Source organism: Triticum aestivum, chromosome 1D, assembly GCF_018294505.1.
Source record: "Triticum aestivum cultivar Chinese Spring chromosome 1D, IWGSC CS RefSeq v2.1, whole genome shotgun sequence".
In the NCBI taxonomy this organism is placed as follows: domain Eukaryota; kingdom Viridiplantae; phylum Streptophyta; class Magnoliopsida; order Poales; family Poaceae; genus Triticum; species Triticum aestivum.
Window position 1 is genome coordinate 169,677,493 of NC_057796.1, and position 71,468 is coordinate 169,748,960.

General features: G+C 51.2%; 1 protein-coding gene across 1 annotated transcript; it reads right to left on the reverse strand.

Annotated features, from left to right (window-relative positions):
• Window positions 1–11,778: 11,778 nt before the first annotated feature.
• On the reverse strand, window positions 11,779–36,521 carry LOC542912 (histone acetyltransferase GCN5). The gene is made up of 13 exons (XM_044593033.1): window positions 35,969–36,521; window positions 35,808–35,872; window positions 35,647–35,727; window positions 35,440–35,511; window positions 34,963–35,131; window positions 34,645–34,688; window positions 34,421–34,520; window positions 26,370–26,438; window positions 25,831–25,885; window positions 21,564–21,679; window positions 12,612–12,705; window positions 12,360–12,501; window positions 11,779–12,083 (listed from the first exon to the last, which is right to left on the reverse strand). Exons 1-13 carry the CDS (start codon window positions 36,416–36,418, stop codon window positions 12,017–12,019), a joined length of 1,524 nt encoding a protein of 507 aa, XP_044448968.1. The 5' UTR covers window positions 36,419–36,521; the 3' UTR covers window positions 11,779–12,016.
• Between the last annotated feature and the right edge of the window lie 34,947 nt (window positions 36,522–71,468).

Genomic DNA, 71,468 nt, shown 5'->3' on the forward strand with positions numbered 1-71,468 from the left:
ATCATATCTATGTCAAAGTCATACGCGTTTGTATTGAGGAAACCCATAGGGTCGACCTCCATCTCATCATCCATTCTCTGTTCTATGGGACCGATTACATCAGCCAGTACTATTGCACCCCCTTCATCACGTCGTCCGCCGCTCTCACCCGGCACTACAGGAGCTGGTAATTGCGTAGGCGGGGTGGTGGTCTCCGCACATGCTTGTTGATGTGTGGTTATTGGTGTGCTCTCGGCCGACTCCAGACGAATAAGATTCTTCTGCCATAGCAGCACCCAACCCTTGCAGCATCCAATCCGCGGCGGGGTCTCGTCGTCCTCTCCCACATGTTGTACTGGAGGAGGCAAATCCTCGTGCCCCGATTTCACACTGGACAAGCTAACCCTGAAGTGCCCAGCGGGGATCAACTAGTTGTGGAACGTGGGTTGCAAGGGGTTCATTATCATCCCCTTTCCCACATCCACCTTCTGGCCTTTGATCAAGTAGAGTATGGTGCACGGGGTTTCTTCGGCCTGCAAACACATATGTTTGTGGCGTAAAACATCTGAAAGGCAACGAAAATGGAATATTCTATATATATGTTGGTGCGCCATGTAATTACCGTGACGGCATCGAGCTCAGCCAAAGACGAAGGCCCACCTAGCGCGCCAGAGACTGAGGACGGGCTGCTATGAGCGGGAGCGACTGCGAGAGGAGGCTCGGTTGCGTGAGCAAGTGATGGTGCGGTGGTGTTGTTGTTCATGGAGTTGCTCCCGACGAAACTGGGAAATGGGAAATCCTGTACCGTCTTGTCTGGATTTTCCTTCGTCCAGTTGATGATAGCTGGAACCAAGTTAGTAGCGAAATCATTTCTGCAGGCAGTTACAGCTGCATTGACTGCCTGCTGTAGCAACTCATTTTTCTCCTCGGCTGATTTTTCGCGTCCTCGGCTGCTTTTTTCTCGACCGCAAGCTTCACCTTCGCGTCGATGTCCGCCTGACTAAACTTCTTTTTCTGCTTCTTGGCCTCCGGGCCCTCGTTGTAAAACACCTTCCACGTGGCGCTGTCTCCAGCGCCGTGCACACGACCATATTGCGGCCGCTAGCCCAAAGGGAGTCCCTTAAGTTCGTTCAAGGCCCGGTTGAGAGGGGTGTCCCACTTGGGCCTCATCGGAGAAGTAGGGCTTTCGGCTGCAAGTTGGTGTTGCTTCTCCTGCAGAAGGGGCGTGAACCGTTTAGGAATGTGTAGTCGACTAGATATGGAGCTAAATGTAAGGTGGTAAAAGAATAATTACCAGTAGTCTAATCAATTTCCTCGTGATCTGGTCCGTGTAAAAAACCTTCTTTTCCTTGTCCCACTTGTAGCGGGCCCTGATGAAGTCACGCTCTAAGTGGTTGGTGAACTTCGCGAAGGGGTCTGGGATACCCCCGGCTTCATGTTCTGCGTCCTCCTTATACCATATGGGCCTTTTACCGAGGTAGCCACGGCTTCCGAGGCGATGCTTCCCTGTGTTCCTTTGCTGAAGGCTCTTGAATTTCACAGCCTTAGCCTTGGCTGCCTCGGTAGCGCAAGTGTCCTTGAACTTTTCGAACTCCTCTTCCGTAAGTGTCGGATTTTCCTCCAGAATCTTGGACAGGGGTTCCTCAGCCCCAATAGCTCGTTTCACCATCCCTTTCCAAGAGGCCAAATCATTGCTGAACATGCCCATGGCGTGATTGTTAATCTTTTTCATCTTCGGATCATCCCACGGTTGTTCTATGTTATCATCCCAGTCGGGGAACTTGAATCTCTTGTGCAACTTCGTCAGGAGCAACTGCGTCAAATGTTCTTTACTCCTTAAGTCATCGTCGTTGATGCTCGCGCATTCCCGTAGGATGCATCCTACTTGGTTCCCATAGCACTTGCGAGGTTCTTCCGGCTCTAATGGCTCAAACTTGCCAGGTGCCATCTTTGTGATCACTAGTCGTCCAATCCCTAGTTTGTTAGGTTTTCATATCCTCTGCTTCTTCTGCTTCTTCTTTTCGGTAGCGGCATCGGCGCCGGTACCTTCCCCGCCGGTCTCGGCGCCGCCATCGGTGCCGGCGCCGTCGGTGTCGATGTCGGCGTCAGTACCATCATCGAGGACGACCTGCAAACCTTGCTTAGCAGTCAAATAGTCGAGGTACTCTTGTTCACCCTCATAATCCATCTCGTCTGCATCTTGGTCAGAAGGCCCAGTTTCTTCGTTGTTCGACATGTTTCCTATGATTAAGTCTCCTCGTTTAATTCTATAAGTATGAAAAAATGAGAAATGACATAAAAAGAAATCTATTTTTGCCGGAATGTCGTTTCCCAGCAACTCATAGCACTCGATATGCCTACTATCTAGCACAAATCATGCCAAAATTCACGGAAATTTTGGCATGACCTTTGCTAAAAAAATGGACATATCGAGCGCCTGAAATTCACCGGAACGGAAATGAATCAACATTCCGGCGTAACATAGGCCACTCGGATCATTTACCCTGCACATAATCATCATTTTCCAAATATGACATGTCCAAAACATCACATGTCCAAATGACATGTCCAAATTCCAAACATGACATGTCCACATATCACATGTCCAGTTCAAATTTGCATATAAATTCAGCCTACCTAAATTTGCTTTAACAAGGGATGTTGATTTGGACAATTGCTTAAATGCTTCCTTTTCTTTTAACTACAATTGCTTAACCCTAAATTTCTGTCCTATTTTAAAACCTAGCTAAATTCATAACTAAATAGATAACCTAATTAACCTACTGCCCTAACTAAAACCTAAGTAAATTAACCGAAGAACCCTAGCTAGCAAAGAGAGGAGGAGCGCTGGGGGGTTTACAGAGGGTGCAGGGACAAGAAGGCAGGCCCGACGACAGCTGAGGTTGGGAGGGGAGGAAGCAGAGGAGGGAGGCATGGCGCGCCGGGGTCGGGGGTGAGCGTCGGGGGTCGGGGCGAGCGTCGGGGTCGGGGGCGAGCGTCGGGGTCGGGGGCGAGCGTCGGGGTCGCGGGCGAGCGCCGGGGCGCGGCGAGGGCAGGGCGCCGGCGGTGCGACGGGGGAAGAGAGAGTGGGGATTTGGGGGGAAAAGAGGCGGGATGACGCAGAGAGAGTGAGAATTTTGGGTTAAGTGGACGTAGTCGTAGCGCGTTTAGAGCAAACGCGCTACTACTATTACAGGTAGCTATAGCGGTTTTATACGGAAACCGCTACTGCTACCTTGACAAGCTGTAGCTGTTTTTCAGTAAAGCGCTACTGCTATAACAAGTACCTATATAACAGTTTTCCTTTTTCTTTTCCTTTATTTTCTCTCACTTTTCTTTTCTTTTTTTCCGAGAGCAGTGAACGAAGGGAAGGCGATATATATTGCATCATTTGACGGTTAAATATGTATACAAAATAGGAACATATATATTACATCATTGGACCCATGCATAATAATGGCTAAGTGTGTATACAAAATAGGAACATAAATATATTGTATCATTTGACCGATAAAATACGGTTCCTCAGCGTTGACGTTTTCGTTTTTGAGTCAGCTTCTTTCCCTTCTTGTTCATTGAAGAATAATTGAGCCCCTCATTGTGACTTTGCCTTTTCCATGGAGTACGATTTTTCTTAGGTAATGTAGTATTGATTCTTCTTTTGACGTATACTTCATCGTCATCTTCCCTCATTGGGTTGTCGTACTGATCGTCGTCTTCCTCGTTGGCGACTCCATCCATTCCAATGATGTTCCTTTTGCCTCTCCTCACGACAACACAGCTGGGATTGCACGGGTCGGTTATGAAGAAGCATTGTGTCACGTGCTTAGCGTGTACCCATGGCTCGTTTTTTGTGATAGCGTTCACGGTAGCGCTCTTGGCGTCGGGTATAGTTATGGTAGTGAAATTCCGGTTTTCTCTTTCGACATTCTTAGCCCATCTGACACGGAACATCGTTGTGTTGCGCAGTCCAGTGTAGTCAAGCTCCCAGATCTCCTCGACCCTTCCGTAAAATCTTCCAGTTGCGTCGTTGCGCTGCTGGTCATGCATTCCATCGTCACCCCTGAGTTCTGATCATCATTGTCCGTATCTTTGGCCTCTGTGTAGAACGTGTATCCGTTGATATCGTATGCCTGATAGGTTACGAGGTTGGGCGAGGGGCCATGTGCTAAGGCGTATATGAGCAATCCGTGCTTAGAGCCCTCCTCCGGGGGATTAGCAATAATATGCTCTTTGAACCAATGCAGGAAAGTGGAGTTGTGCTCTCTAGTAACTTCGGCGTCCGTCCTGCATACCCCCCGGTCACGATACTTCTTTGCGATAATTTCTTTGTGCAGTGCCACGAAAGGATCTACCTCGTCTAGGTGTTGTAGCACTACCAAGTTTGCTCTGTTAAAGTCGCTGCGTCGATCTGAGTATGCCACATGCAGTTCCCTACAACTGTTGGAGTGACCTTGGCAAGCGACGAGCTATGTACCAAGCTACAATTGGTCAAGAAGAAGCACTCTCACCCATACAAGGTCCAATGGCTTAGCGACTCGAGCATACATTTAAGTGGAGCACACCATTCATGTGTCCTTCAAGATTGGCGTGTGCGTAGATACATTGGGGTGTGATGTGGTTCCCATGTTTGTATGCCACCTTCTCCTAGGAAGACCTTGGCAATTCGACCGCGGTGTCATCCACAACGGATGGACCAATCAATATAGCTTCAAGATGAAGGGCAAGGAGTACGTGCTTCGGCCCATGTCGCCAAGTCAAGTGATCGCTGATAAGCAAGCTTCAAACCATCATGGAGAGAATAGTGAGCGAGTGAACCACCCAAAAGAGAGTGAGCGCCATAAGCCAAAACTGAGTGACTCCTTGATGAGCGACAAGAAAAACTTAGTGCTTTTTAGCCACCAAAAGAGACATGAGGGATGTGAGTGAGAGCCCATCGAGTGTTCTTTAATTTGTAATTGTGTGCAAAGATGAATCGGTGAGGACTAATACTTCACGACATCTACCTTTGGTGTTGTCTTGTTTATTGTAGGTTCAAGGACATATTTCCTGATGAGCTACCTCCCGGACTTCCTTCGCTTCGCAGAATCGAACACCGCATCGACCTCATTCCCGGCGCACTTTCACCGAACAAGGCACCATACCGCGTCAACCCGATGATACAAAAGAGATCCAATGGCAAGTCCAACATCTCATGGAGAATGAGTATGTACGCAAGAGCGTAAGTCCATGTGTCGTTGCGGTTATTCTTGTGCCTAAAAGAGATGGTAGTAATTGCATGTGTTCCAATTGTCGTCCCATAAATGATATCACCATTCGTTATAGATACCCCATTCCACACCTTGATGATATGCTAGATGAACTTAGCGGCGCCACCATTTTCTCAAAAATTGACCTTAAAAGTGGCTACTATGAAATTCGCATTCAACAGGGTGATGAATCTAAAATGGCTATCAAAACCAAATTTGCCTTATATGAATGGTTAGTCATGCCTATGGGCTTATCGGAAGCACCTAGCACTTTTATGCATGTGATGCATTAGGTTCTTCGCAAATATATTGGTATATGTGTTATGATGTACTTTGATGATATACTTGTGTTTAGCGAATCTCTTGAACATCATGTCATACATCTTAGGGATGTCTTGCAAGTTCTTAGAAACGAGCGACTTTATGCTAACATGGAAAAGCGCACTTTTGGTGTTGACAAGCTTATTCTTAGGATTTGTTGTTTCCTCTAAGGGTGTTCAAGTTGATGAGTCTAAAATTGAAGATATTAAAACTTGGCCACAACCAGCCAATTTAGAATAAGTGCGTAGTTTCCTTGGCCTAGCCGGTTTCTATCGCCGATTCGTTAAGGACTTTAGCGCTATTGCATCACCATTACACGCATTGAGTAAGAATAATGCACCATTTGTTTCGGCACCTTCCCAAGACACAGCATTCCATGAGCTTAAAAACTTGCTTACGCGTGCTCCATTGCTTGCATTACTCAACTTTGATAAAACTTTTGAAGTGCATTGCGACACTACTGGTAATGGCATGGGTGGCGTGTTAATGCAAGAGAAGTGTCCAATCGCATAGTTTTAGCGAGAAACTTTCCGAAGCGCAACTTAATTACCCCATTTATGACAAGGAGTTATATGCCTCAGTGAGAGTCTTGCATGTGAGGGAACATTATCTTCGTCCTCGTGAATTTGTCATCCATACGAATCATGAGATGCTTAAATACCTTAAGGGTCAAAAAAATTGAATAAACGACATGCCAAATGGAGTGAGTTCATTGAGTCATTTCCTTATGTGATCAAGTACACCAAAGGTAAGGAAAATGTTGTGACGGATGCCCTTTCTCGCAAATGCATGCTTGTAACTCAACTTGAATTGACCTCGCAAAAAAACTCAACTTGAATTGAATGTCATAAGTTTGAGCACATTAAAGACTTGTATGCGCGTGATGTTTCATTTGCAACTCCTTATGCTAAGTGCCAAGCAAAACAATTTTGGGAGCGATATTACCTCAAAGATGGCTACCTTATGCGGACTAACAAGCTTTGCATACCCGAGTCTTCTCTTCTATGTTGCTTTTGCAAGAAGCTCATGGTGGAGGACTAATGGGACACTTCAGCCGCAACAAGACTTATGCCACGCTCTCGAACAACTACTTGTGGCCCAAGATGTTTCGCGACGTCTGACACCACACCAACCGATGCTCTACATGTCGCAAAGCTAAGTCTATCGCTCAATCCCATGGTCTCAATATGCCATTTCCTATTCCATATCACCCATGGGAAGACATTATTATGGATTTTGTGCTTACTTTGCCATGAACTCAAAACGACAAAGACTCGGTATTTGTTGTTGTGGACCGTTTCTCTAAGATAGCACACTTTATCCCGTGCAACAAGATAGACGGTGTGAAATCAAATCTCTTTTGTAGGGAAATCTTGAGATTGCATGGAGTGCCCAAAACAATTGTGTCAGACCAAGACGTCAAGTTCCTAAGCTACTTTTGGAAGACACTATGCGCCAAGCTCGGAATCAAGCTACTCTTCTCATTGGCATACCATCCACAAATCGACGGCCAAACAGAGGGCACCAACCGTTATCTACTCTCCTCCACATGTTAATCAAGAAGAACATCAAGGAGTGGGAGGAATGCTTACCCATCGCCGAGTACGCCTACAATCAAGCAAGACACTCTACTACCGGCAAGTCCCCCTTCGAGGTCGTCTACGGATTCAACCCATTGTCCCATTGGACATCCTACCGCTACAACTACAAGAGCGCATCAACATGGGCGCCAGTGCACCAGCGAACTATCTCAAAAAGATGCATGAAGATACAAGACACACCATCGAGCGCCAAGTACAACGACTCGCGACCAAGATCAACATCACCAAGCACCCCATGCTATTTAACCCCGAATATCTTGTGTGGCTACACCTCTGAAAAGACCGCTTCCCCAATGAACGAAGGTCCAAACTACTACCTCCGGACGATGGACTGTTCAAGGTGCTAGCACTACAACAACAACGCCTACAAGATCGACATACCACGCGACAAGTACAACGTGAGCGACATATTCAATGTCAAGTATCTATCTCCCTTCCATGGTGATGAGGTTTTCAATCCGAGGTCGGATCTTTCCCAAGGGGGGGTGACCCGGAGCATTCTACGGTCATCCCCATGGACCTACCTCCGTCTCTCCAAGCGCCAAGTGGACCGATGACACAAGCACGTGCAAGAGCTCTCAAGACCAAGGCGACATCTCTCATTAGTGAGATTTCGTATGACCCACGTGAGACATGGCTACTACCTCAATGTGGAATGCTATGTGTGCTTAGGTACCAACAAGACCCTCTCGGAGATGATCAGAATCACGGACAAGCCCCAAGTACAAGGATGAAGGAGCATGATGAGAGGAACCGCTACAAATCCACATCTGCTCCGCTTCTGAATCTAATCAAAAAATATGAAATAGGATACAGTATAAGGATTATCCATCTGAAGCCTGTCTGGTTTCACCCCTACATGTGAAACTCCGTTTAAACCTATATATGCACAAAGGTGGTCAAGTGGTATATCATCATGTAATATGATAAATGATAGGATTCATGTTAGCACGTGTAATCCGCGTGTCACTTGGCTGTGGAGCCAAAGTCATGGTGATGACCCGGGTGCTCCGCAACATCTTCGGTTACCCTTTCCACACCCATTGCTTGTTTTGGTTCCATACACAACAAGTTCACCTTCATCTCATGGTCTATTTTGCGAGAAACTCCAAATGTATTTTAACTTCAAACGCAGAGTTTGGGATTCCTTAATCAATGATGCCTTGTTTCAAAATAAAACTAAAACAACAACATTTTTTCTTATACCTTTGAGAAATTCATCATTTCAGTACGAGCTCCGAGAGGAAGAGGCTAGATCAAAATCGACATGTTCTCAGGACATACACGAAATCAATATGTAAGCCAGACTACCCTTTAAAAAAAGGATTTTTATAACTACCAAATGTTCGGATTTTAGCAATAGGCAAGAACAATCCCTACTTCACTGTAATTATATACATGCATGCATTAGAATGACTAATTTTTTTTTCAAGTGCGCTCCTCCCTTTAATTACATGCATATATGCATTAAAGGATGAAAAGCTGATGACATCCTAGATTCTTTCTTTTTTCAAACTTCAAACTATTTTATAGCTTAAACCATCGCCCTGATTGAGAAAAAATCGTCTCGACGAGATCTTCGAAACTAGATCCCATGTTGATATGTTCTAATGACTTTTTCTTCGGACCAAAAGTTATCACATTTGGGCTACGTAAGTTATCATGTCTGTCATACATAAGTTACTGTGTTATTTACACAAAAGTTTTTGGGGTATGTTTTCAACAAACTTTTATCCCAGTCAAAAAGTGATTATGGAGACCTGCAAAAAAGTGATTATGATGTTTGCAGTGAGTTATCAGCTTTGTTGTATATATTACCATGTTGCACAAAAATTATCAGAGTATATTTTTCAACAATTTTCATTCCATCGATCAAAAAATTACCGCGATATTTGTATATGAGTTATCAGCTCTCATGTGCGTGTATTATCATGTTGTTTACGCACGAGTTAGGTTTTTTAACAACATTTTTCCCTGGTCAAAAAGTTACCACGTCTGGATTAAGTAAGTTATCAGCTCTGATGTATGTATATTACCATGTTATTTACACACAACTTATCAGGGTATGTTTTCAACAAACTTTTATCCCGGGTCAAAAGTTACCGTGGGGTTTGTAGTGAGTTATCAACTTGACTGTGTGTGTACTATCGTGTTATTGCACATAAATACAGAGAATATGTTTTTCAACAAATCCACCACCTCCCCCCCCCCCCCCCGCGCAGTTTACCTAAGTATAAGGTATGCAGTGCTTCTATTACCATGATATTCACGCAAACGTTATCGAGTTTATATTTTCCAACATTTTTCCTCGGGGTCTAAGTTATCATGGTGTTTGTACGTAAGTTATCATGTATATGATGCGTTATTGCCATGATGTTTATACAAAAAGTTACCGGGATACATTTTTGATAACTTTTTTCCTTCAAGTCAAAGTTGTTGTGGTGTTTGTGACTAAGTTATCAGGGTTGCCATGCGGAAATTACCGTGTTGTTTACACATAAATTACCGAGGAGATGTTTCAATAACTTTTTCACCACCGGTCAAAGTTACCATGACATTTATATGTAAGTTATCGGGTCCCGGTGCACAAATTACCATGCCATTTGCATAGAAGTTACCGGGGTATGTTTCAACCCAATAAATTCCTCATGTGAAGTTGCCATGATATTTACAACGAGGCTACATGGGCAAGGTATACAACCGTTGGTATATGGGAGACTACAAGACAATCTGAGAAATCCAAAAAAACACAAGAAGAAAAGTGCTTTTTTGGCTCATATGAAAGTGAAAAAAAATATTAACTGTCATATTTTACTTATTGGACAACAATCAAGGCAGAGTGAGTTGATTAGTACACGGGGGTCGTGGGTTCAAGTCCCACTTTGGACTATTACTTCTTTTTTTAGTCAACAACTTTCCTCCAGGTCAAAAAATTATCACACTTTGACTGAGTAAGTTATCATCTCTCTGTTTCTGCGTATATTACCATGTTATTTGCATTGAACTTATCAAGGTATGTTTTTCAACAACTCTTTCCTCGGGTCAAAAAGTTACCGCGGTGTTTGTGCGTGAGTTACCATCCCTGTTGTGTGTGTATTACCGTGCTATTTAACACGGAAGTTACCGGGGTATTTTCCAACAACTTTTTTCCCGGGCTAAAGTTCCTGCGGTGTTTGTATGCAAGTTATCAGGTCGGCGATGTGTATATTACCGTGTTATTTGTACAAAATTACCAGGTATGTTTTCAACAATTTGTTCCCTCTGAATCAAAAGTTATCGCAGTGTTTGTACGTAAGTTATCAGCTCCGTGTGCGCAAATTATCATGTTGTTATACATAAGTTGTCGGTAGTATGTTTTCAACAACCCCCTCCCTTTCTGTGTCAAAAGTTACCGAGGTGTTCATACAAAGGTTATCAGCTCCGCTGCGTCTTACCAGGGTTTTGTTTTCAACAACTTCCAGAGGTGTTCGTACAAAGGTTATCAGCTCCGCTACGTCTTAATTACCAGGGTTTTGTTTTCAACAACTTGCCCCCCCCCCCCCACCCCTCGCCTGCACGCTCTACATAAGACAAACAATGGCCATTAGATACAGATCTGATGTCGTTGGTACCTATAACAAAAACGACATGGTTTGAAAATTAGATTTCTTGATACTAGTAATATTTTTTTAGTTTTTCTTGTATTAAAAAGTTTAGTGTTCACATAAAATGTATGCATAAGCTATTTAGTTGGCTAGAAATTCAGATTCGAATACTATGCACCATGCACACACGCGAGATCTATTTTTTCTTCTCTTGCCGGAGATTAAAAGGTACAAAAAAGAAACTAAAGAAAATTTAATCACAAAACCGTGATAGCCTAGGTGGTTATTGTGACGTGAACTTATCTATAGATTGCAGGTTCGAATCTATTTTTTGCTTTTCTTGCCGGAGATTAAAAGGTACAAAAAGGAAACTAAACAAAATTTAATCACAAAACCGTGATAACCTAGGTGGTTATTGTGACGTGAACTTATCTATGGGTTGCAGGTTCGAATCTCAACTTCTACACTTTTTTTGAGAAATGAATAGAAAAAGGGAAGGAAAAGGGAAACATGTGAGGAATTAGTGGTGGAAAAAAAGAAAACGGCTGGAGAAAAAGGGCCGAAAAAAAAAGGAAACTACCGCCCGCGATGTGCGTAGCCGCGTAGGAGCGGGCGCTCCATGCCCCCATCGCAGATAGTGTCGTTCGGATCTATAGGCAAATACAGAACGTTTGGTCGTTAGATTTCTCGTTAAAAAAAATGTAAGCCAGACTAAATTGATACCCACTAATCTGCTTCCCATTTTTGGATTGCTATCAACGTCTCACCTTCACCTTGGTTCAGGTTTGGTCTGATTCAAAAACTGTCTGAAACAGATCTGAGAAGAGATTTCAGGAGCTTCCTCAACATAGGCAGATGGCTTCAAACAAAAATATCAAGAATTATTTTGGTGAGGATGAAGACGTTTTTCTTTTTTTGATAACTTTATTTCCTCTTTATTAACTACGCCCTCTGTCCCATAATGCTAAGACATACACTGATGTCCAGATACGTCTTACATTATGGGACAGAGGGAGTAGTAACCAGGTTTACACCTTTGATCAATAGAGGAAGTAGCTCATTAGGAGCATCTTCAGTCCACTCCGCACAAAACGACGATCCAGCTATTTTGGCTAATTCATGCGCAACAACATTAGCTTCTCTCGGACAACTAGTATTCCATGAGCCAAAAGAGTGATAATTTTGAACTTTGACCAAGTAAAATCATGAGACGATGCTGCATTAATAGTAAAAAATTGCTGGACGGCATAACAAGTGACTACCCAATGCGCCCAAAATCAGTCTAGTTCTTCGTTGACGCAGCCTGGGCAAGGTGAGATTGGATTCTATTTGTGAAGTAGGCCTCGAGCCTGCATGATCAAAATGAATAAAAGCAATTAACACAAGAAGCTGGGTGCTGAGATCTAAAAACTGACGATGTTCTCAAACCCAGCTGGCTGAGGACATTACTGAGTATACCAACTTGAAAGATGCACAGAAAACGAATAAAGCAGAAACAACTATGTAAACCACCATTAGTGTGTGGTTTCAAACTCCGCCAGAAGGAATATTCGGAGATAACATAAATACCCCTGACAGGCAGGGTGATCACTGGATATGCAGCGACAACTATATTTGTTACTCACCGTGTGGAGCATTTGAAATAGATCGTATCAGGAGAGTTGTAGGTTCTCGCATTAATGAACATTCTCTTTAAGTCGGCTACAAACATCTCTAAGGTCACATAATACTGCTCCGACTCGACTCTTCTGGACATTGTCTTCAAATCTGCAGGCAAGCTTGTGCTCAGCAACTGATCAACTTAAACTAGCACGATACAGATCTTTCAGATGGTGGATGACATAAGAAAATAGAGCCAATAAATCATTTAAGCTCACCAATAGGATCTTTGATAATATCATAATAATCTGGAACATCACGTGAATCCACCGGCTCTTTGAATGGCCAAGCATCGGCATGATCGACCAAACTCTGCAATGCTAGCAATCCTTGTTAAAAATGACATGCTATTTGATATATCTCTTTAATTTTACACCAGTATGCACTGGCTCTTTCCAGATTTGCCATCTCTTTGCTATTAAATGGGAGTTGACGGTGGTTCGTCCACACACACCTCCCTGTTTCCTTTTATCTTGCTAAAAAAATCCCAAACGAAAATTAACAAGCTAACTTATCACTTCCTAAAAAATCACTCACGAAACCAAGCACAAACAAATGCCACATGCAGAACCCAGAAAAAAAATAAAAGCAATGGCGAGCAAACCCAGAGTAGTTGAAAATGATTTATCATGAATAGTTATGTATCTTTGTTTCGTAACAAAGTTTGAGTATGTCTGCCTCTGATCCTTGTGTCTACTTGGCACTGATCTTAACCATTCAATCCTTGTGGTGAGCTCATGGAAACAGACTCGCCCTAATCCCTTCATTAGGATGTCTGCGAGCTGGTCCTTGGTGCCAACAAAATCAGTAGAGATGCACCCATTCTCCACGCAATCGCGGATGAAACGATACCGGACGTCGATATGCTTGCTCTGCTCATGGAAAACTGGGTTCTTGCTGAGTGCCAGTGCGGACATGTCGATCTTCAGCTTGAAGGTGTCCGCTTTCTCCCCCTTCAGATCACCGAGCAACCGTGCTAGCCAAATGGCTTGGGTTGCCACCGTTGCTGCAGCGACAAACTCTGCTTCACAGCAAGATGCAGCCACAACTCGCTGCCTGGCTGATTGCCAGCTTATCAGCCTGTCGGCGCTCTTCCTTGTGTCGACGTCGCCGGTGTGGTCACTGTCTGAATATCCAACTAGTTTTGCCTCCTGTGAACCACGTGGGTAGGAGAGACCATAGTCCATTGTGTAGCGCAGCAGCCGCTTCACGGCGTCCATGTGCTCCACTGTGTGGCGCTCCATGAATCTGCTCACATAACCTACCAAGAAGGCGAGATCAGGCCTCGTGTGGACGAGGTACCACAGACTTCCAATGATCCGCGGGTATGTTGTGGCATCAATCTCATGTGCTGTGCTCTCACGACTAAATTTGAGTCGCTCCTCCATGGGTGTGGGCGTGGGATTGCAGTTCCTCAGCCCAGCAATGTCGAGGATGTGTGCGGCGTAGTTTCCCTGATCAAGTGATTCCATCTCTGCCTTGGTGTACCGCAATCCTAGGTAGAAGAGAGGAGCCCCAGATCACTCATGAGTACTTCCTTCTTCATTTCTTCCTTGAATCGGGTGATCTCATCATGGTCTGCTCCGGTGATCACCAGATCGTCGACGTTAGATGTCAATGAGCAGGTGCGCCCTGTCATGCCCGCGTCCATAGACAGTGTGGTCATGGGCGCTCTGCTCAAAGCCAAGGCTCTTCAGCATGGCTTCAAGGCGCGAATTCCATGCGCACGGGGCTTGGCGCAGTCCATATAGCGCCTTCTTCAGACAAAGCACCCTTGCTATCCTGCCCTGTGATGATGAACCCAGGCGGCTGTGACACATAGACCTCCTCCAGCACTCCATTCAGAAATGCAGATTTTACGTCCATGTGGTGGATGGGCCACCCCTCATGGGTAGCGAGTGCGAGGAGAAGGCGAACGGACTCGAGGCGTGCGACGGGGGCGAAGACTTCATCGAAGTCGACCCCAAGCTGCTGCAGGTAACGCGACGAGCCGTGCCTTGTGTTTGATGACGGCGCCGGCCTCGTTCATCTTCAACTTGAAGACCCAACGCAGGCCAATTGGGTGATGGCCGCATGGTAGATCCAAAAGCTCCCAGGTGCCATTCCGCTGCACGGCGTTCATTTCTTCCTTCATGGCTGCACGCCATGCTGCATCGCACTCAGCCTCGTCAAAGGACCTCGGCTCTCCTTCAGACACAAGCTAGAGTGTGTCGTCGACGAGCTCGACTGTACAACAAGGGTGCTGCCGATCACCTTGTCAATGCCCCGATAGCGCAGCAGTGTGTCATCATGAGTTGTGTCCAACCGCTCGTTGTCATCAGGTGGCGGTGACATGAACTCAAGCTGCGTTGCCTATGGAGATTGGCTTGATGTTGTTGGCAGCGATGCTGGAGGTGGCTGTGCAGCAGGAGATGGTGCAGGAACAGGGGAAGGTGCTCCCCCTGCAGCTGCACTTGGTGTCGAAGGAGCAGCTTGCTGGATCTTCATGATGATGAAGTCACTGCACGGCCGTCCAATCCCAGCTGGCCTCTTCATCAAAGATGACATCACAAGTGATATGGACATGCTTGTTCGTATGTGCAGTAGCCCTTGACGCGCTCGTCGTAGCCGATGAAGACCATGGCGGAGCTGCAATCATCGGGCTTGCGAAGCTGAGGGCGTACGTCCTTGACGTACACCACACGCCCAAAGGTGCGCAGGTGCTGGACAGCAGGCTTCCTCCCGTGGCCGTCATGCCAGCCATACTTTTGGTCGGGGCTCGATTCAGCAGGAAAACTGCAGTTGTGACCGCCTCCCCCCAAAATTTTGCTGGCAACTTCCTTTGTTTCAACAGGGCATGAGCAGTGGCAACGACAGTCTGATTCCGGCATTCCACATTCTGCTGTGGGGAAAAGGGCAACATGAACTGACGTTGCACACTCTGCTCCTCACAATGGTGTGCAAACTCCAACGAGGTGAATTCGCCGCCACTGTTGGTGTGGAAGACATGGAATGGCCGTCCACACTCTGCTTCAGCCACCGCTTGGACTCACTGAATTGAAGCAACGGTGCAGTCATCAACCAGCAGCAGGAAATAGCGACGACCGCCATCGGTTGCAGGGCTGATTGGTGCGGAAGACATGGAATGGCCATCCACACTCTGCTTCAGCCACCGCTTGGACTCGCTGAATTGAAACAATGGTGCAGTCATCAACCAGCAGCAGGAAATAGCAACGACCGCCATCGGTTCCATGGACGAGTTCGAGGCCTCCTTCAGCCCTGAAGTTCGCCTTCTTGGGAAAGGGAGTGCGCCGAAGCTTGCTGGTTGGTGCGGAAACTTATCCTTTTTGCGTGGCTTTGGCTCCATCGCCAAGGGACACGCGCATTGCATATACTAAGATGAAACTTATCCTTTTTGCGTGTTTACTTGTTCCCTTTGAGGATGGTATACTACTTGACCCTCCTTTGTGCATGTATAGGTTTGAGCAGAGCTTCACATGACGAGGACGACTACAAGCACAAGAGTACACCTACACCATCCGCGAGGGAAGCTTGGAAGCGGAGACGAAAGAAAGTAGAGGAAGAAGTGTTGCCGATGCTACAGTAGACGGACGTCCGGACAGCAACTCGGACTGTTCAGACGTCCGGCTTGAGGAGACCGCTACATAAGTCTCGTTTTCGGTTATGCCAGACGTCCACCTTGCTACCCGGACGTCCAACCCCTGGAGCCTGTGCCGAGGAAGTCGCCAGGCGAGACGAGCATCAGCCTCCGGACGTCCGGCCAGCTACCTGACCGGTCCAGCCGAAGCCCGAACATCTGACCATGAACCTGGACGTCCAGCCAGCCTGCATGCAGAATTTGGGAAAAGCCCATTGGACCTATATATACCTCCTCCCCTCCATTTTAGGGTTAGCAAAGCATGTTAGAACTACTTGAGAGAGCTTTGCTCATCTACCAAGGCCTCCCCTGGGAGAAGAATCCCAAGGGATTACCAAGACCTCCATCTCACCTAGAGATTTGGGGAACATCTATCTCTCAAGACCTCACTTCTTAGAGATTTGTGAAGAACTACCTAGTTATCTTTAGAAGGGGAGCCTTGGCGCAGTGGTCAAGCTGCTGCCTTGTGACCATGAGGTCGCGGGTTCAAGTCCTGGAAACAGCCTCTTGCAGAAATGTAGGGAAAGGCTGCGTACAATAGACCCGAAGTGGTCGGACCCTTCCCCGGACCCTGCGCAAGCGGGAGCTACATGCACTGGGTTGCCCTTTTTTTACCTAGTTATCTTTACTTTCCTTTCTTGTTGTTGAATGATTGAGATCCATCAGTTTGCCTTGTGATTTGAGTACTTCTGTGTGGATCTTCTCCAACAGAGTGTTTTTCTCTTGTACTTCCCAATTTCCCCTTGTGTTCTTCATGTTCTTCCTCAAATCCACCTCCAGTTCGTGAAGATCAGGCAAACCTAGGACTTGGTCCTACATCAGTGGTGATGAAGGCATTGCAGAGCTGGCCAATATGCTCAAGCTCCGGCAGCCCACACCATTTTGTTGCGAGACATGCGTCTCAGCGTGTGGAAGGAGATGTGGCCAAACCTATCGTGCCATCGCCAGGCCACAACATCGTGGCGTGCGGCAAGGCACATAGGGTGAGTGATGTTGAAGTGCACCACATATAGCCGGTTGCGTTCACGTGGCACCGAGGCAAGAAGACGCTCTTGCTTGTCCCAGATACGAAGGATTCCTCACTTGATGTGGATGGCAGCGCTGTTTTCGTCTAGCTACCGCAGGCTCACGATGTTGCGGAGCCTGGGAATGTAGTAGACGCCTGTCAGGACCTTGTGCACGCCTAGCTTACTGGTTTTAAAGCGTCGCTTAAGCGTCAGAGCGCTCCCAGGAGACGAGGTGTCGACCTCGCCTTAGACAGGTCAGTAAAGCGTCTGCTTTAGGTGTTTCGTCCAGATCATCCGCTTAGGCGTCCTTGCTCGCTTTAGGCTAGGCCCGCAGGCTTCAGGCGGGAAAACCTGCCTCGCGCAGGAACACACGGGCAGGAAAGATCCCTTGCGCACGAATCTAATCTAAACAAACAGATCGAGAGGGCTCTCTCCTCTCTGGATTTTTCGCGGCGATGGGCGAGAGCAGATCGCCATATCCCCCATCTCCAGAAGGCAGCAGCTTCTCTGGCAGCTCATCCCTCCATCTCCAGCAGGCAGCAGCTTGTTCCTCTCCAACAAGCAGCAAGGGTATGGATCCCCCCTCTTCCCCTCCCCCCCTTCCTCCTCTCATACACTTCTAGTTGTGCTGCCTGCTTTGTTATGCAACTCTGCTCAGTGCTCAGTGCTCACTGCCTCTCTTGTATGAGATGAGTAGGATGCTTGTGACTTAGTGGATGGTTAGATTGATTAGAATAATGCATGATGGGCTCTCCGATTGATTAGAATAATGATGCATGGTGGGATGGGTATATATATGGTAGGATGGTGATTAGAATAATGATGCATGGTTAGTGATTAGTTTATTGGCTAATGATGTGCTGCTTTCATGGGACACCTATCAGTGCATGCTGATTAGTGAGCAAACAATCATTGCTTGTTTGCTGATGCCATGTTGCACGGCAGCCAAAAACCCCTGCCACGGCTGTAGGCTGTTTGATTGTTTTGGTTGGTTACTTAATATTCTTTTGTGTTTGGTTGTTTGCTGCAGGCATTAGAAGTGTAGCAACATGGCTGCAAATGGAGGGGCTGATGGGGATGAGCCCAGCTACGATTCAATGAAAGATCAAGCACGGAAGCCACTACAGTCAAATGATCCGGGGTGGAAATATGGATATTGGCATGCTCCTCCCCAACGGAAAAGTGTCGTGTGCAATCTTTGTGGCAAGATAACCCCTGGATGGATCAAGAGGCACAAGGAGCATCTTGCTGGCTTAACTGGAGATGTGATTGGTTGTCCTAAGGCTACCACACTAGTCAGGAGAGAGATGGCAGAATATTTGGAGCAGAACAGGAGGATCAAGGGGGTAGATGTAGGAGGTTGTGGAGGTGAATGCAGATGGAACAATGTCCCCAATACCAGGCCAAGCTCGGGGACAACAGCCAAGAACAAGAGAGCATGTGTTGCCAACATGCAAGGAAGAGGCAAGAAGTCTACCGCTGCTTCCACCAATAGTTTAAAACCAATCGTTGCCATGATTTGAAGAACACCTGAGGATCTTGTAGATGACAGATGCTCAGGGTGTTCTCAAAGCACCATGGAGTCCTGCACAAAGACTAAAGAAGAGAGGCACTATGTGAATATGCAGTGGGCATTGTTCTTCTATGGGTGTGGCATTCCATTCAATGCTGCAAGCAGTAGACAGTTTGAGGTTGCAATTGAAACCTCTTGTCAATACGGTTCAGGTTACAAGCCTCCTAGTGGCTATGAGCTGAGAGAGCCATTGTTTAATGATTGTGTCGAGTAAACGAGTACTACTTTAAGGAAGCAGCACGAGGCAGCATGGAAACAATATGGATGCGCACTCATGTCAGATGGCTGGTCAGATAGAAGGGGCCGCCCTTTGATTAACTTCCTTGTTAACAGTCCGGAGGGCACTTTCTTCTTGGGAGTCGATTGATGCCTCAAGTGAATCACATGATGCTCAAATGATCGCTGATTTGCTAGACAACAGAATTGAGGAAGTTGGGAAAGATAATCCCGTGCAAGTTGTCACCGACAATGGTGCTAACTACAAGGCAGCTGGCCACCTTTTAGAGTCGAGGATCTCTGCACTATATTGGAGTCCTTGTGCATGCCATTGCTTGGATCTAATGCTCGAAGACATAGGGAGGTTGAAGGCATTCAAGAAACCTATTGCACAGGCTAGAGGTGTCACAACTTTCATCTATAGTCATGGGAGAATTCTTAGTCTAATGAGGAAGGCGACGAATGGGATAGATCTTGTGAGACCAGCAGGCAGCAGCCACTCGTTTCGCCACAGCCTTCCTTCACCAAAGAGTTTGGTGCTTTGACGAGTATGTTTTGCATGTGCAGCATGGGTTGGAAGCAAAGTGGCAAAAACACAAGCTGGCTTGAATGTGCAAGACATTGTGCTTTCAGCTGAGTGACAGCATTCAATTGAGGGCTGCCTTAGAGCTTCAACACCGCTTCTTCGAGTGTTTAGGGTGGCGGGTGGTGATGAGAAGCCTGCCATGCCGGAGATTATAACACTTATGATTTATGCAAAGGAGAGGATCAATCAAAGTTTCGCCGAACAAAAAAAGCAACCTTTGCTCAAGAAGATCTTGTGCATTGTTGAGAAGCGTTGGGAGACTCAAATGGTCCGACCATTGTATATGGCTGCTCTTTTTTTTAACCCGGGAAAGTTTTTCCCTATTGTAAAGAGGAATGACGATGCCTTAGTTGGAGAGCTAAGGAGCTGCTTTAATGATGTGCTTGCAGAAACAGTACTTGATGCCAATACTGGAAGCAATATTGATCAACAAGCTGTGCTCTACGAGGCCCATCGAGGAGTCTTTTCTAATGCGTTGGCAATTGAAAATATTGAGGAAAAGGGCCCTCGTAAGTATTGTTAATTGCAACATGTTAATTTCAGCATGTTTACTCTTCATAAGTTCATATGTTTTTGACTGTCCCCTTTTATCACTTTAGTTGATTGGTGGTGTGCATATGGTGGTCGGGCCACTGAGATACAAAGATTTGCAAAGCGCATTGTCAGCCTTTGTGCATCATCATCCGGGTGTGAGAGGAATTGGAGTGAATTTGAATTTGTGAGTAAAGTAAACTCTTAGTTCTTTTCAATGGTACTTCCAGCAAGCCATTTACTCATTTTCTTTTGCTGATAGATCCATATGAAGAGAAGGAACAAGCTGCAGTGGAAAAGGTTGAATGCTTGTGTTTAAGGAGGCCACAACTACGGCATCTGGCACAGTCGTCATTCTTGGCTCCTTCCTTGGCAACGGGTGTGCTGCTCATCTTCTTTCGTGCACCACGAGGGCATCGCCACCCGTTGTTCGGCTTGGGAGGCCTAGAGCTAACCTCCAACCCGCCTTTGCATCATCCGGGAGAGCCACTACTCCTCGAAGAATTAGAGCTTGCCGCCGGACAAGAGAGGTTGCTCCGACTTGGGCAGCTCATAGCGATCGTCAACGGCCTTGAGCCAGCCCGTCACCGCTTCAACTGAGAGATCCATTATGTCGAGCAGAGTCTAGATCGAGAGTGCAATCTGCCAATACTTCCGAGGAACAACGCGAAGCATCTTCTCACGGCTCTCTTTCATCGACGAGATTGTTGTGCATGGTCCAAAAAGGCGGAGCGCAAAGTCGTCGAGAGAAAGTGAGCAGCTCCCACTCCCGGCGCAGCTTCTGCACCGTGGACTTGCGGACACGATCAGTGCCGACACGAATCGCATGGATCGCCTCCCAAGCTTCCTTGGTTGTCCCCTTGACAACCAGGGTGCGGATCATCTCCGACAGCATGGGATCTTCCTAGTGATTTGCGTCGCCAAATTCGACAATATCTCACAAATTACGGGCCTCCATCTTCACCATCAAGAGGAGGCTCCAATCCGCATAGTTGCTCCGAGTCAGCTGCAGGAATGGCACATCACCGACTTCCTTCACCATGCATTGGACGATCACCTCTGGACCGTCATGGCGCCGCCCGTGCCTTGCTTGCGTGTAAGAAAGGGAACGACGGCGACAGACGCGCCGCTGTGGGCTACGACCGGTGCCTCCATCCACCGAAGCTGACATGGTCTTGGCTCAAAACCTCACTGATGTCAAATGTTAGAAATAGACTTAAAAGTAGAGGAGCAAAGGGGAGCTGGAGCTGAACACAGGATAGTTTTGATTTCTTGAAGCTGTTTCTTGTATTGCTGCCCTTAGCTCTATATATAGTACATGGGGAAGTCGATTTCTATGCTAAACCGACCATGCAGCTCTAGCAGCTGCTGGTGCATGCAAAACCAAATTGACTACTGCTGTCTAGATGCATATACTACCTCTTACTTACTAAGGAGCTCCAGGCGACCTACTACTACTCCCTAGCTAAGTAAATATAACACAAGGATTGCTGCTAACAAGGTAGTCTTTGGAATAGAAGGATGCATATCTTATGGTTGGCAATAGAAAGTGCAAGTTATCTAATGCAATCAACTTACGCAACACACGTCATATAAACAGATTAATGATAGAAGACTTGCCTTCAACAACATCCGCATAAGGCTAGTAAGCTGCTGTCTGTAAGTGTTATAATCCGAGGAAAATGTTGAACGTGATTTGGAATGCCCCCACTGGTCAGGAGTCCACCCAGCTTCCCCTGCATAACATTAACAGTTCTGTCAGATTTGCATCAATACTAGAACTACAAGAAAGAAAGAAAAGCAGACAGCCAAAGTTAGAACAACAAGAAAGAAAAAACCAAACATCATTAAATATTCTAGTCTCCTCTTAGCTCTTTACTACGAGTTATGTTTACATAAACCTGCGAATAGTTTGTAATCCAAACCAAACCCAGTCCAACTCATACATGTACAAGTATACCAACCAAACCAATCCAAACCAACCCAAACAATAAGTTGCTACAATAAAAATCAAACCGAACTGTTTGGGTTTTCAAGCCAAACCCATCCAGTACATTCTCCCAATACGGTCTGAGTCCAAAGTTATAAACTATGGACATGTGCACGTGGATAGTTGTTGGTGCATGCATACGCATTTCCATCCCTGAACTATGCTGCCCTGTTGGCACTATAGGAGTGAAGCCGCTGAATGTTCTCATCGTGCGCCACAGCCCGCTGGCCATGGCACGCACAATGCACACTAACACGGGCTGTGGTGGCAGCTCCCCTGACTGCCATACCCATAGGGCGGCTGCCAAAACCTCCAACTCGGCTGCCTCGCATACAGACTGCTGGTCATACGAGCTCGGCGGCTCATACCATATCTCATCAAGCTTCTGGAGGAGCTCGGTCGGGCCCTGCTACTTCAGCTGGGCCTAGTCCTCCGCATAGTCCACCACACCGCCCCTGTTGCCATCGCATCCAGCTCCGATGCCCTGGCCAAAGCACGAGAGGTGGATCGCCTACGTGACCAAGCACCACGCCGAGCCTTGCATGGAGATTGCTTGGCAACTCCTTCGCCCTCACCAATGAGTCACACAGCCCTAGAGCCAAAAACCAAGACGCAGCATGCACGGACCACGGGGGCCTCCATTGCGTCGCTCCTCCTCTTGTCCCATCCTCAGCCTATGAGCAAGAGACAACAGAGCACGAGCAAGAGACCACGGCGGGGGTGGGTCAGGCGGCGCGGCACATGCGGATGAGGATGAAGGCGGAAAGTGGGGAAGGCGACGGCATAAGTTCCGGCAGGCGACCCCTAATGCTAGCCGTGGTTGTCGCCTGTCTTCAGTCGCTCGATTGGGATTCCATCTATGGGTCAAAACCGTTTGAGGCCAGTCGGTCTCTGCCTAGACCAATCCAAACCACTCCATTAAAATATAAAGTTCGGACCAAACCAAATTAATTTAGGGGCTATGCCCATTTCATCCAATCCTAAAGCAGTCCGTTAGAAAAACGGACAGAAACTGTAGTTTCAGTTTTGACCCATAGATGGAAACCAAATCGAGCGACTGAAGACGGGTGACGACCGCTAGCGTTAGGGGTCGTCGAGCTGCCGCTGCCGCCGGCTGGAGCTTAGGCCATCACCTTCCCCTTCCTCCACCTCCATAACGTCTTCGCGTGTTGCGCCGCCTGACCCGCCCCGCTGTGGTCTCTTACTCGTGCATTGTGGCCTAGGGTTGAGGACAGAGGAGGAGCACCGCAATGGAAGCCCCACCATCTGCGCACGCTACATCGTGCTTTCTGGCATTTGGGATGTGTGTCTCATTGGCAAGGGCAGAGGAGCCACCAAGGAACCTCCATGCGAGGCTCGAGGTGGCAGTTGGTCACATAGGCGAGGGACGCCGACCGCTCATGCTCTAGTCAGGGCATTGGAGCCGGAGAATGCATACAATGCAGTGGCGATTGGGGCAGTGCAGTGGACTGGGCCGAGTTGAAGCAGCAGAGACCCGGCCAAGCTGCTCCAGAAGCTCGACGAGATATGGTATGAGCCACCGAGCTTGTATGACCAGCAATCTGTATGCGATGATAGGTATGCGAGAACGCAGAGTGGGAAGTTTCGGCAGCAGCCCTATGGTTACAGCAGTCAGGGGAGCTTCCACCATAGCTTGTGTCAGTGTGCGTGGTGCCTGCGACCAGCGGGCCGTGGCGCACAAGGAGAACAGTCCATGGCTTCGCTCCTTCAGTGCCAACTGGGCAGCAAAGTTCAGTGGTGAAACTGCACATGCATGCATCAACAGCTATCCACGTGCGCATGTGCACATGTCCATAGTTTGTAACTTTGGACTCAAACGGTATTGAGAGAATGGACTGGATGGGTTTGGCTTGAAAATCCAAGCAGTTTGGTTTGATTTGGATTGTAGCACTTATTGTTTGGGTTGGTTTCGTTTGGTTGGTGTACTTGACTGGGCTTGGTTTGGATTACAAACTATTCCCAGGTTACGTGTACCCAAGTTTGTTTGGTCAGTATTGGGTGGTAGTGCACTATTACTAATGTACTTATGGGAAAAAGGCAGCCGTTGTCCACGAGCGTGGCGGAAGGCATGCATGCACATTGGCGTAAAGCAGCAGCTCTTGGGTGGAAGGAAGAAAAGCAGCCACGGGCGTTGCCCATGTCCATCCAGATCAATCTTCGTCGGCTGGAGCAGCAACCTTCATATGCAGCCGAGCACTGGCCCGAGCGGAGAGCGGGGAGGCTGACAAGACAGCCGGGTGTCTCTCAATCTGGATGAGGAAACATCGATGGAGAGCAGGCCGGCAGAAGCGGCGATCTGGAATAGCGCCGCCATGCGGGCTTCGATCTTGAGAGCTGAGTCAATGCCCTTGCCGGGTCTGGCGGACGAATCCGGCAGGCGGCGGCGGAGCTGTGCGTCCAGGAGCAGCGGCCGACGGAGGTCAACCGAGTCAATGCAGGACGCGGACCTACACGTCCAAGAGCAGCCGGATTGAGGCAGCACGTTAAGGAGCAGCAGCCGATCTGACGCGCGTGAGCAAGCGGTGAGAGCCGAACAAGGCGGACCGAGAGGCAGCCGCGCGGCCCGTTCTAGAGACGTGGAGGCGTTGACCATCGGCAGAGATGATTGAAAGAAGACCGAAAAAAGAATCGATCGATCTGGAACAATGCCGCCATGCGGGCTTTGATCTTGAGAGCTGAGTCAATGCTCGGTGCCGGGTCTGGCAGACGAATCGGGCAGGCGGCGGCGGAGCTGCGCGTCCAGGAGTAGCGGCCGACGGAGGTCAACCGAGTCAATGCAGGGCGTGGACCTGCGCGTCCAAGAGCAGACGGATTGAGGCAGCACGTTAGGGAGCAGCAGCCAATCTAACACACATGAGCAGGCGGTGAGAGCCGAACGAGGCGGACGGAGAGGCAGCCGCGCGGCCCGTTCGAGATGATCGAAAGAAGAAGACCGAAAAAAATTGATCGTGAGGCAAGTTGCGGTGTCTTCTAGGCATAGCCAGTCCCAAGCCCGGGTAAAGGAGGAGGGTTGTGATAGGCTTGGCGACCCAACGTAAAAACTAGCCAGTCTTTTGGGTATGAAACCCATTTGGGCGAGAGTAGTACTAGGATGGGTGACCTCCTGGGAAGTCCTCGTGGAAGGGTTTCATATCTAGCCTACCCCAACTTGTTTGGGATAAAAGGCTAAGTAAGTAAGTAAGTAAGGCAAGTTGCGGTGCCGAAGGGGACCTAAACCTAGGCTCTAATACCATGTTATGAAAGCAACTTATATATGTGTATATATGTAGATACATACATGCATAGTGTTACTATTCATCATCCAGGGTGCAGAATAAGTTATTCTTCACCCGAGGTAATCTTACGATCATATCATAATTAAATTACGTTTGGAATTCAAATAGTTACATTCCTATTGATTCACCACGTAAAATTTGTCATAAAAAAATAAAAATATAGGTCATAAGGCAAGAAAATTTGCAGTTTATGTGTATTTTACACTATGTTTTTACGTTTGTAATTTCACATAACATGAAATATTTTTTACGACGATTATATATATTATTACGGTCTCTTTTTATGTCGGAAATAAGCCAAAACTTACGGAACTATTCACCAATACTAATACATATATATAGAGGGGGGTGAAGAATAACTATTCCTCACCCAGGGTGACGAATAGTCAATCCCCATACATGCATACATATATATACTCTTACACCAATACTAATACTTCCTAACAATTAACACCAAGTTAAGTTTTTTAGTTGGTTTAAGACGTCCAGCTGTAGCTGGCTAAGAAAAGCATGAATACATATGGTGTTCAGGATAGACAGGACTATCAGAACACATAGGTATACGGACAAGCAAAAATGATCTGGACAGAATATTACTTACTCAACCCAGGGATATCTTCTGGTTTCATCAGTCTTCTTGGAATACCAGCTTCTTTCTGAAAGAAAGAAATGGACTCGGTGAACACCATGTTGAACAACCTGATACAGAAGTGTGCAAGGACATCCGAATATGTAACTTATTTATCTTTTCTTCGTTTTTGCATGTCTAGTACAGAACCCAAAAGGACAAACGTAATGAGACAAATAACACACAGTAAACAAAAAATCCCATATTTACCACAAAAGATGTCATTGATTAATACTTAAGCTTTACTCACTACAAAAGTAGTTATTCCAAAATGAAAACAACATGCCCAGTATAAGACAGAATCATCTATGCAACAGACCAAATTATATGCATTCCTGGGCGTAGGACGGAACTATTCACTATCAGCAGTGAAAAATAGAGATGAGATATATTTTTCAAGGAAATCTAAGCTAAATAGTCCCTTTTTACCTAGCACCCTCGTAGTTTTCCATACCAATATTTTTTTATACAGCACAATTTCCACCGGAAACATTGCCTTAGGAAAAGCTAACCTTTTGAAAATCAATTCCTGAATAAACAATATGGCAGTTAGAAAGCTCTCTGATCTTCTCATCAATTGCCTGCAGAGTTGACAGTCATTTGTCATATTGGATGCTAGAAGGATGAAAACAGAAGTCATAACATGACAAAATGGCAATAATATTCATCATGAAACTGGAAGTTGGAAAATGGAAGCAGGACGGACTAAAACTTGAAATTGATGTAAACAAGTGACAACTGGTAAGTAAAAATTAACATTTGTGTTTTGCCAATTTCTAGATCAGTTGGGCTGGCAATTAAGTAATGTGTATAAGCTAACAAAAAATCTATAATTCCCTGTGTCCAAAACAAAAAGAGAAGCATTAACATATATCAGTGATATAACTATGCCATGTCACTTGTTATGGGCCTTATGGGTTATGGCCATGGGTTCCGTTTCCTGATGCTTTGTGTGGAATTCCATCCTTACGGTACAGGGATAGGAAATTCTGAGTGCATTATGGGAACCCGAACAACAGCAACGGTGGGGAACGGAAGGGCGGCTCCCTAAGCTAGTTATGGGGTGTGGCGAGCAGGGAGAAATATATCGATAGCAGTGTATCAAGGTCTTTCTTCAACACCCCCCCCCCCCCCCCAGGACATCTCTGTTGCTTCTCGCCATCCTGCCATTCCTACTTGTTACTGAAAATCTTCAGAAAAGACCTATTGTTAGTGTCGTTTGACTAAATATTAAAATGATTGAACCAAAGGCTTATACATACTAGTGTTTGACCTAGACTTATTTTAGAGCATTGTGCTGTGAGCTGGATTGACCAGTCATTACAAATGTCCTGAACATGTCACGTTAAGTTCCTGAGAGGGTAGTTATGGGAGGTGGGAGAGCGAGGGCGAGGATGTCTGGGCTTCGGCGTCGTTGTGCCAAGGAGGAAGAGATAGGGCTGCGGAGGTAAACTCCCTTTTTATGTGTTTATTATTCAATATTCCCCAACAGCATTGATCGCCAAGCTTTATTGATAGCTGGCTCCTAACATAATCATACTAGGACTCCCATCTTTCCTAACTAGCACGATTTTTCGCAAAGCTAACTGACGTGGGAATAAGGCAAAGGCAACTAAACAAATCTAAAGGAAGGCTAATCTGAGAGCTGGTTTGGTTTGCATCCACGGTGGTGTGCCTGGGCAAAGTGCTGCCTGGTGTGGTCATGAAATATTCATGAAATTTTGCCTGGTCAGGCAGCCCAGGCCTAAAGGCGTTTGGTTGCTTGCCTGGCCTGGAGAGTTTTCTAGCTTCTTAAAACAGCACATTAGCCAGTCCACCAATAACTATTGATGTAGTCAGCGTCCCATACAGCTATTTATGGTCACCAGGCATGGGATTCAGTGTGCCTGGACCAGGCTAACCACTACCTGGATTCTCCTGCCAGGCTAAGTACTTCTTTTGGTTACTCAGGCCAGGCTACCCCGGTCCCTCAAGGATGGTATCCAAACAAGTAGATAGAAACAGCCAGACGCTCCAGGCCAGGCTCGATGGCAGCAGGTCAAGAACCAAACTGGCCTTGAATCGGTGTAGGACTCTCCTACTGTGTCCCCCATTGGCTTGGCATGGCGGGTGTAATGCTGGCTCCACATCACATCACTTCCGCCTCCTCCACCTCCATCAACAGCTCGTCCTCGAGCTGAAATGCTGGGTACATCTTGAACTCTTTGAGATCCTCCCAAGAAGCTTCAGATGCTGCACTGTCCACACTGTGTACTAGGATCTAGCGAGCACCTCGACTGAGGCAAACCTTAAGTGCCTTCAGAGGTTTAGGAACAACTTTGCCATGGTGAACTTCTGGAAGGAGAGGTGGTGCTGTGGGGGGGGTCTCCATGGAAAGCCCTGAGCTGACTGACATGAAACACGTCGTGAAGCCGGGAGCTGGAGCCGATACTAGACCAACTTTCTCGGTCATTATCCATGGAAACGTGTAGAGAGCTTGCCCCGTTTGACTCCTAAGAACGCCACTAGGCGGTGGTTGGAGCGTAGCCAGACCCACTGGTCAACCGTAAAGACAACTTTGTGATGGTTGGCATCATAGAACTTCTTGTCACGCGGCTGTGCTTGGAGGAGATGGTTCCTAACTTCACGAATGAACTCATCACAATCCTTGGCTAAGACCTCCACGGCTTGCACACGAGCAGCTCCTGGCTGATAGGAGTGCATTGCTAGGGGATCTCAGCCATATACCACCTTCTTCTTGTCACGTGGCTGTGCTTGGAGGAGATGATTCCTAACTTCACGAATTAACTCATCACGATCCTTGGCTAAGAACTCCACGGCTTGCACACGAGCAGCTCCTGGCTGATAGGAGTGCATTGCTGGGGATCTCAGCCATATAACACCTTAAATGGCGTATCATGGACTGTTGTCTGGAAGGAAGTGTTATAGCAGTATTCCGCCCAAAGGCAGCCCTGCTGTAGCGTGTGGCCTGTCCCCAGTCATGCAGCGGAGATACATGGCAATAATACGGTTTACAACTGTGGGTGAAAGGCTGAACTCATGTAGAGGTGTGCACCGGCCAAGCGAAATAGTTCAGACCAAAAGTTGCTGGTGAAGACCGGTTCCCCATTGAAGATGACGGACTCATGTAGGCCATGTAGACGGACAATCTCTGTGCAGAAGGCCTGTGCTACAGCTGCAGTAGTGTATAGGTGGGCAAGTAGTATGAATTGTGCTGCCTTCAAGAAGCGATCCACCACTGACAAGAGCACAGTCTTGCCACGGAATTTGGGAAGGCCCTCGATGAAGTCCATGGAAATGTCTACCCACACTTGAGATGGCGCCTGAGGTGGTTGTACAAGGCCAGCTGGCAGCAAGTGCTCAGTTTTGTTGCGCTGACAAATGGTGCAAGAACGAACAAATTCCTCCACAACAGCACGGTCCCATGGCACATGGAAATCACGGCAGAGCCGATGTAGAGTCTTTTGTATCCCTTCGTGCCCTGTGTGTGGCTGCCAAGATAGCAGGCAACAAGTGGGAAGTGTCCAACACATAGACCCGATTGTTGAATGTAATGAAACCATCGATGTATCCCCACTTGGCAGTCAGCTCACCAACCTCGAGCTTCTGGTGCAGCGAGACCAGGGTTGGATCAGCCACTGTATCAGCCCGCAGATCCTCATAGAGGGTAAATGAGGGGGACTGAGATCATTGTTCAAGAAGGCGCTATTAGGCGTGCATAAGCGTTGGGCGTTGGCATAACGCCTCGCTTTGGCCCTAGGCGCTCAAAAAAGCGGCCGGCGAGGTTCTCCGGCGAGGAATCACGTTCCTCAGGCGAGAAAGCAATCTCCCCTGCGAGGATTCATCCTTGCCGGCGAGGATTCATCCTTGCCGGCGAGGATTCAACTACTCTGACGACAAATCGAGATTCTCCGACGAGGGATCGAGTTTCTCCGGCAAGATATCAATGGAGGGGTAGAGGAAGAAGGAGAGAGGCCGCATCATGCAGAAGGGAGAGAGGACGAGGGGAAGAGGCGGCGTGAGAAGGAAACCTAGCTTTCTGTCGACTGTGCACATACTAGAGGTTTAGTAGGAGAATAAGAAGATGGGCCTGTGGTTTAATGGCCTAGGCCAGTCCATCAAGCTTATTTCTTCAAGCTACAGTACTAAACGCCTAATTGCGCCTAATTTCGCCTAATCACGCCTAAGATAGAAAAGCGCAAGTAGGTGGCCAAACGCATAATTAACGCCTAGCGCTTTTTTGAACTTTGGTTGAGATTGCCAACGATGCACCATGGTCCTCCTCCCGGCGACAGAGAGCATCTGGCACCGTGTTAAGTCTTCCTGGCCCGAACTCGACGACAAAGTCATACCCATGTAAAATTTGCTAACTCAATTGTTCTGTGAAATTGTTGATAGGCGCTGATCAAGCATGTACTTCAAGCTGAAATGATTTGTGTGTACCCGAAATGACCACCCCCATAGATATGGCCTCCAACGCCACATAGCATGGACTAGCCAAATGAGCTCACGCTCATAAGCCGGCAACTTGGCATGGCTCGCAAGCCACCGCTCCTTCTCCCTGATGGAGCACCGCTCCAAATCTGGATCTAGAGGCATCACAATGGATGACAAATGGCTTGGTGAAGTCTGGCATGTGTAGCACCGACGAAGAAGTGAGTGCCTCCTTTAGAGCCTCAAAGGCACTCGTCGCGTTGTTGGTCCAACTATAGCCCTCTTAAGGAGGTTGGTGAAGGGGGCGGTGATGGAGCCAAAGTCGCACATGAACATGAACTTGCGATAGTATACTACAAGGCGAAGGAAACCAACGAAGAGCATGCACCGTCAGTGACGTCGGCTAGTCCTTGACCACCTGAACCTTGGTTGGGTCCATTGTGACTCCTACCTCAGAGATGATGTGGCCCAAGTATGCCACCTTCGATGCACATGGAGTGTTTGAGGACCAATTGATGCTCCTTCAAAACCTGGAAAACTGCACGAACATGGCGCACATGGTCAGCCCATGTTGGACTGTGTAAATGAGGATGTCATCAAAAAATACGAGGACAAAGTGCTGGAGAAATGGTCATAGGACGGCATTCAGGAGCGCCTGGAACATTGCCGGTGCGTTGGTGAGGCCGAATGGCATAACCACAAAGTCAAAAAGCCCCTGATGCATCCAGAATGTCGTCTTGTGGATGTCATCATCGTGCATGCGCATTTGATGATAGCCTGAACAAAGATCCAGCTTAGTGAAGAATCGGCCCCATGAAGCTCGTCCAGAAGCTCATCAAACATCGGGATAGAGAACTTGTCCTTTTCACCTCCGCTCATTGAGAGCACGATACTCATGGTAGGGTAGAGGTGAAACCCATAAGATCTCGCGACCAACTCATGGTTTTGGCACATGGATAGCAAGCTTCCACGCACCCTTGTCCATAGCTAGTTCTTTGGTGATACTCCAATTCTTCAGATCTCTCTTTACGGACTCCTCCCATGTCAAATTCGGTCTACCCTGACCTCTCTTGACATTATCCGCACGCTTTAGCCATCCGCTATCCGCTATGCACTGGAGCTTCTGGAGGCCTGCGCTGAATATGCCCAAACCATCTCAAACGATGTTGGACAAGCTTCTCTTCAATTGGTGCTACCCCAACTCTATCTCGTATATTATCATTCCGGACTCAATCCTTCCTCATGTGGACACACATCCATCTCAACATGCGCATCTCCGCCACACCTAACTGTTGAACATGTCGCCTTTTAGTCGGCCAACACTCAGCGCCATACAACATTGCGGGTCGAACCGCCGTCCTGTAGAACTTGCCTTTTTAGCTTTTGTGGCACTCTTGTCACAGAGAATGCCAGAAGCTTGGCGCCACTTCATCCATCCGGCTTTGATGTGTTGGTTCACATCTTCATCAATACGCCCATCCTTCTGCAGCATTGACCCCGGTGTCCTGAGGCACCACCTGCCCATCAAGGCTAACCTCCTCCTCTTGCCTAGTGGTAGTGAAACCGCACCTCATGTACTCGGTTTTAGTTCTACTAAGCATAAAACCTTTCGAATCCAAGGTTTGTCTCCATAACTCTAACTTCCTATTGACCCCCGTCCGGCTATCGTAACTAGCACCACATCATCCGCAAAGAACATACACCATGGGACCCCTGGTGCGGTCCTGTCTTAAAGCTGACCCCTGATGCAGTCCTGTCTTAATCGGGAAGTCATCAGTGTCGACATAACTTGTTCGAACAGTTGTCACAACATTATCGTACATGTCCTTGATGAGGGTAATGTACTTTGCTGGGACTATGTGTTTCTCCAAAGCCCACCACATGACATTCCGCGGTATCTTATCATAGGCCTTCTCCAAGTCAATGAACACAAATGCAAGTCCTTCTTTTGCTCCCTGTATCTCTCCACAAGTTGTCGTACCAAGAAAATGACTTCCATCGTCGACCTCCGAGGCATGAAACCAAACTGATTTTTGGTCACGCTTGTCATTCTTCTTAAGTTGTGTTCAACGACTCTCTCCCATAGCTTCATTGTATGGTTCATCAGCTTATTCCACAGTAATTAGTACAACTCTGAACATCCTTGTTCTTGAAGATTACTCCGTCTCCATTCTTCTAGCATCTTGTTTGCCCGAAAAATTAGGTTGAAAAGCTTGGTTAGCCATACTATAGCTATGTCCCTGAGGCCTTTCCGCACCTCAATGGGGATACAATCAGGGCCCATCACCTTGCCTCCTTTTTCATCCTTTTTAAAGCCTCCTTGACCTCAGACTCCTGGATTCGCCGCACAAAACGTCTGCTGGTCTCATCAAAGGAGTCCTCCAGTTCATTGGTAGAACTCACATTCTCCCCATTGAACAGCTTGTTGAAGTACTCACGCCATCTATGCTTAATCTCCTCGTCCTTCACCAGGAGTTGGTCTAATCCGTCCTTGATGCATTTGACTTGGCCAACATCCCGCGTCTGCCTCTCTCGGATCTTGGCCATCTTATAGATATCCCTTTCGCCTTCCTTCATACCTAACCGCTAACAGAGGTCCTCATATGCTTGACCCCTTGCTTCACCGACAGCTCGCTTTGCGGCCTTCTTCGCCATCTTGTACTTCTCTATGTTGTCTTCACTCCTATCCAGGCATAGGCGTCTGAAACAATCTTTCTTCTCCTTAATCGCCTTCTGGACATCATCATTCCACCACCAGGTAACCTTAGCTTCGCTTCTCCTTCCCCTGGACACTCCAAACTCCTCTAAGGCCACCTTACGAATGCAAGTCGCCATCTTCATCCACACAATGTCCTCATCCCCTCCTTCCTCCCAAGGGCCCTCCTTAATGACCCTCTCCTTGAACGCCTGAGCTACCTCCCCCTTGAGCTTCCACCACTTCGTTCTAGCGACTTTGGCTTGCTTATCCCGCTGGACACGAATCCGAAAGCGAAAGTCTGCAACCACCAGCTTATGCCGAGGGACAACACTCTCTCCACGTATCACCTTACAATCTAGGCACGCACGCCTAGCTTCTCTTCTCGAGAGGATGAAATCAATCTGGCTAGAGTGTTGACCACTACCAAAAGTCACCAGATGTGATTCTCTCTTTTTAAAGAGGGTGTTAGCAAGATAATCAAGCAAAAACACCAAGACTTATCTAGTTTCTTCACAAGTAGTACTAGAGAGGAAAACTCAGAATGACTTGGGAGAATTAGTCCGTGTTCTAGCATGTCGGTGCATTGCAAGGCTGCCTTCTAGGATGAAAAAACTTGGCTCGCCTCGTACCATCTGACAGGCAAGGCAATTCTATAGTAATGTGAGCTTGAAATCGAGTCAACCAGGGTAGCGAATCCTCCTTGCCGTCGTAGATTGCAAATTCCAGTTTATGAAATTTTGGCATGGCGCCGCCTGCCTTCTTGAAGCAATCACCATACTAGGAGTTGGTGTCGTTGGAGTGCTCAGCCTCTGTTTTGGTTGGGGCATTAGACGAAGCAGACATTTCCAAGCGAGCAATGGCGTATCGCTGGGCTAATGCCTGCTCCTTGAGGTCATTGATGTCGGTCTCAATCTTCTCAAGCTTGAGGTTCAGCTTGGTGTCCGTGGTGTCCCCCAGGAGCTTCTTCATGTCATCAAAGGTAACAGGGGAACCCATGGTAGCGGATGTGGAGCCAAGGATCTCACCTCCTAATACCAAGTTGTCACATGTTAAGTTCCTGAGAGGGTAGTTAGGCTTTGGTACCATTGCCCTTTGGCTTGGCACGGCGGGTGTAATTCAGGCCCCACATCACAAAACAACTCACTATTCATTAACCACCTGACTAAAGGCCAGTAAATAGAATATACCGGGTAAACAGATGGTTAACCCGGCCTCTTAAAACCTGTTGACCACCTGGTTTTGCATACTCAAAGGGGGGCAGGCTGTTATGGGTATTTTGCCGGGTACCCGGTCTAATAGATCTGCTTCTAGAACATTGCACCTACTTTACTAGTGTCTTAACATCACATCTACATGTTTTCAATTGGAGGATTGGCAGGAGCTAATTACTCGCAGTTCATGGTCAGGGCAGCTATTAGCCTGGCACTACACCTGTCTTTGGCGCCGAATCATTGTTGCTAGATCAACATACGGAAGCTTTTGATCAATTTTGCACTCCATCAGTATTCCTCCATCATAGTCCTTGATGTACCTAGAACCAGCAAGCTGTTAATATGTAAGGTACAATTAGATAGATCAATAGCATACTCTTTAGGGAACATAATAACCTGACAAGCCAAAATAATTTACAAAGATATGTTGTAGACCAGACTTACCCCTGCCATCTTTCTTTGTCGAATGTGATCTCCTTTGTGAAACCCTGCAAATGGAAAATAACTATTTATGTCCTTCTCTATAAAATATTCATTTTGTGAGGCTGAGGTGTAACTTCATTTTATAATGGATGGGAATTTAGTTTTTCATTTTAGACTATTCATTTCCCTTTGTGAAACCCTGCAAAATGGAAAATATTGATTTTATAAAATACATGATGCTTCAAATATTCACACATAATAAATGGGACTTTAGTTTTTTAGCACTAACACATGATACATAAATTTTAGAGTAAGTTATACAAGGTCAGATGGCCACACCTGCTTTACAAAATAACCAACAGCATTGTTATCTGCATAAGTTAAGAAATGAGTGAGGCCATCAGCATCTCGGGCATGTTGCTTCAGATGATTCATTAGCCTTGTTCCGTAGCCTTTAACTTGTTCATCAGCTGTAATTGCACAAAATGCTATTTCTCCGAACCTCTGGCTACAGTTTTTCAAAGCATGATTAGGCCACTAACGAATGCAGCAGGCTTGTCACACTAACTTATGCAGCAGAAAAGGAAGATCACTGACATGGTGCTAAACAGAGTATAGTATAAACAAAACCAACATAGAGAAATAAATGTAAACATACCATCCTGCAATCTAACCTGGTAAATGCTTGAGATCATTGATTGAAAGATAGATTCCAAGAGTAAATACAGTTGTATGAGACACTCAGATCATTACAAATCAATAAATGATAATCTGGTTAGACCGAAGAAATGCTAGCTCTGAAAATGGCAACATTACCTTGCATAAGGGCGGTAAGTAATGCCTCCTACAACATTATTATTCCTGATAACCATCATTGACTTGTGAGTTCTGCAAAACAAAATACAGTTAGTTACCCGTTGTAAGTACTATTTAGGAATCAAGAAATTTAAGCAGCCCTCAAAAAATAAACCACAGTGGCATTATCTAAATTATAAACCATACACACATTAGATTGGGCATTACCTATCCATAACAAGTCGGACTATATACTCCTTGGGCATATTAGGGAGCTGCCGTGCAAAGATATTCTTCAAACCTACCAACCTGGGGAAGACATAGCAGTCAATAACAAGTACCATCATAATTCATAAGTTCGAAGCTATGAAATGAATTAGAATGCGCACCAGATCATATGTTCGTCGACTCCATCGTTAGAATAACAGAGAAATTTCAGCTTCCCTGTATCTTCCTGCAGAATAAATTAACCCCCTTAGCAAATTCATTCTAATGAACCCTAACACGGTTAACAACAATCAAACGAAGTAACTCAAAGCTAAGTTTTCACCTCACGCTTGAGACCCTCCTCGCGGGCGCTGTAGGCGCCACTAGTCTGGATATTGTCCGTGAACAGCCCCTTGGAGTCCTCCTTCCCGTCTCCAGCCGCCGCGGACGCGGCATCGGGCTTAGGAGCCGCCGCTGTGACGGCAGATGCGGACGACGAGTCGGGCTTCGGAGGCCTGCCGGATGAGGATGCAGGTGCGGCATCGAGGCGAGCGGCGGTGAAGGTGGTAAGGGAGTCGTCGTCATCCTCGTCAGAATGGGAGGAGGACGGAGACGACGGGCGGGAAGGCGAGGATAGGGAGGTGGCGGGGGACGACGGCGCCGTGGTGTCGTCGTCCTCGTCGGCGGTGGCGTCAGAGAGGGATGGTGGCGGAAGCTTCCGCTTGCGGTGGGAGGCACCGCCGCCCGACGTGGCGCCGGAGTGGGAGGGTGAGGGCGCCGCGAGGCCGTCCATGGAGGTTCTAGAAGTTCGAGGGGTTAGGGTTTCGAGGAGATCTGGAATCCAGAAGGTTCTGTGTCTTCTGCCGTTTGCGTAGGTATTGGAAATCGGCCGAATTCTATCGTCTCACTGGCAGTAGGACCATGTATTTTGTCGTAGAGACCAATGTTAGTCAGCGGACGGGAAACTTCGGTTCTGTGGGGCTTCTCCAACGCGAGAAAATCTTCGTTAACTGCTCATTTTTAAAGACGGACACTTAAATCACCGGCAAAGAATCAAGTCGTTCAAACACATTTTACCGTATTTTTGCCATCTAACGCAGACCTATGTATGTATATAGACGCGATGATGAGGACATGACTATCTTCAATACGACCAAAAATATTGTATGCATGTATATTTGTGAGGTGATTTCTAATGCAAACTATACAATAATTTATTTATGTCATCCAGGGACAGAAATACTTCACAGACTTTTGCGTCATATTTAATTGCAGGTGTATGTGACATTTGTACAATCCACATATAAAGATAAGGGGAAAAAAAGTTTAGATGATATTCAAAAAGTCCTCTCACGTCATTTTTGGGCCAAAAGAAGATAGAGTTCAAGTCTCTCACGTTCTGGATTCAGATTCGAACTGTACAGACATACCTGACTCAAAACGCCAAAAACTCTTTCATACGGACTTCGAATTAGGTGATTTTTTTAAAGTAGATTTCGTGCTCTTTCCAACCCAATTGGATTCATCTTCAAATTCGTCTGAATCGTTGAGTTATCAATGAAACAATCTCACGCTTCAGCAAAATTCGAGTCAAACTACAAGTCTAAAGATGTTGCATCACCTCCACTTGGGCCCATGGGACTTGTACGGCCTAGGGTTAGTTTTAGACTGTCTTGGGACGTCCTCCCATCTCCTTGGCCACCACCACTTGCTCCTATATAAGTAGATCCATCTAGTAGCTTTTTTCTTGGGATTTATTTAGTTAAAAGTTAGTCATTGCAACTTCGTATACTTCGTTTGTGTTTAGCGACCAGACCAAGACCGATTTCGGATCCCCGCCTTTATCAATACTTCATCTATATTCGCAATATTCAGATTGCATTCTCATATTCTTGCTTGTTCTTCGATTGCGTGCTCAAGCTGATCGTGCTTCCAGCATCGTCAGTAACCTCGGGAGATTGGTTTAGCTATTACTAAGGCGCAACGTCGTGCACGTTTGTAGTCGGATCGTCAAAGTTGACTCCACCAAATCAATAATTATCATCTCATCGAAAGATCGGGACACCCTCGCCTCTATCAAGTGGTATCAGTTTTCAGGTTGACCGGTGAGAATTTCCAGTTATCGCTAGATTAGATTTATTTTCTAACCTATTATCCAAGAAAAAACCACAAGAAAAAGTTAGATCTATTCATCTTTTATTCTAGCCAGTCTGAGCCTTTGCAATTTTCTTTTCATGGTTTGCATTATTGAATTATCGGTTGCATCGTCGTGTCGAGTTTCTGGTCTTAGTGTCTAGTTCGTTTAGAGTTTCAAGTTCTGTTCACATTAGTCACGCCGCCGCTGCATCATTATCCCTTCCGCTGTCCATCACGTATCCATCAATTTCCACCACGTGCTTTACACCGTTCATTATCATAATCATAGTTGAGATCATCCACATCTTCGCTTGATCCAATCTGCATCTTATCTAGTTTGTTTTGAAAAGAGGGAGCGAGAAAAAAAGAGGCAGAGAAAAAAAAAGAGCATTATTATAATCATAGTTGAGATCATCCACATCTTCGCTTGATCCAATCTGCATCTTATCTAGTTTGTTTTGGAAAGACAGAGCGAGAAAAAAAAGCATAGAAAAAAAAGAGGAAAAAGTAAAAAAAAAGGTCAGAGAAAAAAATGAGAAAAAAACAAAATTCGGATCTATGTAGTGTCAATCTCATAGTTGAATTCGGATTGGAATCTGTTTTGTGCATTGTTCAGTAAAATAGGCATATCTTCCTCATACAAAGTCCGTTTTGGCTCCGTGAGTACTCAAATTAAAGCTAGCGACGGGCCACATATAAATAGTTGCAGTATATTATTCAATATTTGACACCTCAAAATCGGCTTCTAAATAGGTCTTTTTGCCCTCCGAAGTTCGTGAACACAGCTTGTTCCAGTTTTCCAGACCAGTTTTACAATTTTTTGACTCCTCATATCAACTCGGAATTGAGTGATTCTTTTTGCGTTTGAAAGCTTGAGTTAGTGCCATTCTTGAGAAAAATTGGCACAAACTTTTTCAGAGGAAAGTTGGAGAGAAAGGTGTTGGTATATCCTGCTTGGCAGTTGTTTCACATCATTATGTTTACTGCTATTGTGATCTTCACTTATATCTTGTTGTCCAGAGCTACTCCATGTCCTTTATTGATGCTAGTTGTGCTATGCAGTGACCTCGTTAGTGTTCTAGGCTCACGTTTCTAGCCCGGTCTAGCCTAGGACCAGCACAGTACCGTCGTTGAGCGTTTATTCAACATTGCATCTCTGAATTGATTATTGCTAATCTTTTGCTACCATATATTTAAGCCTTCCAAGATCCACATATTTCTACACCGTGTATACATACGTTCCCCTGGCAATTGCTTTACTCAATCTTCGGAGTTATTTGACACCGATGGTTGCCTGTCACCACCTGCTGCTTCGTAAGAACTTGTAAGATATTAATATTTGCTTTACTGTGAGCGCTTTACCACCACACCCTAGTAGTTCATAGGAACATTATTTTTGAATCTTGTTTCTTGTTTCTACTAATCATGACAGGGTCCGAAGGTAGAAGTTCTTGGATGACGGATACATCTTCACCATCACGAGAGGTGGGACAACACACACAAGCATATGGTCAGGTTATCTCGTTACCATCATTTGAGGGTAGATTTAATCCTGCTTTTTTATCTAGCTTGGGAGCTTAAAGTCGAACAAGTTTTTAGTCACCATGATTTTTCTGAACTTGAGAGAGTACGAGCTACCACTAGAGCAGTTACTGGTTTTGTTTCTGTTTGGTGGAGTGTACATTGTAAGAAAAACATTGATAACCAACCCACAACTTGGAAAGTTTTGAAAGTTGTAATGAGACAACAATTTTTTCCTCCTTACTATAGTCGTGAATTGCTTCGCAGATTGGAACAATTAAAACAAGGCAATAACACTGTTCATGCTTACTACCAAGAGTTCAAATCTTATATGCATCATTGTGACATAGAAGAATCTGAGGATGATACAATGAATAGATTTTTTTGGTGACCATGATATCCGTGCAAGATTTCAGTATATTACTCGTTGCATTACTGGTATGTATGGTCGCGCTTGTATCTTTGAGAGACAGATACATGAGGATGCATTGGGTGACTACAACAACTACTATTCCAGTTCATGCTCACCACCGCTGGTTGGTTCCTCCACCGTTGCACCTACCAGAGCAGCCCCACCTCAGATTGTGAGCGCGACATCATCTCAAGAGTATGGTACATTGTCATCGTCCGTACCTACATCAGCTACGTCTTTGCGACAAGGTAATAGTAAAGGTATTCATGATATAACTTCACATGAGAATGATGCATGTCTAGTTAACTTGAATGCATCATCTGTTGAGTTACCTGTTGATTTGAGCACACCACCTATTTTAGAGAATCTTGTTACTGTCATGAAAGCGTCATGTGATCAAACAACTGAAATACCAACAATTTTGAGTGCACCCATTGAATTAACTGTTGATGCAAAAGAACCAATGTTTAATCATTTTGATACGACCTCTAATCTCGGTGATGATTCTGTGTCCAATGACTTATTGCGTGTTTGCTTATTTAAGCATGTTGTAGCATGTAAATTTGATGCAAGTAAGGTTTATTCACCAATGTTGGGATGGTTTAATGATGAACATTGTCAATATTTTGACATGAACAAGAGCTTCACTTATGTGTGCAAACTGAGCTGCAATATTTTCATGCCTTCTACTTCTTGTGATAATGTTTTGGCTTTAGATTTTATGAACTATGAAAGTTACTCATGTATACATGTGTAATATGTGCAAAAACCATGGGAAGTAAAAATGGATGACATATACATATACAACATACACACCTTGTCTCTTTTGTTAGCCACGTTTCAGATTAAGCAACGCCGAGGACGGCTTTATTTTCAAGAAGGGGAGGATGATGAGGACATGGCTACCTTGGATACGACCAAAAATATTGCATACATGTATATTTGTGAGGTGATCTCTAATGCAAACTATGCAATAATATATTTATGTCATTCAGGACAAAAATATTTCACAGACTTTTGTGCCATGTCTAATTGTAGGTGTATGGGACATTTGTACAATCCACATATGAAGATAAGGGAAAGGAGAAGTTTAGATGTTGTTCAAAAAGTCCTCTCACGTCACTTTTGGGCCAAAATAAGATAGAGTCCAAGTCTCTTACGTTCTGGATTCAGATTTGGACTGCACAGACATACCTGACTCAAAACGCCAAAAACTCTTTTATACGGACTCCAAATTGGGTGATTCTTTTTTTTTGAAAGTAGATTTCGTGCTCTTTCCAACCCAGTTGGATTCACCTTCAAATTTGTCTGAAGCGTTGAGTTATCGACGAAAATATCTGACGTTTCAGCAGAATCCGAGTCAAACTACAAGTCCAAAGGTGTTGCATCACCTCCACTTGGGCCCATGGGACTTGTACGACCTAGGGTTAGTTTTAGGCTGTCTTGGGACGTGCTCCCACCTCCTTGGCCACCACCCCTTGCTCATATATAAGTAGATCCATCTAGTAGCTTTTTTCTTGGGATTTGGTTAGTTAAAAGTTAGCCATTGCAACTTCATATATTTCGTTTTGTGTCCAACGACCAGACCAAGACCGCTTTCGAATCCCCACCTTTATCAATACTTCGTCTATATTCGCAATATTCAGATTGCATTATCATATTCTTGCGTGTTCTTCGATTGCGTGCAGGAATAGACCTTCGTGGTCAGGCTGATCATGCTTCCAGCATCGTCAGTAACCTCGGGAGATCGGTTTAGCGATTGCTAAGGCGCAACGTCCTGCACGTTTGTAGTCAGATCGTCAAAGTCGACTCCACCAAATTGATAGTTATCGTCTCATTGAAAGATCGGGACACCCTCGCCTCTATCACGCGACCACTTGTCTGACATTCGGCAAACCAAAAATAAACCTACGAGGCATTTGTGGGAGTGTAGACGGATGTCGGATGTGGGGTTCCGGCAAACCCTTAAGGTTCGAACTCTGGGGTGCACGCGAAGTCTTTCCCTCCTACCGATCTACGCCCTAGCTCACTAAGATCTCGCAGACGAACTCGACGAACTCGCAACACAGAAAGACACAAGATTTATACTGGTTTGGGCCACCGTTGTGGTGTAACACCCTACTCCAGTGTGTGTGGTGGTGGATTGCCTCTTGGGCTGATGATGAACAGTACAAGGGAAAGAACAGCCTCCTGAGGTTGGGGCGTTCTTGTGCTTGTCGAACTTGTGCGGGTGAGGACTCGATGCCTCTACTGTGGTGGCTAGCTCTACTTATATAGGCCCTGGTCCTCTTCCCAAATATTGAGCGGGAAGGGAGCCAACAACGGCGGGCAAATTTGAAGGGGGACAGCTAGTATAAGCTATCCTGACAAAAGTGGTCTTCGCCTGCGAAAGGCTCTGGTGGTGACGCCGTCTTGGGCACCACGATGACCTCCGTCTTGCCGTCCTCCTGGTCTCGGTCTCGTTGCACCGATATGGCAACCTTTTCCTGATGCCTCGGTACTCCTCGCCTGCGCTGGCCTTCTTAGCACCAAAGAGGAAACAAGGACGCTGCGCACGCTGGCGCCCGCCTGGCGCCCGCCTGGTGCCGATCGTCATGGCTCACATCACGAGAGCCTCGTGAGGTTTGCCCTGCCTTGATATCTCCGCTCCTCGTGAGCCTGCCTAGCTAGGCCACTCCTAAGGAGGTCTTGCGTCGTCCGCCTCGCGAGGCTTGGCCCCTCGCGAGGGTCTTGGGTGCCTTGTTGATGAAGATTGGCCGTACGGCCCACTGACTTAGCCACGCCGTGGGCCGCAGGCAGGCAAGTCTAGGGACCCCCGTTCCCAGAACACCGACAGTAGCCCCCGGGCCCAAGGTGCGCTCGGGCTTGGCTTCGCGGAGAAGCCAAGGGTCAAGTACGGAGCGCCGCGGGCCCCCAAAGCCCGCGGCCTTGGTTGACGCGTGGCGGTTGATTGGACGTGGGCGTCTCCGCTTCCCCACGCTGCCTCGGCAACTGCTCGATTGGACAAAAGTCCGGCGCGGACAGCGCGTGCCTTCATTGTTTCTTCCTCGCCTTGCTCCAGATCCCCTTTCTCGCTCCTCGCCACTGCTACCTCAAATCTGCTCCAATCTCGCTCCGCATATGCGATCCATGGCACCGCGCAAGGTCAGGACTTCCTCAGCGCCGGCTTGGTATGAGCCGGCTCTTGAAGCGCCCACCGTCATAGAGAAGAGCCTCGCCTCCGTGCGCCTGCTGACGGCGGGGGAGAGCAACGAGTGGGGGAAGACGGAGCTCCGGCTTGCCTCCGATGTGCCGGAGCCTAAGGGAAGCACCTTCTTCCCCTTCTTCTCGAGCAGCGTTGCCGTCGGGTTGGTCCCTCCTTTCTCCGACTTCTTTTATGAGGTTCTCGACCATTACGGGTTGCTAGCGTTGCACCTCCATCCCAACTGTGTCCTCCTCTTGTCCATCTTCGCCTACTACTGCGAGGCGTACCTGGGCGTGCTGCCATCCGTGGTGCTTCTGCGCCACTTCTTCTTCCTTCGCGTTACCGAAGGGCCACTCTCCGGATGCGCCAACTTCGTCGCGTCTGGCAAGGCCAACTCGATCTCGAGCACCGGGAAGAGGGCCGACAATATCCGATCCAAATGGGTCATGATGGACGCCAAGCGCGCTGATCCGCGCCTGGTGTTACCGACGCAGGCGCCCCAGCTCAACAAGGGGTGGCCCAAGGCGGAGCTTGCCGATGAGCGGGCATTGTCTGTGTTGGGGCAGATGACGACTAACTCGAAGCCGGGCAACGCGAAGGCAGCCAAGGTGACGGGGGCAATGCTCCTGAGGGAGTTCTTGATGCTGCGAGTTGCCCCTCTCCAGGCGCGCTCGCGCCCCTTGTGGGAGCTTGAAGAAGAGGGGAACAAGACCCATCTAAGGCCTGGGGCCCTTCCTGGCGACGAATTGGATGTTGTCCTGCGCCTTATAGTTGGGGACAACCAGGAGTACCCGCCTAGCGCCTTTGTTCCTTTGTTCCTCCGCAAGGACTGGGAGGAACTTGTCGCCTCCACGCGGCCTGGTGCCACCGGCGCCCGCAGGAGCTCTTGCAGCTCCGAAGCCGGTGGAGGTGTCCTCTGACGAGTCCCGTGGAGGGGAGGAGGAGGAGGTGGACTCGGAGAAGACTCTTGAAGAGGTGAGGGAGACTTCTCCTCTGAATAAGGCCAAGATCCTCCGCGCCCTGCCTGACAAGGCCGAGGCCGACGCCCGCCAGGAGGAGAGGGAGCAGCCCCTCATCCCGACAAGGGGCGGGTCGTCGTTGATTCCTCGAGATGCCGCTCCTGTCTCAACGCCTCCTGAGGCCAGCTCCGGCCCTTTTGCCGCCGGGTCCCGCGTGCCCACTCCTCAGGTCCCGATGTTGTCAGGCTTCAAGCTCCCCAAGCGGAAGTATGTCGCGGTGGATCGGTAAGTGTCTTAAGCTTCGCCTTGTCCCTGTTTGTACTTGTTATTTCCTGACGTTTGCCCTCGGTCGATCAGGCCGACGCCTTCGGTGAAGAAGAGGAAGGAGGATGCGGCGGCCGTGCCTCCCTCCCCAGCCCGGTCGTCCTCGCGGGGCCAAGAGGAACATTGCCGTGTGGAATCAGCCCCCATGGCCCCGCTGGCTCCGGAAGTGCCGGCGCCTGGTGCGGCTGATGAGGTTCCAGCTGCTCCGGGACCCGCGATCTCCCAGGCCCTGGTGACGATGTCGCCTTCTCCCACTGCTGCACCTCCACTCCCTGGTTCTTCCGCTCCTGCTGCTGTTCTGGAACGTGCTCTTTCAGAGATGACCCAATTGCAGGCAGATCTCCTGGGCGCGGACCCACGCCTGGTGGCCGGGCGCCTGGAGCTGGCCTCTGGCTGGCTTCACTCCAACCTGGCGGTTCGCGCGGCGCTGAGCCAGGCCGCTGCAGCTTCCGAGAAGGAGAAGCAAAGTGCCGCCAACGCTGCAGCCGATCGTGAGACAGCGCTGAAAGACGCCAAGGCCGCCTGTGACCGCTGCCAAGTGCTGGAGGACGATTTGCAGAGCCTGCGCGACAAGCACGCCGATGAAGCGCGCGGCTGCCTGGCAAAAGAGGAGGAGGTGAAGGCCCGGGAGGACGCCGTCAAGAACCGCGACGCTGAGCTGGCAGAGTTGGGGAAAACATAGGCCGCTGAACGCAACCGGTTGGAAGAGCGGGAGCGGAAGGTGAAGGCGAAGGAGGCCGATCTTGACGTCAAGGCACGGGTCTTGGCTGAAGACCGCGTGGCCTTTGCCGACCTCGAGGAGAGATCTCGCAAGGCGCTGAAGATGCTCTACGATCATGGCCTGGAGAAGCCGCTGGCCACAGATGAGGATGGCCCCGCCCAGTTGCTTCCTCTCCTGGTGAAGGCGCTCGAGGAAGTCGTTGATGGCGTCGGTCCTATGGCGGAGGCAGAGGCTCGCGTCCTGTCTTCAGCTGCATTGACTCGCGTTTTCAGCCATCTGCACCTTCGCGACCCCAACGCTTGCCTTGACGAGCTGCTGGAGCCTGTGGCTGAGGATCACTGCGAAGCCGCCGCCGCAGCTGTGCAAGGTCAGGTGGAGGCCCTGCTGGAGAGGTTCCGCGTCTTTGCCTCCTCACCCTTGTCTGGCGATGCCGCCCACCCTGCGGCTGGTGGTGCAGGTGAAGGCGTCTGTCGGGTGGTTGGTGCGACATATGCCAAAGGATGGCTTATCATTGTGGGAGCCAATAAAACGTCGCCGGTGCCCGGAAACGGGATGAGGCGAAGACATGCACGCCGGCGAATCTTACCCAGGTTCGGGGCTCTCCGAGGAGATAACACCCCTAGTCCTGCTCTGCGGGGTCTCCGCATGATCACTAGATCGATAAAGGGTAGCTACAATCGCTCCTAGAGCTGTTGAGTTCAAGGAGAAGAAGAACAAGGCTAGCTCTTGCTTCTCTCTATCTATGGTGTGTGTGTTATGCGTGGGTGCCAACCTAGAAGCGAACCCTTTGCATGGGTGCTCCGGGGGGTTTATATAGGCCTACCCCCCGGGGGTACAATGGTAATCCGACTGGGAACTGGTCCCAGCCGTCAGTGTCTACGCTCGCCGGCTTCTCCGCCGGCTGCTGGGTCCCGCCGGCTGCTGGGTCCCGCCGACTGCTGGGTCCTGCCGACTGCCGGCTACTTGGTCGACAGGCCGGTCCCATCGCCCAGGGTCTTGTCGGTGGCTGCTTACTGTAGCCGCGCCTCTGATGATGAGGGCTTTGTTGAGGTGAGCGTGGCTACAGTGGGCCGCCTCAGGGGCTACCACTGTAGCCTCACCTCGTCTTGTCTCCTTAATGGGGCTCCTGCTTCGAGGAAGGGAGTAGCCGGCTTCTGGAGGCCGGCTACACTCTTGGCCGACTAGGAAAAGCCGGGCCGCCTTCGCGCCTCTCTCTGGCTAAAGGGGCCCGCAGTCCTTGGGCCGTACAGGAGTGGGTCGTGGATTACGTTGAGGCTAGCGTGGCTACAGTGCCGAGCCGCACGGGAGACGTCCGTTCCGTACGGCCTCCTGTAGCCACGCCCTCCTCGGGCTTCGGGGGTAGTGGGCCGCACTGTGGCCTCACCCCGTCACGTCGCCGTTATGTGGGAGTGGTTGTGGTCTTGGCCGGCTCCTAGGAGTCGGCGTCCTTCTTGGCCGGCTTCTTGGAGTCGGCCACCCCGTAGTCGTCCTGGGGAGGAGTCGGTGAGGCTGGGTCGCCTTCCAGGAGTCGGCATTGGTGGTAGCCGGCCAGGGAAGGCGGCCCAAATGCTTGGAGTGCTTGAAGGCCTAAAGGCCTGATAAATTTTTCTGAAGAGCCAGGGGTAGTCGGAATGGCTACCCGTGGCCTTTATCTCCGACAGTAGTCCCCGAAGCTGATTGGGCTTCGAGGTGGAGTGGGGTTCAAGAAGCTCGATCAGCTTCCTATCGTGACAAGCCGGCAGCTGGGAGCCGGCCTTGGTCAGGCGCGCCGCCTTAGTCGAAATCTTCTGGAGTCGGGGGGCGGGAACCCGCGGGCACGTGCACTGGGCCGCGGGCCAGCCTCGGGCCGCCGGTGTGCCACGTGGCCGGAAAGCCTGCCAGCCCACGCGCGTGACGGGACGTCGCCGCAGGGAGGGGGCCCGCCACGTCCGCACTCTGGCCCAGGCGCGGATCCTTTGCATCCCGAAACCGCCCGCATGTTTCGTGCGGCAGTTTCGGCTCGCACTTATGCGTAATAAACGCGAGACGTGGGGGGAGTGGGCGCAGTTAATCCCACGTCTCCTCCCCACGTCCGGCCTCTTCGGCCTCGTGAGGCTATAAGTAGGGGGAGGCGGAGGGCGGCAGGCCCTCGCACGCTCCTCCTACTTCCACCATCTTCTTCCCTGGCTCGTTCTCGCGACAGCGCCTCGCCGCCGCGCTCTTCCTCCGCACTCTCCTCTGCCGCCGCGCTAGCCCTCGCCATGCCTCCTCACATAGAGCAGCTCGGCGGGGATTGGGACGGCTCCATCGTCCATGACGACCATATCGACTTCCTCCGCGACACCCGGCGTCTGCCCAGCGCGGACAAAGTGGAGGTCCGCCTCGCGCCGGAGAAGGAAAACAGGTCGGCGCCGCGGGAAGGCGAGCGGGTGGTCTTCCGCTCGCACTTCTTGCGCGGCTTTGGCCTGCCAGTGAGCGCCTTCTTCCGCTCCTGGCTGGAATTTTATCAGCTCCAGCCGCACCACCTCACCCCCAACGCGGTGGTGCTGCTGTCGGCCTTCGTCACCCTGTGCGAGGGCTATCTCGGCGTCCTCCCCACCCTCGAGCTCTGGGGGGAGTTCTTCCAGTCGAAGTTGGGCACGCGCGTGCGGGGCGTGCCGGCTCAAACTGGCGCCTTCATCGCGTCGCGGAGATCAGGCGCCGACAACCCCTTCCCCATCATCACGCTGATCCAATCGGTGAAGAAGTGGCAGAAGTCCTACTTCTACGTGCGGAGCATCGCTCCCCAGGGCGACTACCTCAACTTGCCGGCCTACGTAGCCGGCCCACCGGCGGGCAGGCTGCCCCAGTGGTCCTTCCGGGCCGTGACGCTGTCGCAGGCAGGAAACGCCGCCATCGCCCGGCTGCGGGTGATGGTCCAGTCGGAGGGCCTGATGGGGCCCGACCTCCTGGCCGCGTTCGTCACGCGCCGGGTTCTTCCACTCCAGAGCCGGCCTCATCTGATCTGTCAGATGAGCGGCCAGCTCGATCCGAGCCGAATGTGCACCAAGGAGATGCCGCAGCACGACGCCGCCTCCATGGTGAATTACCTCGCCAACTGCCAACTTTCCGAAGACTGGCAATTCGGCAAGGAGCCATATAGCCGTGCCAATCCTCCGCCTACGGTACGCTCCCCTCGTTTCTTTTTCTCTCTCTCAGCCTTGTCGCCGAGTTCCTCTAGGCCGACTCTAGCTCAGTCGGCTTGCTCTTTTGACAGAGTCCTCTACTTCGGCCGGCCGGCGGGACAGACGTGGAGCGCCGCTTCGTCCCCGACCGGACCGAACACGACCAGGAGGACCCCGACCTGGGGGCAGTCCATATGGAGGATGCCGTCGAGCCGGCCGGTGGCCAAGCCGGCGGCGAAGCAGGCGGCTCCGGGTTCACCGCTACCTTCGACGACTGGCCGGACGAAGCCGAAGCCGTCCCGCACCGCCAGCCGGCATCCGGACGCGGCGCGGGCTCCTCCGGCGCGCAGCCTGCTCGGGGTAGAGGCCAGAAACGTCGTGCCGCCTAGGGCATGTTCGGCAGCCGGACGAAGAAGCCCAGGGGCGGGGCGGCCGCCACCAGGCGGGAAGAGGCGGCCGCGAAGGCGGCTCGCTTCCGCAAAGTGGTGAAGCAGCCGCAGACTGTGTCAGCGTAAGTTCTCTCTTTCTATGTACTCTCCTTCTTTCTTTTCTTGGGTGGTTCTTGAACCTTCGTCTTCTTTTTCAACGGTCAGAGCTCCGCTGTCACTTGAGCGGGCGGCTGCCGGCTCCGTGGTCGAGTCGCCAGGGGGCTCTGGGAGCACCACCCGCCGCGTAGATCCCCGCGCCGCCCTCCTGGAGGCGACGGAAAGGAACGCGCGGGAGGTGCGGGAGGAGCGGGAAGCGCGGGAGGCGGAGGCACGGAGGGCAGCCGCCGCCCAGGCAGCTCGGGAGGAGGAGGCGGCGAAGGCGCTCGCCGAGGCCGCAGCCAAGGCCCAGGCGGAGGCTGAGGCCGAGGCGGCGGCAGGGGAGGCTTTGATGGTCACCCCCCTGCGCACCATGGCGCCCGGGGACGTGGAGCCCTCGCCAGGGGGAGCCAGCGGTTCCCAGCCGGGGCTGGGAGAAAGCGGCGACGACATCATCATCTTGGGGGAGGCGCCGGGGCCGACTCCTCCGACTAGGGCGGCCCAAGGCGGCCAGCCTGAGCCTGCGCCCGCACAGTCGGCGGAGGGCGAGCCAGCCGCGGGGGCTGAGGTGGCGGTCCGAGTTCCGCCAAGTCGGCGTGCAGGGAAGGCCGCATCGAAGCCGCAGAAGGCCGCATCGGAGCCGCAGCCGGCCATGGGCTCCAGCTCGTCGGCCCGAGACACGGAGGCGGCCAGCGCTACCTCGGGGTGGACGCCAGGCGGAGGGACAGCCGTGGTGAACGTCGCTGCGCAAGACGTCCGGACCCGGCTCCAGAGCCAAGCCGCGGCGCTGAGGCAGTTCACCGACGAATTCCTCGCAACGCAGGCAGCCATTCGGGTTAGTATTCCCGTCTTGTTCTTTCTTGATCTTGATTTTTCTTCTTGATCTTGATTTCTCTCGTGGGGGCGCGTCAGCGCACCCACTGGGTGTAGTCCCCGAGTTCCGAGTCAGCTGCTGAGCAGGCGGCTTGGAACTTCTTGGAGATTTTGTCTTTGCTGCTTTTGTTCTCACTTCGGTCTTCTGTCCGTCTTGCAGGACTACCACAACCTCCGAGCGGCCGCCTTCAACTCCCAGGCTCGGGAGCTGACTCAGAAGACCGCCGATCTTACTGAAAGCCGAGGTATGTGACTTGATCTTTATCTCATGTGGGGGCGCGTCAGCGCACCCACTGGGTGTAGTCCCCGAGATTCGGGCCGACTGCTGAGCGGTCGGCTCAGATCTTCCTTGATGATTTCTCATTGTTCTTCTTCTTCTTCTATCTCTGCAGTGGCCAACGCCAGTCTGAGGGCACAGCTGGGGGAATCCCAGACAGCTCTTCGTGCCAAGGACGCGGAGCTCGCCGCCTTGGTGCAGGAGCGCGACCGCCTGGTCAAGAAACTGGCCGACCAGGAGGAAGGCCACAAGGCGGCGCTGAAGGCTGCGCAGGATCGCGAAGCCACCCTCCAGGCCGAGTTCGAGACGGAGGCGGTCGGCTGGGCAGAGGCCAGGCAGACTCTGGTCTCCGGCTATGGCCAGATCGAGGATCTGGTTGACGGTAAGTCGTCTACCCCTTCGTCCTTTCTTGCCGTCTGCCACTTTGACTTGTTTTTCTGATTTTGGTGTTCTTCTTTTCTTTTCTTCTTTGCGCAGAGTACTTCCCTGGCTATTCAACTGCCGCCAACCAGGCCATCGAAGCCCGTCACCAGGCAAAGAGGCAAGCCGGCTTCGAGATCTCGCCAACCGCCGGCCGCCCGCTGGAGGAGCAGCTCCTGGCGATCCAGGCTCGCATCCAGCCGGCTCACAGGCTGCTCCGCCGGCTTCAGCGTGCCGGGTCGCAGGTCTTGGCCGCCCTCTGGCCCGGCCAAGTGGTCCCTCGCACCCCCAGTCGGACCGCCGACTGGCTGGAGGTAGCAGTCGGTCGCTTCGAGGCTTGGAAGGCATCAGCGGCTCGCTCCGGTGCCAGGCGGGCGCTGGAGTTCGTCAAGGCCTGGTATCCCGGCCTGAACCTGGACCAGCTGGCTACCTGCGGCAGCAAGCCGACACGGAGCTGGAGCCGGCGCGGCCGGCCATCATTCGGCGGGCTTCAGCGATCGCCGACTACACCGACACCAACGTCTTCGCCCCCGAGGTGGACGACAATGGAGTCGCCCAGCCGGAAGATTGGTTCGGGCTGGACCCGGCGTACGGCGAGGACTCGGCGGAGGAGATCGACTCCAGCGACGAGGGCGAAGAGGAGGAGGAGGAGGGTGAATACGCCGAGCCAGCTGGTGGAGTAGCCGGCCAGCCTGACCGCGCCTCCAGCACTACGTCGCGTGCGAGTGCGTCTCCTGCCGCAGGAGGTGGTCCAGCCGGGACCAGCTAGGCGGCCACTCCTTCAGCCAGCTCGGCCTTCGTGTCGCGCCTTAGTCTTCTTTCTTTTGTTTTCCTGTCTTGTTACTTTTGAACAATGTTTGGTTAAGTCTGCACAATTCCACCCACTGGGTGTATTCAAACTCAAGTTTGTTGCCGGCCTGTGGGCGGATTTATGTATATAAGTTATGCAATCGGTCTTTCCTTGTACTTTCGCTTTTTGTCCTTCTGCTTTTTTCCTTTGCCGCCCTCCCTTGGTTGCCGCCTCCCTAGTCAAACAGTTGCTCTGCAATCTGTAGCCGGGGAGTGCCTGGCCGATTGGGGAGGGGGAAGTATTTTTAGCTCTGCCGGACTTAAGCTAAGTTTTTTAGGAAGCCGGCCAGCCGGCTGTTTTGACAACCGGCAGGCATATTTGGAGGCCGTCTCTTTGCTATATAGGTTAGTTGTTCCTTAGCCGTTTTTCGTGTGGGCGTCCTTTCTGTCTTTCCTCTTGCTAGTCGGACAGTCAGTTCTTTGAGCTGCGACTTTCAACAAGGGAGGACTCGGGAGCCGGCGCACTACTTTGCTGACTTTAGGAAGAACTTTCGATATAGCTCAAGGCGGCAAGTCCCCGGGCCGACTAGTCGAACCCGGTGCCGGACGAAAATTCAAAATGTAATAATACATTCATGGATATGATACTCGTCATTCATAGATAAACAAAAGGCAGTCCCCGAGTACTGTTCGGGGGGCCTGTTGGTTTGTACTTAATACAAAAGGGGTAGCGTGATACATACTGCTTTTCAGCTGTAAAATCGTCTTAGGAGGTTTGCGTTCCATGGTCGCTCCGACTCCTTGCCGGAGTCGTCTCTCTTGCGTGCTCTTGGCTTTTGCGCGTTGATCAAGTAGTAGGAGTCATTGCCGAGTGCCTTGCTGACGACGAAGGGGCCTTCCCAAGGGGCCGAGAGCTTGTGCTGGCCGGCTGTTCGCTGGATCAGCCGGAGCACAAGGTCGCCCTCTTGGAAGGATCTTGGCTTGACCTTGCGGTTGTAGTAGCGGCGCAGGCCTTGTTGGTAGATGGCGGACCGGCTGAGGGCTAACAGCCGGCCTTCTTCCAGTAGGTCGACGCCGTCTTCTCTTGCTTCTTTGGCTTCCTCCTCCGTGTACATGGTGATCTGAGGCGAGTCGAACTCGATGTCTGTTGGGATGACAGCCTCGGCACCGTACACGAGGAAGAATGGAGTGAAGCCGGTTGACTTGTTGGGTGTAGTGCGCAGACTCCAGAGGACAGCCGGCAGCTCTTCGAGCCAGCAGCCGGCTGATCGCTCCTGTGGTACAACCAGTCGGGGCTTGATGCCGGAGAGGATAAGTCCATTTGCTCGCTCGACCTGGCCGTTTGACTGCGGGTGGGCAACAGACGCTAAGTCCAGTCGGATGCCCTGCGTCGCGCAGAAACGTGCCAGTGCGCCTTTGGCGAAGTTCGTGCCGTTGTCGGTGATGATGCTGTGCGGCACGCCGTACCGAGTAGTGATGTCGGTGATGAATGTCACTGTAGTCGGCCCGTTCAGCTTCTTAATTGGCTTGGCTTCGATCCACTTTGTGAACTTGTCCACCGCAACAAGTAGATGTGTCATGCCACCGCGGGCTGTCTTGAAAGGGCCCACCATGTCCAGTCCCCAGACGGCAATAGGCCAGGTGAGGGGAATGGTCTTGAGGGCAGAAGCCGGCAGGTGTTGTTTGGAACTGAAGACTTGACATCCTCTGCAGCTCTTGACTATTTCTTTAGCATCCTCCAAGGCAGTCGGCCAGAAGAACCCATGGCGGAAAGCCTTGGCCACGAGGGATCTTGAGGCGGCGTGATGGCCGCATTCGCCTTGGTGGATGTCTTTGAGGATTGCCACTCCTTTTTCTGGCTCGACGCAACGCTGGAAGACTCCAGTGACGCCGTGCTTCACGAGCTCCCTGTTGATTATTGTGTATGCTGCGGCTCGTCGTTGCACTAGTCTTGCTGCGATCTCATCAGCCGGCAGCTCTCTGCTGACTAGGAACTTGAGGATGGGCTGGGCCCATGAGGGGGCTGTGACTTCTTCTGCTGTTAATGTGGCCACCATGACTCGGGTGGGTGGGTTGGGTGTTGCATTGGAGTCAACCACCGCTTCTTGTGTCATTGCTATCCCCGGGCCGACTGCTGCAGTCCCCGGGCCGGGTTCTGAAGTCCCTGGGCCGGGTGCGACTACGTCAGTCCCCGGGGCGGTCGTCAAAGTCCCCGTGCCGCCTGCGGGGTTTCTTGAGCCGGATCCGGCTGTTTCTGGCGCAGGCGGTACGAAGATGGAATCCGACTCTGGAGACGGCTTGATGGACGGCTTGAGGAGGCGCTGGAGGGAGACGCCAGTCGGTATGGCTTGTCGGGTGGAGCCGATCCATGCTAGGGCATCTGCTTGGTCGTTGTCGGCCCTTGGCACGTGAAGGAACTCGCACCCTTCGAAGTATCCGCTCATCTGCTGGACGAGGAAACGGTAGCTCGCCATGTTCGTGTCTTTGGCGTCCCAGTCGCCAGATGATTGCTGGATCACCAAGTCTGAGTCGCCGTAGCACAGGATCCGGCGTATGCCGAGTTCTTTGGCTAGCCGGAGCCCATGTACGAGCGCCTCGTACTCGGCCACGTTGTTGGAGGCGGCGAAGTGGATCTGTAGCGTGTACTTGAGCTTGTCGCCTTTGGGAGAGGTGAGGATGATACCGGCTCCCAAGCCGGTGCGCATCTTGGACCCGTCAAAGTGCATCCGCCAATGGGTAGAGTCGGGAGCCGGCGGTAAGTACTGGGTCTCGGCCCAGTCGACGAGGAAGTCGGCCAATGCTTGCGACTTGATGGCGGTGCGGGGTTGATAGAAAATCGTGTAGGGCGCCAAGGCAATGGCCCATTTGGCCACCCGGCCGGATGCATCCCGGCTGCCTATGATCTCGGCGAGCGGGGCAGTGCACACGACCGTGATGGGGTGCTCTTGGAAGTAGGGCTTCAATTTCTTGGCAGCGAAGTACACCCCATAGCACATCTTCTGGTAGTGCGGGTAGTTTTGCTGTGAGCTGGACAGTACTTCGCTGAGATAGTAGACCGGCCTCTGGACCAGCTGGGCTCGGCCTTCCTCCGGGTGCTGGACCACAACAACAGTGCTGACGACTCGGCTTGTCGCGGCGATGTAGAGGAGCATGGGCTCCTTCTCAGTCGGCGCAGCCAGGACAGGCGGAGTGGTCAACATTTTCTTCAACTCATGGAAGGCTTGGTCGGCTTGATCATTCCACTCAAAGTGAGTGGACTTCTTCATGAGTCGGTACAGAGGGAGAGCCTTCTCTCCTAGTCGGCTGATAAAACGGTTCAGGGAGGCTAAGCAGCCAGTGAACTTCTGCACATCTCGCAGCTTGGTGGGAATCTCCATCCTCTCGATGGCCTTGATCTTGACAGGGTTGCACTCAATGCCGCGTTCGGAGACCAGGAAGCCTAGCAGCTGGCCGGCTGGCACTCCGAACACGCACTTCTCGGGGTTGAGCTTGATCTGGAATCGGCGCAAGTTGGCAAATGTTTCCTTCAGGTCTTCCAGCAAGGTACCGCGCTTCTCTGTCTTCACCACAATGTCGTCTACGTAGACGTGGGCATTTCTGCCGAGTTGTTTCAAGAGACATTTCTGCATGCAACGCTGAAAAGTGGCACCGGCATTTCTCAAGCCGAATGTCATTGTCAGGTAGCAGAAAGCTCCAAAGGGTGTGATGAAGGCAGTCTTCAGGCGGTCAGACGGGTCCAACTTGATCTGATGATACCCTGAGTATGCATCCAAAAAACTTAACAGCTCGCATCCGGCTGTGGAGTCTATCACTTGGTCAATCCGTGGCAAAGCAAACGGATCCTTTGGGCAGGCCTTGTTCAAACTTGTGTAGTCTATACACATGCGCCACTTGTTATTCTTCTTCAAAACCAGAACTGGATTGGCAAGCCATTCTGGAAAGAACACTTCCATGATGAAGCCGGCTGCAAGGAGCCGGGCTATCTCTTCTCCCACGATTCTTCGCTTCTCTTCTGATAGTCGGCGGAGGGGTTGCTTGACCGGCTTCGCATCAGCTCGGACATGTAATTTGTGCTCGGCGAAATCCTTCGGGACACCCGGCATGTCCTTTGGGGACCATGCAAAGATGTCTCGATTCTCACGGAGGAAGTCGACGAGCTCGCCTTCCTATTTACTGTCCAAGTTCGCCCCAATCACGGCGAACCTCTCCGGGTGCTCCGGGTCTAGAGGTATCTTCTTCGTCTCTTTGGCAGGCTGGAAGGAGCCATGCGCATCACAGTCCTTGGGGTTGGGGGACAAGGCCGGCTGCTTGCCGGCCATGGCCACAACCCGTTCCAACATCTTCTTCTCTTCTGCCACCACGAGGGACTCGGCCAGCCGGCTGCTGGCCATGGCACACTCGATGGACTTCTTGTAGTTGCCTGCTACCGTGATGATCCCCTTCGAGCTCGGCATCTTCATCTTCAGATAGGCATAGTGGGGCACAACCATGAACTTGGCCAAAGCAGGTCGGCCAAGTAGTGCATGATAGGGGCTCTCCAAATCCACCACCTCGAACCATATTGCTTCCCGGCGAAAGTGATCTTTGTCTCCGAAGAGAACATCCATCTTGATCTTGCCGATTGGAGAGCAAGACAGGCCGGGTACGATACCATGGAAGACGGTGCGGCTCGGCATGAGCTGCTTTGTTTGATGTTCAACTTGTCCATGGTATCGCGATACAGTATGTTGATACTGCTTCCGCCGTCTATCAGGACGCGGGAAAATCTGGCAGCTCGCCTCTCCGTCGCAAGGGTGACATCCAAGACCATAGCATAGGAGCCAGGCGAAGGCATCACCTCTGGGTGGTCGGCCTGGCTCCAGCTGATGGGCTTTTCCGACCAGTGCATGAACTCGGCGGTGCTAGAGGCGACTGCGTTTACTTCTTGGTGCTGCCGGCGTCGGCTGCGCTTGTCGTCGATTTGACTTGTGAAGACGACGTAAGCGTCGTGCGCTTCGGGGAACTCGTCTTGGATGGCGCCGACTGCCGGCCGAGCCGCCGGCTGCTAGGGAGCTGGAGGCGGCGGGCCGGGAGGCGGAGGCGGCACCATCCCTTCGCCCTTGGTGATGCGGGTGAGCCAGTGGCATTTCCGTGTTGTATGGTTGGACGGCTTCGCGCCGCTGTGGAACTTGCAGGGAGCATCGAGTGCTTGTTCGTAGGAGAAGGACGGCTGCCAGGGCGGCTGGCCACCCTTCTTCTTGGGAGCGGGCCACTCTTCGGGCTGCTCATCTTCAATTGTGGCCACCTGCCGACTGGAGGAAGTCGGCATGGGGCCCTTGCGCTTGTGGTCGTTCTGGTAGGGGCGCCGGTTAGGGTCGCCAGCCGGCGTCTTGGGAGCCGGAGCAATTACTTTCCCCGAGGCGTCTACTCGGAGCACGGTCTTCATGGAGGAGTCGGCAGTGGCGTACTTGTCAACGATGACTAGTAGCTCGTCGAGGGTAGCCGGCTCGTCGCAGAGGAGTCGGTGCTTGAGGAGGGTGCCCTCTCGGCACCCGGCAGTGAAGTACTCGATGGCCTGGACCTCGTGCACTCCCTCGCAGGAGTTGCCGAGCTCGGCCCATCGCGTGAGGTAGTCGCGGGTCGACTTGTTGGGCCCCTGGACGCAGAGGGAGAGCTGGCGAGGCTTGGGAGGCCGCTTGTAGGTGCTAGTGAAGTTGCGGACGAAAACTTCGCTGAAGTCCAGCCAACTGTTGATGCTGTAGGGCTTGAGGCTGTTGAGCCATGTGCGCGCCGTGCCCTGCAGCATCAGGGGGACGTACTTCACGGCAACGCGCCGGTTGCCGTTGGCGATGCTGACGGCTGTGGAGTAGTCGATGAGCCAATCTTCCGGCTTCACCGAGCCGTTGTACTTGGGCGTGTCTCTGGGAAGCGAGAACCCTTTGGGAAAGGGCTCGTCGCGGATGCGGGGGCCAAAGCATGGCGGGCCGACATCGTCTTCTTCTTCTAGCGCCAAGGATCGAGCAAGGCGGTCGATCCTGTGGCGGGCGTCGTTTTCGCCGACTCCTTCTCGGCGGCCGAGTCGGTCGCCAAGAGTCGGATGGGTGACAGGCGGTGGAGTGAGGCGTCTTTCTCTTTGAGGCGGGGGAGGAGGCAGGTTTCCCTGGTGCTCTACAGCTCGAGGGCGGCCATCCGCGTCGCGCTCGATGGTGATGCGAGTCCGGCTGCGGCTGGCTGCCGGCTCCTTGTCTTTCTTCTGGCGCGCGCCGCTCGCAGTCGGCGAGCGGGACGTCGCGGCGTGCTCCCGGCGCGGGGGATGGCTATCAGCCCGGGCGCCGGCTTCGTGCCGTTCTGCAGCCGCGTCGATCAGCTGCTGGATCCGTCTTGTCATGTAAGGGAGCTCATCGGCTCCCAGCCCATTGAGCTCCTCTGCAGCCGCCTGGGCAGCTCGCAGGTTCTCGAGCGGGGTGGCGTAGACGGGGCGATCTGCGCCCAGCATGCTGGCAACGGCTGCCCCGCGCTTCTGGACGAAGCCGGCTCGGCTCGGGCCGCTGGGCGGCGGCGTCCCGAAGGCGGCGCGGTCGACTTCGCGCTGGTGGGCCTCGGTGAGGCGTCTCATCGAGGCTATCTTCTTGCCCTCCGCGATGAGGGCAAGGCGGCGTGCCTCCAGGGTCTCGGCGTCGGCGTCGGCCGGGATGGGGACGAAGAGGTCGTGCATCGCCGCTTGCTGAGCGTCGCGGGCATTCTCGCCCGAGTTGGAGACGTGGCTGATGACCAGCACTTCGGTGACAGCGCTGCTGCCGCTGTCAGCTCGAGGGAGGGGGTCGTCGAAGACCACCACGTCGGAGGGGTAGGCGTCGAGCGACGCGGTGTCGGAGTCGATGAGCATCGGGTCGGTGGAGCCGACCGACTCCATGTCCGCAGCGGGCTCGCTGGAGACGTGAAGTTGGTCGAGGAGGCTGACGAGGCAGCTCTCGGGGTAGTCGGTGCCTGCGTCGGACGCAGGCTCATCGGAGATGCGAGTCTCGCAGAGCAGATCGGCGAGGCGGCTTGCTGCGCAAGCGTCGTCGACGCCTTGCAGCGCGTCGAGGCAAACGCCATCGGGCGCAGCAGGCTGGCTGTGCTCACGGGGGAGGAAGAGGGTTCCCGTCCAGAACAGGTCTCCGGAGGACGGTGCACCTGGCCCCACGGTGGGCGCCAAATGTCGGGTGGTTGGTGCGACATATGCCAAAGGATGGCTTATCATTGTGGGAGCCAATAAAACGTCGACGGTGCCCGGAAACGGGATGAGGCGAAGACATGCACGCCGGCGAATCTTACCCAGGTTCGGGGTTCTCCGAGGAGATAACACCCCTAGTCCTGCTCTGCGGGGTCTCCGCATGATCACTAGATCGATAAAGGGTAGCTACAATCGCTCCTAGAGCTGTTGAGTTCAAGGGAGAAGAAGAACAAGGCTAGCTCTTGCTTCTCTCTATCTATGGTGTGTGTGTGTGTTATGCGTGGGTGCCAACCTAGAAGCGAACCCTTTGCATGGGTGCTCCGGGGGGTTTATATAGGCCTACCCCCCGGGGGTACAATGGTAATCCGACTGGGAACTGGTCCCAGCCGTCAGTGTCTACGCTCGCCGGCTTCTCCGCCGGCTGGTGGGTCCCGCCGGCTGGTGGGTCCCGCCGACCGCCGGCTACTTGGTCGACAGGCCGGTCCCATCGCCCAGGGTCTTGTCGGCGGTTGCTTACTGTAGCCGCGCCTCTGATGATGAGGGCTTTGTTGAGGTGAGCGTGGCTACAGTGGGCCGCCTCAGGGGCTATCACTGTAGCCTCACCTCGTCTTGTCTCCTTAATGGGGCTCCTGCTTCGAGGAAGGGAGTAGCCGGCTTCTGGAGGCCGGCTACACTCTTGGCCGACTAGGAAAAGCCGGGCCGCCTTCGCGCCTCTCTCTGGCTAAAGGGGCCCGCAGTCCTTGGGCCGTACAGGAGTGGGTCGTGGATTACGTTGAGGCTAGCGTGGCTACAGTGCCGAGCCGCACGGGAGACGTCCGTTCCATACGGCCTCCTGTAGCCACGCCCTCCTCGGGCTTCGGGGGTAGTGGGCCGCACTGTGGCCTCACCCCGTCACGTCGCCGTTATGTGGGAGTGGTTGTGGTCTTGGCCGGCTCCTAGGAGTCGGCGTCCTTCTTGGCCGGCTTCTTGGAGTCGGCCACCCCGTAGTCGTCCTGGGGAGGAGTCGGTGAGGCTGGGTCGCCTTCCAGGAGTCGGCATTGGTGGTAGCCGGCCAGGGAAGGCGGCCCAAATGCTTGGAGTGCTTGAAGGCCTAAAGGCCTGATAAATTTTTCTGAAGAGCCAGGGGTAGTCGGAATGGCTACTCGTGGCCATTATCTCCGACAGCGTCGCTACCCGGGGTGGAGTACCTTCTGCAGGCGACGGCGGTGTCCAAGGGTGACCTGCGGCTAGCTTCCTGTTTTGTTCCTGCAACATGCATCAGGCCTCGAGGAGGCGTTTAGACTTTTCATTTGATATTGTGAGGACAATATGTTTGTAATATTTGCTTCGAGATTTTGTGCTTTTCTTCCTATTTGCTTTGCGTTCTGCGTCGGCAGAGCCCGGCCCCGCGCATACCTCAACCGCCATTGGGCCGACCGGAGACCAGGACGGACCAAGGAGTGAGGGGCTACGTGACCAGTTAGGCTCCCGAGTCGCGATGCTCAGGAGTCCCCCTTGACGTGCAAACAACATATAGGGAGAATTCGCGAGGGTAGATTAATGTTCTACGTCGGCAGAGCCCGGCCCCGCGCATACCTCAACCGCCATTGGGCCGACCGGAGACCAGGACAGACCAAGGAGTGAGGGGCTACGTGACCAGTTAGGCTCCTGAGTCGCGATGCTCAGGAGTCCCCCTTGACGTGGAAACAATCTCCATACCTTCCCTCGCCGAGGCCTCGGGAGGGGCGTGCGACGACCGGGTCCGGGAGACCCGTTTGGGCGGCGTGCGCTTGGGCGTGACCCGAGAGCAGCCCCCCGGCCCGGGAGGCCTGGTTGGGTGGCGAGCTCTTGGGCGTGACCCGAGCGCAGCCCCCGTGTCCAGCCCCCTCGCGCGGCTCTCCCGAGGGGAGGCGTTGCGGTGAGGCCGGACGCTGAGCTCTGGGCTCCCTGAGGTTGGTACGACCGTGGAGCCGCCCTCAGTTGTTTATCACCAGCGCGGAGCATAGTGCTTCCGCTTGTGCACGGGCATAGCCGCTCCTCGGCAGTGTCGACAGCCAGCGCGGAGCATGGTGCTTCCACTTGTGCGTGGGAGGGAGGCCCCCTCCGGGAGGAGCCCCCGGGGCGTGTACAGCCCCGCCCTGACACGTGGCTTGCACAGTAGGGCTGTGAGGTGTATCTGGGCACTCGTGAGCCAGGGCGGGACTCACGAGGCCCTACCTCAAGGCGGGTTGCACCTGGTCTTGAGTCTTCGATGGCTGTGTGTTCCTGCGAAACGGTTAGGTGCAAGCGCTCTACGTCCTCAGGTCCCGGCCCTCGAGCGAGCTCAGCCGCCACTGGTATGCCAGGTCGCGATGCCGTGGTCAAGGCCAGGGGGTGAGGGCTGGAGAGCTAGTAAGAGCTCCTGAGTCGCGATGCTCAGGAGCCCCCTTTTAACGCGCAAGCAGATTGCACGGGATGAATGGACCCGTGGCGGGTGGCGATTGAGCAGGCGATAGCCGTAGGCAGGTTAAGCATGGAAGGCAAATCAGCTTGGGTAAATGCAGGAAGATACATGCCACTGGGTCCGGCCCGAGCGGCTTGGGGATGATGCAGCCCGAGGGGCGCCCCTAGCAAGGTAAGCTAAAGACATAAGCAAAAAAGGAGTACATGCCACAGGGACGGACCCATGCGGCCTGGGAATAATGCAGCCCGAGGGGCGCTCCCAGCTAAACGAGCTTGGAAAATGTCACCTGGTTCTGTAGACAAAGTAGAGTTGGTGCAGCTGAAGTCGCGCGTCGAAGGAGTGGCTCCTCACGAACCACCAGGGCCCTGAGCCTCGGGAGGCTCTGGGGTCTCGGGAGGTTCCTTGAAGACCGTCTCCATTTCCTCCAGAACGGCGTGGTACCTGCCCTCCTGAGCCGCCAGGGCGCGCCGCATGTTGCGCTGATAGGCTGACGCCACGCTCGGCAAACCGAAGGGCATGCGAACGTAGTTGTGTGGTGGACCCTCGCAACGGCCCACACGCGAAGGCCAGAAACGCTCCTGAGAAGCGGCCCTGTTGAGCCTTGGGACGTCGATGCAGACGCGCAGCCCAGCATCCTCGCCTGGATGGGGAGCTGCGCCTCATGAGCGGCTGTCGCTGCGCATGGCCCTTGCGTCTTGCAGTTCGTGAGTGGTCTTGGTGATGAACTCCTGAGTGGTGGGCACTCCTTGCCCTATGTTCTCCTGAGGGAAACGTGCCGCGAAGCACGCCTCCAAGTGGTGCCCAAGCGCCTCCCTCGTGAGGTTGGCAAGGTCTGAGGCCCTCCAGAAGAGAGCCCCCAAGCCCTGCCCGAGGAGGGCGCCGGGCGCAGCGTCCTATGTGATGGAGGGAGGCGCCCCTGGAACGGGCGCTGATCCTGACGAGGCTCCAGCTGCGTCGCCACTCTCCTGAGGTCCGGCACGGCGCTGCTGCTTCTTCTTCTGGGTGAGGGCCTCAGGAGGGCCCTCACTCCTGCTGTCGGGGTCGTTGATTGCTGCAGCTTGGAAGGCGCGCTCGAGGGAGCACACCGCATCTCTTTCTTCACATGGGACCGTGATGATTCCGCCGCTTCCCGGCATCTTGAGGATGTTGTAGCCGTGATGGGTGACTGCCATGAACTTGGCCAGGGCCGGATACCCGAGTATGGCGTTGTACGGCAGGCAGATGTGCGCGACGTCGAAGTCGATGAGCTCGGTGTGGTAGTTCTTGCGCTCTCCAAAGGTGACAGGCAGGCGGACCTGCCCTATCGGTGTGGTGGAACCGTCGGTCACTCCTGAGAAAGGCTTGGTAGGCTGGAGCTGCACATATGGCACTTGGAGGTTGTCGAACGTGTCGACGGATAGGACGTTGAACCCTGCGCCATCGTCGATGAGGGTCTTGGTAACCTGCCCATTGCTGATGACTGGGGAGCACAACATCGGGAGGGCGCTAGCAGTGGCCGCGCACTTGAGCTGATCTGCCGAGTTGAAAGTGATGGCGCATTGGGACCACTTGAGCGGGCGCGTGGCCTAGAGCTTGGGGAGCACCGCGTTCACTTCTCGAGCGAACTGTTTGAAGATGCGTTGAGAGGCTGGGGCCTGCGCGCCGCCCAAGATGCAGGCGATTGCACGCGGCTCCTGGAAGCCCCCGGGCCCCTCATCCTGGTGGTGATCGTTGTTCCTTCTTGGTGGTGGCGGCAGTGGGGGAAGACCGGCGTTGCCCTGAGGGCGATCCTCGCGAGGCTGGTTCCTCCAGGCGCCCTCGCGAGGATGGTTCCTCCAGGCACCCTCGCGAGGATGGTCCTGCCAGCGGTCCTCAGGAGGCCTGTCGCGCCACGGTCGTCCCAGCGTCCGCCTCCACGTCCTCCTCCACGGCCGTAGCCCCGGTCGCTACGCTCGGGGCGTCGACCGAAGCGTCCTTCTCGTATGGCTCTGAGCTCTTGACAGTCACTAGTGTTGTGGATGTTCAGGTTGTGGAAGGCGCAGAACGGTCAGCTGTTCTTGGATGACTCGGGCTGATCTCTGCCCCGCTTGGTGTCGGGCTCTGCTGCGAGCACTGCCGCTTCCTTGCGCTTCATGTCCTTGGCCTTGGCTTTCTTCTCCTCTATGCCCGCGGCTGGCAGCTCGAGGAGGGAAAGGCGCCCCTCCTCAGCTCTTGCGCACTTGGTCGCCAGGTTGAACAACTCCTGAGATGTACACAGCTCCTGAGATGTGCACAACTCCTCATGGATAGCGAGCTCTTCCTTCATCTTGATGTCACGGACGCCGTCCGAGAACACGGAGATGATGGCCTCGTCCGTGTCCTTGGGGATCTTGAGGCGAGTGTTGTTGAAGCGCTGGATGTACTTTTGGAGGGTCTCCCCTGGCTGTTGCTTGATGCGGCGCAGGTCGCCCGCGGCCGGCGGGCGGTCGCGGGTGCCTTGGAAGTTGGCGACGAAGCGCTCGCGCATCTCGTCCCAGGAGGAGATCGAGCCGTGCTGCAGGTTCAGGAGCCAGGAGCGGGCACCATCCTTGAGAGCCATGGGAAACCAGTTCGCCATGACTTTCTCATCGCTGTTGGCTGCTTATATGCTCAGCTCATAGAGCTGCAGGAACTCCGCGGGATCGGCGGTGCTGTCGTAGCGGGGAGGCAGATCCGGCTTGAACTTGCCTGGCCAGGCGACACTACGCAACTCGGGGGTGAAAGTGCGGCAGCCGGCCGTGGTTGCCGGGGCCCGCTTCAGAGGTGGAGCTTGGTCTTGATGAGGTCCGCGCGGCGCCGCTGCGGGCGGTGCGCGGTTTTGACGAGGCGGCGCGGGGAGCGCGGGTGCAGCTTCTCGTGGCCGTGGGATTTCTTGGCAGCTTCTCTCGCGCGCGGGCACCGGGCGTGGTGGATCACGCCACGGGGCCGCGCGCCTTGGTGCCAAGGCACCGTCTTGGGGCGGAGGTGGTGGAGGCGCGCCATGAGCCTCGTCGCCCGTGGCTGGCGGAGGGTGAGGCAGAGAGAGGGACGACGCTGGGGAGCCCCCTGCGGCACGGACGAGCTCGGCGACGCGGTCGAGCCACTCCTCCTAGAGGTCGTCGACTGGGCGGTAGCGCAGGAGCTCGTTCGCCGCGAGGAGCACGGCCCGCGCCTCCATGGGAGCGCGGCGAGCATGAGACGAAGAACTGGCCGGGGTCAGCGACGGAGTGGCGGTGCGGCCGTCCTGCCGCACCGATGGATGCAACGAGGACGCCTGCTGCTCGTTCCCCGCCGGGCCGGTGGCAGCGTTGGCGGCGGGAGACGGAGAACGACGAGGTGGCCCGCCGATGGGAGCCGTCTGAGCAACACGGGCGGTGAGGGCAGCCCGAGGCTCAGCTCGAGCACGGCGAGCGTCCGCCATGGAGACGACGGAGCGACGGATCGACCGATTGACAAGAGGGAAGCTACGGCGCACCCCTACCTGGCGCGCCAAATGTCGGATATGGGGTTCCGGCAAACCCTTAAGGTTCGAACTCTGGGGTGCGCGCGAAGTCTTTCCCTCCTACCAATCTACGCCCTAGCTCACTAAGATCTCACAGACGAACTCGACGAACTCGGAACACAGAAAGACACGAGATTTATACTGGTTCGGGCCACCGTTGTGGTGTAACACCCTACTCCAGTGTGTGTGGTGGTGGATTGCCTCTTGGGCTGATGATGAACAGTATAAGGGGAAGAACAACCTCCTGAGGTCGGGGCGTTCTTGTGCTTGTCGAACTTGTGCGGGCGAGGACTCGATGCCTCTACTGTGGTGGCTAGCTCTACTTATATAGGCCCTGGTCCTCTTCCCAAATATTGAGCGGGAAGGGAGCCAACAACAACGTGCAAATTTGAAGGGGGACAACTAGTACAAGCTATCCTGACAAAAGTGGTCTTCGCCTGCGAAAGGCTCTGGTGGTGACGCCGTCTTGGGCTCCATGATGACCTCTGTCTTGCCGTCCTCCTGGTCTTGGTCTCGTTGCACCGATATGGCAACCTTTGCCTGATGCCTCGGTACTCCTCGCCTGCGCTGGCCTTCTTAGCACCAAAGAGGAAACAAGGACGCTGCGCGCGCTGGCGCCCGCCTGGTACCGATCGTCATGGCTCACGTCACGAGAGCCTCGTGAGGTTTGCCCTGCCTTGATATCTCCGCTCCTCGTGAGCCTGTCTGGCTAGGCCACTCCTGAGGAGGTCTTGAGTCGTCCGCCTCGCGAGGGTCTTGGGTGCCTTGTTGATGAAGATGGGCCGTACGGCCCGTGACTTAGCCACGCCGTGGGCCGCAGGCAGGCAAGTCTAGGGACCCCCGTTCCCAGAACGCCGACAACGGACGCCAACCAAAAGCAACCACAAATCCCATGCTATGATGTATTGTGATGGAAACCAGATGCTATTTGGCGGAAAGTGGAGTAATGACTTGTATTTGACGAATGGTGGCTTTTATTTGTTGAAAAGTGAAATTCATTTGGTGGAAGGTGGCTTAAGTGAATTTTATTTGGCAAAAAGTAGTGGAAAGTAGTTTTGACCGGCTTATTTCATGGTTACATTTTTTTTAAATTAATAGAGGTGGACGTTTGGGGAACGATTGGATGGCCGGCTTCTATATTTGTATCCAGACACCAGTCCTGATTGGTCTGCGAACAAATACCATGTTTGTTTTAGGGTCCGTGCTGGAGATGCCCTAATCATGAATCAAAAGCTTAGTTCGACGTCCTCTACTTTACCAAGACAACCCATTTAAAATTTGTAGCTAAACCCATCTAAAAATAGTAGCCAGTTCGAAGTTATTCAGTTAGATACTAACTCCTTAATCCCTCTACAAGAAAATTAGCAAGTTAATTCTTAATTCTTTTGAATAATAATGCTCACCTTTTATGATGTTTTGATTGGATGGTGAACTTTAGAAACTCACCCCATCTATCGTTTTTTCCTAATGTATACCCCTTTGCTAGTCAAATAGTTGGAGGTTACAAATAGAATGTTTTTGTTTGATCCTATACCAAATCAGTGACATGACACTACATCACAAAAGTTTTGATTAGATCTATTCGGATATATCATGATGCAAGAAGCACCTAGCATACACCCAGAAGCAAACAAAATCTTAGTAAAAAAATGTGAGGAAAACTTTCAATCTATTCATCAAATGTCAAAGTAGTACAAAGAACATCAGAAGTAAAAATACATCCAGGTTCGTAGACCACCTAGCGACGACTAGAAGCACTGGAGCAAGCCAAAGGCGCACCGCCGTCATTGCCCTCCCTCATCGGAGTCGGACAAACCTTGTTGTAGTAGACAGTCGGGAAGTCGTCATGCTAAGGCCCCATAGGGCCAACACACCAGGACAACAACCTCTGCTGATAGAGAGATGCTTAGATCAGAAGGATCCAACCTGTAGACACATGAACACAGATGAGGGAAGATCGGATCCACGTAGATCCATCGAAGACAAATGTTGACCGAATCCCATGAGATCCCCCGGAGACAAACCTCCACACACCCTCCGATGATGCTAGAAACACGGCCTGGATTGGGGCTAAGCGGGGAGGATCTTATTCCATCTCCAAAGAGTCTCCACCGCCTCGCCTCTCTGAGCAGGACACAAACCCTAACAAAACTCAAAAACATTTGAAAATGGAGCCCTCCCGTCGGCAAGGGCCAGGATCCACTGCGCTTCCATGGCCCTAAGACCATAGAAGACGAGATAGACTGGCGGCAATGCCAATGGGAGGCATAAGAAACCCTAGCGCTTAGGGTGCCCTCACGGACAAGAGCGAAGGGGTACGCCATTGGCTGTACATGTAAACACAATCTTAGTATTAATCATGCATAAATTTTATCCACATTCTATAGCAAGGATTTAGCTGCTCCAATATTTGTGATATGCGACACTACTTTTGATATGTCAACTAGCAAATCTCATAATAGGTAGTGTTACCCACACATGTTCGTCGGATCGTGATGCGCCAGTGTTGAAACATATGCTTCATGTCCACGGGTGTCATAGATCATGGTACGTGCAGCCAATGGCATCAATATGATGATTGACATTTCGATGAAGTTGGTCGAATCTAGATATGTAGATGTGTGCTAGTAATTTCTTGCAAAAAAAGATGCATGTAAGCAATTGATTTTTTTCTCCAAGCGGATGTAGCCTTGTGGTGGTCTGTATAGCAGTGCAATTCGTCCTCCACGACGCATAGTTTTATTGGTCGGCAGGGACAGAGCCAGGATTTAAACATGAAGGGGCAAAGACGACAATGGAGATACATAAGTTTCTTTCCCTCGAAGACATGTTTAAATGGGTGTTGCTTTGTTGTAGAAGAAATTTTGGAAGATAAAGCATCATAATATATCGTGACTAACTATATCAATATATTTTTGGCAATCTACTAAATTTAAATAGGAACCTCACACTACCTTATTTCTCTTGACATGCAACCTATCCACCTCATCACTCGCCACATCAACAATTTTTTAGCCACAAATCAACTAATTTTGTGATGCAATATTCCTTTCTTCCGCGCATAGTTGTTCCCTGTTCAACGAAGCGACCACTCTTTCACGCATAAGTGACGATTGAGCCTAGCGGCCTTTGTCTTCCACGAACCACAATTACTCCATATTCCGACACAATAAAAACGAATAAAAATCCACCACCAGCGGCATTTCCGCTCCTCTCTTGACCCGTACATCTTCATCTCGCCGTCTCCTTATCTACTGTCGCGGCGCAACTACCTACACCAATCAGTACCGACGGCAGTCGCCAAGAGCCACAAGATAGCCACTCATTCGCCTGGTCGCCAATGGATAGATCATCGCCGCTTGGCTGGACAGGACATCATAGTTCTTTGATAGGTAGGTTTCAATGGTGTTATTACTGCCTAAACCAGAAGTCCTAATGAGTTGTTCTTATCGTATTTGAAAGTGCTAGTTATCGACTAGAGGGGGGGGGTGAATAGGCGATTTTTATGAACGTCTTCAAAACATGGGAGTTTCAAAGACAAACAATAGAAATGAACCTATTAACATGCAGTGGAAGGTAGACTACACTAGGCAAGCCATAGTCAAGTATTCAATGAAGTGAAAGCACGAAGACTAAAAGCAGCTAGGTAGTAATGATCAGGATGGAAGATAGTATGAAGCCAAACAACAATAGAAGTCTCACAGTGAAGTCAAACAGGTAACACAGGCAGGCAATGACTTCACAAAGACAAACTGTAAATAAAGAAAGGGAGAAGATAGAACCAGTCACTTGATGAGGACAAGGATTTGTTGGACCAGTTCCAGTTGCTGTGACAACTGTACGTCTGGTTAGGGAGGCTGAGATTTAACTCAGAAGACCGTGTCTTCACCTTATTCCCCTTGAGCTAAGGACACCCAGTCCTCGCCCAATCACTCTGGTAAGTCTTCAAGGTAGACTTCCAAACCTTCACAGACTTCGTTCACCGGCGATCCACAATGACTCTTGGATGCTCAGAACGCGACGCCTAACCGGCTGGAGGATTCACAGTCCTCAAGTGTAACAAGTCTTCAGGTCACGCGGACAGAAAGACTTCAGTGATGCCTAACACTCTTTGGCTCTGGGTGTTTGGGCTTTGTCCTCGCAAGGATTTCTCTCTCTCTCAAAAGCTTCGGAGGTGGGTTGCTCTCAAACGACAAAAGCCGTGCACTAACTCTGAGCAGCCACCAATTTATGGTGTAGGGGGTGGGCTATTTATAGCCACTAGGCAACCCGACCTGATTTGTCCGAAATGACCCTGGGTCACTAAGGAACTGACACGTGTTCCAACGGTCAGATTTCAAACACACGCGGCAGCTTGACTTGGGCTACAAGTAAAGCTGACTCATCCAGCTCTGGATAAGATTTGCTCCCATTGTCTTCGCTCGAAGACATAGGATTTGGTTGAGCATCACTTCAGTCACTCTGCCTTTGTTCACTTGGACCCCACTTAACAGTACGGTGGTTCCTATGACTCAACAAAGAAGAAAATGAAACTACGAAACAACTATGTCTTCGCGCTCCAAAGTCTTCATGCGATGTCTTCTCATGTCATAGTCTTCAATGTGAATATCTTCACATACCACCATTGTCTTCAATGTCTTCACACATTTTTAGGGGTCATCTCCGGTAGGTAAACCGAATCAATGAGGGACTACTACCTGTGTTATCCTGCAATTCTCACAAACACATTAATCCCTCAACCAGGTTTGTCGTCAATACTCCAAAACCAACTAGGGGTGGCACTAGATGCACTTACAATCTCCCCCTTTTTGGTGATTGATGACAAACTGGTTGAAGTTTTCAACGGGGATAAAAGTATGTGAAATTGTAAAGGATTAAGATATTGTCTTCATAAGTAGCAAAAGGCTCCCCCTGAAGATGTGCATATAAGTATTTTGCTTTTGGAATGCAAATGCACATGGCAGGTTGTACTTGTGGAGATCCTCTTCAACTTATGAAGGCAATTCATCATGCATGAAAAGATATAACGAAGATAATGACATGCATAATGAAAAATGGACGTCTGCAATATGACTTCGTGCGGGATTTATCATCGCATATGCGGAATTTATCATCGCATCACAGAATAGCAGAAAAAGTAGCAGACGACCATCAAGTTTAAGTGTTACAACTCAAAGAACCAAATGTATCAAAAGCGAGAGTTGTAAACACTTGGCAAAAGTATAAAGCAACCACCCATATGGACCCGCTTGAAGACTATCAACTCATATGCTTCTCCCCCTTTTGTCAGTGAGGACCAAAAAGGTTTGAAGACATAGAGCCTCTACTCGTTCCCATTAGGAGTAGGTGAAGCAGCAGGGTCGTCGTTGAGGTTTGGTGGTGCAGAAGAACTTGGTGCAGTGTCGATACGCGCCGAAGTTGGAGGTGGTGAAGTAGCATCATCTTGGTCATCAATGACTCTGGCATTAACAGTTGCAGCTGAGGAGGAATATTAAGAGTCTTCAAGTGAGGGAGTCCGACACAAGATAGCATTCCTGGGAGGAGTGGAATCAAACTTGAATCTTTCGGTGAAGCCATCATCTTGAAGATCAGCTTCAGCATTGAGCAAAGTTAGACTCTTCCATGACCTCCGACATGTTTCATGAGTGACAAAGGCATTCTTGGTGGCAAGGTTGCCAATGCGATTGACATCCACCAAGAGGCTTTGCATCTGTCGTTTCAGCCAGTAGTGATGCTTATCCTGTTTTTGATGCAGGGCGACGAGAAGCTCTCGGTCATTGAGAACATGAGATCGCTTCCGAGGCCTTTGCGCAATTGTGCTTTCAGTGGCTTCAGTATGGGCACGATGAGGTGCACGTGTATTGCCAGCCAAAGGATAAACACGAGTGATAGCTTGAACTCCTTCAATGGGCTATGTGAAGCTTTGGTGATCAGCATTGTGAAGATAAACATGCTCCTTGGCAAGTTCTGGATAGATGGCTTCAACAGACATATCAACCTCTAGCAAGAATGTCAAATGGTTGCGTGTAGAGGGCTGATAGTTGACCGCTGAATGAAGCTTGATAAGTCGCATAACCCATGGAGCGTAGAACTTCAGACCGAAGATATCAGATCCAGATGCAGCCAATTGCCTGATGAAGAAGTCTTGAGCATTGAAGCTGATGCCATTGAAGATATAAAAGACCAATGTCTTCATTGCTCCTTCAAGCTTCACTGCAGAAGAATGTCCTTTGACAGGCCATAGAGTTCGCCTGATGATATGATAAATAGTGCGGGGCAGATACTCTAGGTCTTCAACAAAGAATTCTCTTGGGTATTCAGCGTCGCGTGGCAGTGGCTTCATCATGCTCAGCATTTGGCTCATGTTGGGTTCTGGCTTCTGAAAGATGCTCTCCAAAGCATTGCGGTGAAGCTGACAACTAGGCTCGAAGAGTTCACCTGGAGTGGGCAGGCCAATTAGCTCAATGATATCAAGAGCTTTGGCTTCGTGATGGACATTGCCTGTCATCCACTCAAGGATCCATGTCTTCGGATCCCTGTTGTAGCCGCAAATGTGGAGGGTTGCATAGAATTGTAGCAGAAGCTCTTCATTCCAATGCTCTTTATTAGTCACAAAGTTCAGGAGTCCAGCATCACGGAAACAGTCAAGGGCTTCTTCTAAGCAGGGCAGTCCAGCAATAGCTTCACAGTCTAGACGCGTATGCGGAAAGATGCGCCCTTGATCATAGAGAACACATGAATAGTAACTGCACTGCTGATAGCTCCAGAACCGATCAGATGAAATTCTTGGCTTGGAGTAGGGGTTCTTGGCACTATCAAAGAAGGTATTGTGTGCAATGAAGCCATTTGCATTGAAAGATCCTGGTGACGTTGCAGTACCTGGAAACCTTGGTAACCTTGGCTTAGGCTTCTGGACCTGAGGCCTGTGCTCTACATGATAGTCAAACTGCGGACCAGCAGCAGGTGGAGGAACCAGAATGGGCCATCTGACAGTAACCAGCTGACCTCGGTCAAATGCTTGCTCAATGGTGTGTGGCCTTGGAGGCGGTACAGGAGCAGTGGCATTGGCATTAACGTCAAGCTGCAGATTTGCTTCAGGTGCAGCATTGGCTTCAGGTGCAACTACTCCTGGCACCACATTAACTTCGGGCACCACATTAGCTTCAGCCATGACAACGTCATCGGCTTCAGTATTGTTAACCTCCACTCGAGTAGCTGGAGGGTCGGACACGTTCTCCTCGAGAACAACTTCAGGGTTGGTCGGGGGTGTAGCAACACGTTCTTCTTCATGTCTTGGTTCTTCTTGTTCATCGGCTGATGCAGCCGAAATGTCTTCAGCAGCTTTGGCTTCAGACTCGGAGATGTTCACAGTTGGAGAGGCTTCAGGAAATACTTGGCGAGATACTGATTGGTGCTCTTCTCCTTCTGGAACACTCGAAAGAGTGACTTGTGGCCTTGGTCCTTT

Coding starts and splice junctions, on each gene's coding strand:
- LOC542912 (XM_044593033.1), bottom strand. CDS start 36,418: ATGGACGGCCTCGCGGCGCCCTCACCCTCCCACTCCGGCGCCACGTCG. Junction 35,512..35,646: donor GTCCGACTTGTTATGGATAG/GTAATGCCCAAT, acceptor TTTGTTTTGCAG/AACTCACAAGTCAATGATGG. Junction 26,439..34,420: donor TGATTCGGCGCCAAAGACAG/GTGTAGTGCCAG, acceptor TCAACTCTGCAG/GCAATTGATGAGAAGATCAG.